Source organism: Gossypium hirsutum, chromosome A06, assembly GCF_007990345.1.
Source record: "Gossypium hirsutum isolate 1008001.06 chromosome A06, Gossypium_hirsutum_v2.1, whole genome shotgun sequence".
NCBI lineage: Eukaryota > Viridiplantae > Streptophyta > Magnoliopsida > Malvales > Malvaceae > Gossypium > Gossypium hirsutum.
Genome location: NC_053429.1, coordinates 40,133,460 through 40,205,548, shown reverse-complemented (window position 1 = coordinate 40,205,548; position 72,089 = coordinate 40,133,460). Strand labels below are relative to the sequence as shown.

General features: G+C 33.0%; 1 protein-coding gene and 3 long non-coding RNA genes across 7 annotated transcripts in view; 3 read left to right on the top strand and 1 right to left on the bottom strand.

Moving 5' to 3' along the window:
* The window catches only part of LOC107961682 (uncharacterized), a 1,750-nt gene extending 620 nt beyond the window's left edge, over positions 1 to 1,130 (top strand). Inside the window, exons 1-2 of the long non-coding RNA XR_001701359.2 lie at positions 1 to 104; positions 503 to 1,130. The exon at positions 1 to 104 is cut by the window's left edge and continues 620 nt beyond it. This is a non-coding gene — a long non-coding RNA (uncharacterized lncRNA). The remainder of the gene's footprint in view (positions 105 to 502) is intronic.
* A 626-nt stretch (positions 1,131 to 1,756) lies between these two features.
* On the bottom strand, positions 1,757 to 4,937 carry LOC107961681 (uncharacterized). 3 transcript variants are annotated; one of them, XR_001701358.2, is made up of 4 exons: positions 4,553 to 4,918; positions 4,347 to 4,470; positions 3,738 to 3,907; positions 1,757 to 2,064 (listed from the first exon to the last, which is right to left on the bottom strand). It is a non-coding gene; the product is annotated as an uncharacterized lncRNA (long non-coding RNA). The 3 variants fall into 3 exon arrangements; XR_001701357.2 differs by lacking the exon at positions 3,738 to 3,907 and having other exon boundaries at positions 4,553 to 4,937; XR_005928699.1 differs by having other exon boundaries at positions 3,738 to 4,470; positions 4,553 to 4,929.
* Positions 4,938 to 6,706: 1,769 nt separating this feature from the next.
* LOC121230653 (uncharacterized) lies at positions 6,707 to 7,976 on the top strand. Its single transcript, XR_005928700.1, has 2 exons — positions 6,707 to 7,558; positions 7,721 to 7,976. It is a non-coding gene; the product is annotated as an uncharacterized lncRNA (long non-coding RNA).
* A 19,840-nt stretch (positions 7,977 to 27,816) lies between these two features.
* Positions 27,817 to 36,089, top strand: LOC107961680 (uncharacterized). 2 transcript variants are annotated; one of them, XM_016897758.2, is made up of 15 exons: positions 27,817 to 27,929; positions 28,066 to 28,205; positions 29,845 to 30,048; positions 30,145 to 30,326; positions 31,036 to 31,162; positions 31,243 to 31,437; positions 31,832 to 31,870; positions 32,012 to 33,061; positions 33,198 to 33,305; positions 34,081 to 34,154; positions 34,356 to 34,407; positions 34,516 to 34,602; positions 34,680 to 34,723; positions 34,990 to 35,061; positions 35,141 to 36,089. In XM_016897758.2, the coding sequence occupies exons 2-15, from the start codon at positions 28,104 to 28,106 to the stop codon at positions 35,706 to 35,708; spliced, it is 2,904 nt and encodes a 967-aa protein (XP_016753247.2). In that variant the 5' UTR covers positions 27,817 to 27,929; positions 28,066 to 28,103; the 3' UTR covers positions 35,709 to 36,089. The 2 variants fall into 2 exon arrangements, with proteins under 2 accessions (XP_016753247.2, XP_040971688.1); XM_041115754.1 differs by having other exon boundaries at positions 27,817 to 28,205.
* The last annotated feature ends 36,000 nt before the right edge of the window (positions 36,090 to 72,089 follow it).

The window sequence follows — 72,089 nt, the reverse complement described above, 5'->3', positions numbered from 1 at the left end:
CCTTCTCCAACCAAATCTCGAAAACTTATTTCTTTCCCAAATATGATGGCTTGAAGACACGCCTTTGCTTCTGTAGTGGTCGGATCCCATATTATTCCTAACGGGTAAGTACATGTTCTCATTACAAGACCTTCATAATTTCTTATAATGATTCCCGTTGTTGCTGTCATGTCTTATTGTGAAAATGATGCGTCAAAATTGGCTTTAACTGGTTCTGCTTTGGGAGGTCTCCAGAAATCCTCTCTTAGTTTAATTCTAGCTTCTGTTAAGGAGTTAACTTGTTCTAATTCTCGTAAATAAGCTCTAATAAAACCCACAACCTCTTGTACTCTTCTCTTTTTTCCTTCGTGGTAAAGTCTATTTCTGTTATACCAGACTGCCAAATAGAAATTGCCCTGGTTGCACATACTTTAATGTTGTTTATGTAAAAGAAAGAGGTTGACCATTTTTTCCATGTGTGATTTGTGTTTATGTGCTAAACGTCCAACCCAACTTCCTGCAGGACCTGTTTTGTGAATTCGTAATCTCGAAAAAGGTGTTCCACAGTTTCTTCTCCAACAGAGCAGATTGGACATGCAACACCGTTCCTGAGTCTTTGAAGCTTGAGGCTACTGAACGTCGCAAGAAAATTGTTAGAAACTCTCCACATATGTATTTTTATTTTATTGGGGATCAGGAGATTCCAAAGCTTTGTAAAATAATCTTTTTTGTTGATTTGGTCTATAACATAATCCTGTAGTTGTAGGGTATTAGTCATTAGCCATTTAAAGCCACTCTAAACTGTGTACTCGCTTGATTTGTCCCTTCACCATATTATAACATCCGGTTGAGTCCTGCTCACCAATGGAGTAGACAGGACTGCCTTGGCTTGATCCCTTTCTAGTAAGTTCTAGATTACCTCGTAGTTTCATAAAAATGAGTCTTTGTTAATTAGATCTGCTACTTTTGAATGGTTGATATTTATGTCTTGATTCTTTACTCTTCCATCAGTAGGGGTAGGTAGCCAAGAATCATTTTAGGGGCACGTTTGGTTGAGAGGAATAGAATAGAGCTGTAATGTAATAGAGTTGTAATGGAATAGAGCTCTAATAGAATAGATCTGTAATGAATAATTCAGTTGTTTGGTTGAATGGAATGGAATAGAGTTGTAATAGTATTCTTGTGTTTGGTTGAATGGAATAGATGTTGTAATAGCATGAGGAAAAAGACTTAAATGACTAAAATACCCTTAGTAGAATTTTTTTAGATAAATGATTATTATTTTTAAATTTTAATAAAATTATTATTAAATATAATTTAATAAAAATAAAAATAAATAATAAATAATTTAATCATATTTTAACATAAGTATTATTAAATACAATTTAATAAAATAATATATAATTTAATAACATTCTTAATATTATTATTAAATTATGAATTAATAAAATTATAATATATAATATTATAAAAATAATATATAACTACTTTATTATTTTTAAACACATATTTAATGTGCTAAATGTTCCATTATCCATTTATTTTTTCCTTGCACTCTTTTTTTTCCTTTACTAAATTTCTTTTATCTTTTATATAATAAAAATCAAGTTTATATAATCTTCAATTGAGTTGGAAGATTCGTCTACAACCATGGCTGAATCAACATATTATCATCTTTATAAACATATCATTTATATTTTTATATAGTTAAATTAAAACACTTGTTTCTTATCAAACAACTGTAAGGAAAGTCACTCCAAGCTAAGGTGCTATACTGTAAACAAGCATCAAAAGAGCACATAAAATATATATTTCAAAGTTTCATCTCAAATTGGATTATCCTCCACATTCATGCAACCAAACATTGCAAATGACACACATATCTACATACAATTTACATTCTGATCAACTACATGTTGGAAGAATACTCAATAGCAGTACTTTTTCGAGTAATCTTTCAAACCACGGCCTTTCCATGCCTCACGGTATACAGTCCCAATGATGTCTCTGAACTCCTGTTTGTCCTTGAGAGCCCAGTTAATCTTGTTATTATCGATGCCAAGATCAATCATAATGTGCTTGTTTCTGAAAAAAAGTTCACTTTACATTAAATCAGCTTAATAGCATCACATTCAAACTGTTTTATTAGCCCTATCCGACAGCTTAATTAACACCAATTTACATCCCCTTTAACAACGAATTTAACCTTTTCGATCAGCAACAAAAACCAATATTTAACAACTATTGTTTTTCTTTTATTTCATACATGCAGCAGACCAATTGCTCTACATATTACAACACATTCAAATAAGAATTTATATGCTAGAATAATGAGCTTTCAAGCTGTAGTTTCCAGCAGTCATTTAAGCATTTAATTGTCAAATTTTCACTTCACTACTAACAACCGAACTTAGTAAGAATAACATAATATTTTAGCTACTAAACTCGATTTATAAACCCCTACAACCATAGCTTACCTGCATGCAAACTTCAGAATTTAAACATGAGAATTTGCAAAGTTTCCTTTGAAAAACTCACTCACAAGCACATTCAATTTGTCCTATTTTGGACAGCACAAGACAGCAACATGCAGGGCATTTGTATCCCGCAAGAACACACTCAATAGTATTAAAATTTATTAGTTCATCACAGCAACAATCCATGATTTTTAATCCAGCAATACTTAATTATTTGATCCCAAAACTGAATAGCATAATGCAACAAATGGGACTGTATTTACAGCCCTCAATCAACATGAAAATAGATCCATTAATTTGTTCAAATTTTGGACAGCAAAATAAGGGCACAAAATTGGATAGCAGTAATTTTTACACTATTTCCGAGCAACATTTAAACTTACAATAAACGAATCTAGCTAATGCCAGATAGTAAGTAGCCTTGAAAATTTAAAGAACATTTTCAGCCATTAAATCAAAACCGAAACATCAATTCTAATTTAATATATATATTAAGCATGAAAATAACAAAACGAGTTTAAAGAAAACTCACCATTAGCAACACTCAATTTGTACTTCTAAAATAACAAGTCATTCGGCAAATAAAACGCAGTTTACTCATTAACGACACATCATCAATATCAATCCCAGAGTTATACATTTTAACCACGGCACCAAAGCACTATAAATCACAGCTATAACCCCTCCTAATTTTTCATTTGAAGATACCACAATTTCATTATTAAGACCGTTTAAGTTACGACAATTAATCCACTTTAGATAATGGTTTAAGACAACATAAATACTTACAGCATAAATGCTTACATTTTAATCAAGATCAAGCAGTAGGAAATCTTAATTATAACTATGACGTCTTCTAATTTCAGCTTAGGACATTAATATTTAATCAATTCCAGCAGCAGGTTACCTTAATTTCATTACAAAAAGTCATATTCTGACAGCATGCATGGAGTTTGCATTCCTCGACAATTCACTCAACAACTAACAATCATCAAGACTTTTCCTTCAATTTTCATCACACATACCAGCATTAGAGTACAATAAATCATTCAAGAAATAACTTAAACTCACACCATAACCAACAACAATCATTTTTTTTATTTACAACCATTTCTTCAAATTTCCAACATGATTTATTTGCTCCTAACCAAAAATCAACAGCAACTAATTGACAGTTTAATAATAAAATTCAGACAACTTAATTGAAGTTACCAACTAGTTTAATTCGACTTGACAATTAACTAAATGAGTAAGTGTGTGTAAATTTCAAGGAATACTTACCGAATTCTTCCTTACAAGCACAAAATTTCTCCTTGCCTTTACCACTTTAACCATCTCCTACCTCTCTAACTTCTTAATATGAAGAAACAACTATTTAATATGCCAAATCCATGGCCTCTCCCTCCATGCTAAAAGATAATGAGCAACCCTTTTTGAACCCCCTGTGATGCCTATGATTCCTCAACAACAATGCCATGATCAAATTACATAAACCAAAATATCAGACTTTTTAGGGAAAAATAGATAAATACTATGATCTAAGCACAAAGATGAAAGGATCATCTTCCAAAAGAAAAAAAATTAGGTCATGCCATTAAGTAGAATTTGTGAGATCTCGCTTTAATTCCTAAAAGGCGCTTTCAATCTAAGTGCAAACCGTAACAAATTAAACCCAATAAACCTAATTGAAAATTTTTGCGAAATCAAAATTTCTCCCAAAAGAGGAAAAATTCTTCCACGGGAATTCAGAATCAAAACTGAAATTCGAAAGATCAAAAGGTATTTCTCTAAATCCAATGAAAAAGAACAATCAAAAATCAACATTGAGAAACCAGAAAGAAAATAGAGGAAGAAAAGTAATGGGAAATTGGAACGATTAAAAAGAGGTACCCTTGGACATTCTTGAGGGTTTGATTAAACCTGGAATCAAGGCTTTATTTGTGACGCTAATCTTCTTCACCATGGCTGCTGCTGCTGGTTTTTCAAACCCCTCTTCTTGCTCACTCCAAACGTTCTATACAGGTATATTGGGAGAATGGTGAGGGTAAATAGAAAGTAAGAAGAAAAAGTTTAAATAAAACAGAGAAATTTCATACCGCACGATAGATTTGTTGAAAAACTCTCAGATAGAAGTAGGGAATTTGAAGAGATGTGAGATGGGTGGAAAAGGAAAGAAAAATAATTTTTTGTATTACTGGAAGCGTTGAATAGCCATTCATTAGTGATGACGTTGAATTGCTATTCAGTGATTTTGAGGAATAAGGCTGTAATAGCTATTCCATTGAATAGGCTTTACAGCCAACCAAACCCATGAATAAGATCATTGTGTTGAATAAGGGAGGAATGGCTAAGCCATTCATGTGAACCAAACAAGGCCTAGATGTTTGTTGATTCGTCGTTCCCTATCCTCCAGCATGTTCCTTCTTCTAATAAGCTTCGTGCGTTCCAAATGCTGCGCTAAGTAAAAGAGGGGTAATTAATCTTGCATTTAAAAACTTATCACGCAGATAATATTTCAACTTCATAACACGCGTAAACAAACAAGCAAGTTGGGTGATTAGTCTCCATCACTGTTTAGCCAATAAGGTTATATTAAACATTGCTAAATCCCTAAACCGCATACCTCCAAATGCTTTTGGACTACACATCGTGAACCAATTACACCACGCCACCAAAATTTACTCATCAGATTTTCTAATTCTTTGCAAAACAATACTGGTAATTTAAAACATTGCATGGAGTATATCGGAAGTGCTTATAAAATTGATTTAATAAAAACTTCTTTACCACCAAAGGACAAATTACGGATACTCCAATTATTCGATTTGTGAATAACTCTTTCTTTTAGTTCTAGAAATGCACCCTTCTTTCTCCTCCCTGCCATTGTTGGTAAACCCATATATTTTTCTGGACTATTTAAAATTTGGACCCCAAAACTATTTGCTCTTTAAGGTTGTATTGTACATTTTTACTGAAGTAAATCAATGATTTCTCGAAGTTCACCAGTTGTCCAGAAATACTTTCGTATTCATTAACTACTGATTTCATTGAAGTTGCGCCTTTCATTATTGCTTTCCGAAATAATATGTTGTCATCAGTAAAGAAAATATGAGTGATAGCTAGCTCACCTCTGCCCACTCTAGCCCCTTCATTTTCCCTTCCCTTTTAGCCTTATTTACTAGCTTAGAGAAGCCTTCTGCACATATGATAAATAAGTATGGGCTCAGTTGGTTTCCTTGTCTTATTCCTCTTGTCAGCTTGAATTCTGTCCCTTGAATCCCATTAAGTACAACCGAGCATGACACTGTCCTTCTTCACCTTATTATAGGATCTATCCAACTGTAGTAAAAACCTAATATTTTCATCATATTTTCAAGATAATTCCACTTCACTCTGTCATAAGCTTTGCTCATGTCCTATTTTAAGGCAAAAGATCTTTTACCTCCTTTCTTCTTCTTCTTTTTTTGAAGGAATGTAAAAGTCCATAAGCAATCAGAATGTTATTAGTTATTTGTCTTCCTAGGACAAATGCACATTGCATTTCTTCGATACGTAAGTGTAGCACCCTTCGAAATCTATTGACCACCACTTTTGAGATCAATTTGTAGATGACATTACAAAGACTTATGGGTCTAAACTGTCCCAAATTCGTAGGGGCTTGTACATTAGGGATAAGGACAATATTGGTTTTGTTAATTTCCTCAAAATTCTTCTCATTATTCAGTACTTGGAGGCAATAATTAACAACGTCATTTCCTATAATATGCTAGAATTTTTGGTAGAAGAACATTGGGTATCCATCTTTTCCGGATACTTTGAGAAGTGTCATACTTTTTAATGCTTCCACTACCTCTTCTTCTTTAAATTCTTTAATGAGTTCCTCATTTAAAGATTTTGTAATGCACGGTTGGATTTTACTTTTAAGCCTTTCACCACTTTGTAACGGTTTGGAAAAGAATAGATTTTGAAATAAATTAGTTGCAAGTTCAATAATGGCGTTGTCACCTTCCACCTATCCACCCCTTCTATCCTCCAGAATCTTTATTGTATTTCTCCTTTTACGCTGGGTTGCAAAATTATGGAAGAAAGTAGTGTTTCGATCCCCTATTCGTAACCAATTAGCTCTTGCTCGTTGTTCCCAAAATAATTCTTCCTTGTTGACTTCCATATTTAGTGCTAGTTTAACTTCTGTTAATTCAACCAAGATGTCTCCATCTATATCTTCTTGATTTAAATTGTTAAGTCGCGATTTTAATTCATCTCTAGTCTTCCATATGGATCTGCTATTAGATTTATCCCAAGATTTCAATTTCAATTTCAGATCTTCTAATTTCTCTGGCAGATCCTTTTCTCCTAAATCTCACCATTGACTGATTAACTCTTCGAAATCGTTTTCTAGTATCCAGTTAGCATTGAATCGCAATGGGCTTTTACTATTCGCAAATATTCCCCTTCCATGTGTCATTATATTAAGAATTATAGGACAATGATCGGAAATACTATGACACTTATGTTGAACTGAGAAATTCGGAAACCTTTCCCACCATAATGGATTTGCCACTCCTCTATCAATTCTCTCACGAATCTTATTTTTTGGAAGTCTACCTTATTTCCACGTAAACCATTGACCTAAAAAGACTAAACCATTGTTAGAAACTCTCCACAGATGTATTTTATTTTACGGAAGGGAGATTCCAAAGCTTTGTAAAATAATCATTTTTGTTGATTTGGTCTATAAAATAATCTATAAGTTGATGTTTAGCATCCCATATATAATTTTTAATCTCTGATCTGTCCAAACATTACACCTGCAACTTAGAGATAACCGTCGTTGAATCGGCCTAAAAAATAACTCTACGAAACCCCATTTTTTGGGCAAACCGAATGGCCATAACCGTGGCCAATGCCTCCGTCGCTTCAGCTGATAATATGTTCCTCTTCCAATCGCATGTCGCTCCTATGAGTAGCCTATCAACATCCCTAATTACTATTCCTACACTTGCTGCCTGCAGGTCACGATAAAAGCCTCCATCAAAATTAGTTTTAACCCACTGTGCCTCTAGAGGTTGCTATCAAATGGTATGCTTATGCGAAACCCTTGAGTAAGTAATCTGTAGCAATTCTAATTCTTTAACATAGCCCAATACAAAAGTACACAAATCCTTGACAGTTTGTATTTCTCTTTCATGCATCAACTTATTTCTTGACATCCATAGTGCTTAGATGGTGACTATAATCAAGGTCTGCTTTTGATCATTTGTAAGGTACAAGCAACTAAGCCAGTGACCAAATGGTTCCCCATTTGAGCTCAGATCCCACCTAACTCTCAGCTGTTCCCAAACAAGTGCAGCATAAGGACAGTCACGACAAACATGCAAATTGGTCTCTGCCTCCAGACCACACCTAGCAAGCAGCATCTACCACAAGCCTTATATGTTGTAGATTAGATCTAGTGTACACATAATTATGTATTAATCACCATGATGTAATATTTATTTTCTCTAGTACTTTTATTTGCTACATTTGTTTGTATAACTGTCGTCTTTTGGGTTCAATCTCGCTGTACAAATCACGAGCAGTACCAATGAATATCCTCAACAATAATTGGTATCCATTGCGTACTGTGTATTCCTTGCCAAAAGGATACTCAAAATTCTCCTAGTTTCATGTTCAACAAAGGTACGGTTAACAAATTCTCTTTCCAAATACCATATCGTTCATCAATTAGATTAGCAACATTAACAACGCCATTCACTCTAGAAGACTAAACAATATATGGTTGATCTCCAAATAACCATGATACATCCCATACTAATATCGATTTGCCATCACCAACGTGCCAGCGACAACCCTTCAACAAAAGCCCTTTTACTGCCCAAATGTTTCTCCATTTATCTGAAGGTTGACCTCTTAACTCTAAACTCAAAAAATCACTTCATGCATAGTATTTAATTTTAAAACATGTGCCACTAAAGAAGTAGGATTGCATACCAACCTCCAACCCTGTTTTTTTAGAAAAACAACATTAAATTTAGTTAGTTGCCTAAATACCAAACTCCACCCTTCTTTAGGTTTTTCCAGAAAAACAACATTAAATTTAGTTAGTTGCCTAAATACCAAACTCCACCCTTCTTTAGGTTGCACAATTTCTCCCAAGAACACCAGTATATTCCTCTATTTGATTGGGATTTTTTCCACCAATAACGGCTAAACACGGCCTTAATTTCCTCACAAAAAGTCTTTGGCAACAAAAAATAATACATGACGTAATTCGGGATTGCTTGTAAAATGGATTTAATAAAAATTACCTTGCCTCCTTGTGATGATCAGCGATTGCACTATCTATTTATCTTGCCATGAATGTAGTCTAAAATAGCATGAAAAATAAGTTTCTTATTATGACCAATCACCATTAGGGGCCCCAAATACTTTTCTGGGTCCATTGAGCTTCTCACCCCTAATACCCCTTCAATTAGTTGTTGAGCCTCAGTACTAACGTTGGAACTAAAGTAGACTAGGGATTTATCAAAATTTATAAGTTGCCCGGAACAGTCCTCGTATTCTTTAGTAAATTCTTAACATTTGTCACCCCCACCACTGTTGTCTCTCCAAAAATTAAACTATCATTGGCAAAAAATAGATGCGACGCCATCGGTCCTAATTGACTCGTCTTTGCATCTTTTACAAGCCCATCCTATGATGTTAATCACAATAAGATAGACAACCCCTCAGTATAAAAGAGAAATAAGAAAGGGCTTAGTGGATCACCCTGACATAACCCCCGAGAAGGAAAAATAAGTCATCTTAATCTTTCATCTAACACAACAGAATAGTTGACAGGCTTAATACATCTCATGATCAACTTGACCTAACCTTCCCCAAAATCAAACTGCAACATAACATCTTCAATTAAATGTCATTCCACTATGTCATATGTTTTGCTCATATTAAGTTTGAGCGGAAAGGACCTACCCCTATCCCCTACATTATTCTTAAATGAGTGTAACAATTCAAAAGCTATAATGACATTATCAATTATTAACCTTCTTGGTACAAAACGCGCTTTGCGCTTCGTCAATACAATGTGGCATTATCATTTGCATTCTATGCACAATAGCCTTAGTAACGATTTTAAGCTATACATTACATAGACTTATTGTCCTAAAATGTGTTACATTAATAAGATTATATAGCTTCAGAATAAGAACTATATTGGTGTGATTAATATCTGACAAAGATTCATCATTATTCAAAATATCCATACAGTACTTATTAACGTCTTTACCTATAATGTGCCAAAACTGTTGATAAAACAAATGTGGCATTCCATCGTCCCTCGGTGCTTTTATAGGATGCGTACTCTTAACTGTCACCTTAATCTATTCCTCTGTAAACCTCGAATTTAAATAGTCATTCATGCCATTAGTAACATAAATCAGAATTCTCGAAAAAAGACTACAATTATCACTTTTACCCTTGAAGTAAACAAATCTGTAAAATATTGGCACACAATTGGTCAATCTCATTAATCCCAACTTGCTCCTGTCCATCCCCATCCTCCAAACAACTAATATTCCTACTCTTTTTACGTTGAGTAGCCATTTAACAGAAAAAACCAGTGTTTTGATCCTAGTTTTGCAGTCAGTTAGCTCATGCTTGTTGTTCCCAATACCTCTCCCCTTTGTCAATATCCAAGTTTAATTACAACTTCATAATAATTAACTCCTCCAGTGTCTCATCATTTGAGGGTGTGTTATTTAAAACCTCTAGTCGAAGTTTTAGCCATTCTGTATTCATATGCGAAAACTTTCGAATCTCCCTAACCCATTACACTAAACCCCTCCCTACTGATCGAAGCCTGTCAGAAACCGAACTTTCCACATTGACCCAAAGTCGACAAACCTCATCTTCATACAACTCTTTAAGGATCCAAGCTACTTCAAACTTAAAATTATGATACCTATGTTCTTACCTTCTTATCCAACCACAAGTACTAAGTAAAAGAGGAAAATGATCAGATACCGAATGACCGAATGCTTAGCTATAATTTGGTAATAAGTCCTTCCATCCCGAAGTTGACACCCCTCTATCCAACATTTCCTAAATATTGTTATGAGTCAATCTCCCATGTTCTCATGTAAACTATTGACTCTCATGACCCACATCCTTCAAATCACAATCATCAAGAGTAAACAGAAAAGGTTCCATAGACCGTTCACCCCTCAACCTTCCCTTTTCTCTTTATGGGAATACATAATCTCATTTAAATCTCCCAAAACCAACCACAGTTCATCACTTTCGACTGAGAGATCTGTTAATAAATCCCATGAGTAATACATTAGATTTTTCATCGGATGCCCATAAAAACCAGTAAATCGGTACCTAATATCTTCCATATCTTCCTCTACATTCACATCAAAATGATTCATCGAGAAGCTTCTTAAAACCACTTTAAGCCCTTGTTTCTAACCTAAAGATAATCTCCCTTTGTACCATAACTGCTTATATTAATTCCTTCCAATATACCCCAACTCCTTCTAACTTTCTCCATTTTCGAACTATGTAGCTTAGTTTCCATAAAAAAATCCACATTGGGATTAGTCTCCCTCAACACATGCCAAAAATGACGCCTTACCAGGGGTTCCACATTCCCTAAATATTCCAGCATAAGATTTTCATTTCATCTGGTTGCCATGCCATGCAAAGCCAGCCGATATCTCAAAATCATGAACATAACTATGCTCATAAATAGTTTTCCCCAAATCTATTTCACCAAAAACTAAAGAAAATAGAGAACTGTGAGAACATTTCTTCTTTTCCCCAATCTCCATAGGGCAATCCTCCTTTATTAGGTCCCTATTTGAATCAATATTCTCTGATCCCCTAATATCATAGTCTAGTTTCCCCCCCATATTCAGCCCAAGATTGGCCTCCGCTTAATGCAGAAAATCTGCATTTCGAAACAAACCCTGTATGTTCGCAGGTTCCCATTTTTTCCCTTTACCCAACGACTTCCTTAACTTACTAAATTGTGGTCCCTCTCCCTTCTCCCGTAACTAAGAGCTTGTCGCCACTATTGCTCTTTTGGGTATCGCTTTAATAGAGAGATCCCACTCAAACTCCAATTATTTTTTCATAAACAATCCTAGATAGGCAAAATCTCTCAGAATGTCCCAATTGACCACAAAGAAAGCAAAACACTGATAGCTTTTCATATTAGAAGCGCGCATAAATGTAACCTTTGTTGCCCAGAATAAGTTTCTTCTTCCTCTTCAACAGATTCCTCACATCAATTCATACTCAAATTCGCATGTAACCATTGTATTCTTTATTTAACAACTTCACATTGTATTCTAAAAATTACCCCAAAAAATCCCCAAACTGCCTAGCTATCTTGCCCCCCAAAATCCCCAAACTGCCTAGCCATCGTTTCTAACATTAATCCCATTGAAAGGTCATGAACTTAGACCTAAAAATCTGACCAAAACAACGACACAACCATGGGATCTTGCCCTTCCCTTAATCGGTGAAAAAGCAACAAAAGGTTGTTAAACGTCCAATGGCTCCCTTCCAAAAACCTGTTAAGATCAATCTCATAATAAAACTAAAAAAGAAATCATTTTTCTTCTAGATTTGTAACCGTAACACCCTTGTGTGAATGCCATAGATTGGCTAATATGGTGCGCATAGCCTGAAATTGTACAACACTAGTAGTCAAGAAACTGCCCAAAACACTCAGATCTACCACATTCTCCCTCGAAACCTCCTCCAAATCTACTTGTCATGCCACCTCTTCCCTACTGGTAAGCGATTGCACCACCAACCCTTTTCCATCACTCAAACGCCGCCATCAATGTCATCCTCTCTTCCTACCCACTGTGATAACCGCCACCAAGAGACCTATTTGAATTTGAAAACGTGCTATTAGGGCCAGTTCTTCGTTGCTTTTGAAAAGTGCTTTTGAGAATTACTTTTGAGAAGTGCTTTAGAAAAATTTAAGTGTTTGATATTGCTGTCAAAAAGTGCTTTTGAAAAGTAAAATGTCCATTTTAGACATGATATTATAAAGTAACAAATATGTATTTAAATAATGTTCAAATTAGTTAATATTATGATATTTCAGTAAAAATATAAAAAAATAATTTATTATAACTTATTGTTAATATTTTAATATATAATATTAATTTTAAATATTTTTAAGTAATTAATATTAATTATTTATTAAATTTAATTAGAATATATAAATTATATTTAAATATAATAATTAAATATTTGTAATTAGATATTGACATAATTGTATTATTTTAAAAATATTTTTTATTTTTAATTAATGCTTTTAACACATTTGTAAAACTCATATTAAATAACCAAGAAAGAGAACACAAAATAATAGCATCAAACACATTTTAAGTCAAAAATTAAGGTTAAAAAGGTAAAATAACAGCCAAAAGTGCTTTTTGGCTGAAAAAGCTAAAATTTACTGCTTTTTCATCTCTAAAAAAGCTCATCCCAAAAGTTAAAAAAGTTGTCCCAATGATATGTGTTCTTCATTACTTTTAAGAGAAAAGCACTTTTTTTTAGAAAAAGTTCATCTCAAAAGCAATAGAGAACACACCCTTAAAAGCAAACTCAAAATGTGCTATTAGAAACAGACTCAACAAATTAGTTATAAAAATCAATGCTTTTAATAATTAATTTGATCCATAGTTGTTGATAAAACTTTAAGTGTAACTTCATATAAAAAAAAGTAGCGAATGGTTAATTTTAATTCATGGTAATATTTGTTGTAACAAAGAACTATTGCGCATGATATGTTGATTTTGAAAAAGGCTATCCTAGGTAAAATTTTAAATTGAGTAAATTTTATATCCTCTAAGTCGTTTTATGTTAATGACTAATATTTTTTTGTTAATTTGGTTACCGTTGTTAATTAAATTAATCAAATTAATTACTCCACTATTAAATCTATTTATATTTCATTTCTTAATTATTTTTATATTTTTCTTTTCTTATTTTTTTTATTCTTTTTTCTTATCTTCTTCCTTAAACTCATCTCTTCCTACATCTAAAACACAAAGGCAATAGTAGTCATCTTAAATAAAAATCCAAAATATTAAGCAGTACGAGCAACTGTTGACATTGAAAGTCGTGAAATAATAGATTTAATGGTGGGGTAATCAATTAGATTAATTTAATTAACAAAAAAAACAAAAAAATTCGAATGATCAAAATATAAACATTTTACAGAATAATTTACCCTAAACATTAAAACATTTTAGTTGAATCATGCATCTAAAATATGTTTAGAGTCAAACGTTTTTATTAATTTAGTCGTTAAGTTTTTTTTTAATATTTATTAATTCGTATATATTAAAAAAAACACATTAACAATTAATGCCAAAGTTAATAATTAGATTAATGTGGAAATTTTATTGAAAGGATGTTGGAATATTTTGAGGGTGAGAGACAAAAGAAACAGGAGAGATGTTGAAATATATTGATAAGCAAGAAGCGAGTGATTTTCCAATTATATCCCTCAATTATTAATGGAGAAGAGAGGTGCACATGTTGTTCAACCTCCAACATGGGCTGTTTTGTTTTGAGTCCAAAATATATATTAATTAAGTTTTTAATTGGAGCACATGCTTTCCTCTTTCACATTATGAAATGCCCAATGCAACTTTTCCTATAGGAATGGACCACACACATCTTACAAACCTATCTTTTATTGATAGTACCATTTTCCAAAAAACACATGTTACATTTCTCCACTAATTTCATTATAAATTTTGTCGTTCATTCTATTTGTAATACAAGGGTTGCAAGTAACTAAACAAAATTAATACCATATACTTTTTAGATATAAAGCATAGATTTAAAATTAAAATGTATGTTTAAAAATAATTATAATTAATAATCAAACTTATGGCTTGAAATTAATTCATTATGATAATACATGGAATACGTATGATATTAGATTAATTGTGAGTAAAATGAAATTTAAACACATAAATAAATAAGATTAACAATACTAAATGTACTATAATTGTTTATCACGGTGTTGTCATAATTGTGAGTTAGTGTCGAGTTAACTTATAACACCAACTCAATTAACAATAGTAATAAAGTGTTCATAATTAACTTAAAATTTTTAAGTAAATTAAAATAAAATTTTGGTTGAATAGTAAATTTAAAGCTTTTTCATTGTTATAATTGACATGGGTTCAAATCTCACTATATGTATATTTTTATTGTTTTTTAATTAAAAAGATTAAAGTACCCTCGAATAATATAATTTATTTTAAATATGAAAATTCATTTTTATATTTTTGTAATTGAATTTATTCCCAATTGATTTGTGACATCAACTTAACTAGAAATTTTATTAACATTATAGATACTTGCTTGAAAAGGATGTTACACCCCCTAAGTTCATGAGTTTTCAACAAGAATGGTGCTAGTTAAGTTATAATATAGTCAAGAGCTATAGGCGTTTTTTAAAAATTAATTTTTAAACTTTAAAACATTTCGGTTGAATCATCAAATTTAAAATAAAATTATTATATGGTATACAATTAGTGAAGCTATGCATCCCAGTTATTTATTATTTATTTATTTATTTTAATATTAGATAAAAACAAATTATATTTTCTTAACTTTATTTGTGAAATTAAAAAATTTAATATTAATATATCAAATAACTATGATTTAAAATATTATATTAATAAAGTTTTGTTATTAAGTCACAACTTGAATGCTTTTTTAATGATGTAGGATTAATAAATATTTTTAAATATATCAAATCCAAATTAGAATTTTGGTTAAATTTATGAAACCTCATAATTAAAACTCAATTCAAACATTTTTTTTTTCATTTTACAGATAAATTTAGCATTTAGCCCACATTTTGAACTCAAAAAAGAGAGTTATAATCAGGCCTAGTGGGTTAGTCTTACTTAAATTTCTTCTCTAGCGGATTAATTTTATTATGTTTTATACGTTATATTTTATTTATGTTTTCTAATTCTAGTTCATCATATTATTTGTATTTTGTATTGTATTTATATTTGTATATGTACTTGAAAAGGTCAAATTTTTCTAGTAGTCCCTCTAGCAAGCGAAAGTTATGTATTTAGTCCTTGTAACTTAATTTGATCAATTTCAATCTAGACTTTTCAAAATTTAAAATTTCAATCTTTACCAAATTTGGTACGACAAACATATTATCTCATGTCTAATATCATATCGACTTATTATTTTCATGTATTACTAAAAAAAATCAATTAATGGATTTACCTATTGTTGTTTGTATCAAGACAAAAATTTTAAAATTCAAAAAATATAGCAACTAAAAATGATCCAATTGAAAAACATGAACTAAATTTATAACTTTACGCATAATACATGATTAATAATAAAATTTAATCAAATAGATTTAATTGCTATCGTTTGGTTGAAACTAACATTTTAAATTTTGAAAAATACAAGCATTAAAATTAACCAATTTTAAAAAAGAACACAAAAAACTAAAATTAATAAAATTAAATTACTACTATAATAGAATTTACTCTACTTATAACTTACTTGAAAAAAAGGGGTGATATGTTTTTTTGTTTTGTTTTTTTATTATTATCAAAATAGAACAATATTATAAAAATCAAAATAAGGTTGAATACATGATGAATCCGTAGGCATCAAATTTCAACAAAATCCAAATACAAGCTGAAGGTTCCGTACAAAAACACAAAAGATCTCTATTACAAAAAAGTGTCATGATCATCCTGTTGAAAGCAGCTAAGCGGTCCGCACACTCGTTCCCCTCCCTAGTCGAGTTATGTTCCTCGTTAGATGTTAATGTTAACTTTTAGCCACCAGCCTCGTCGGCATAAAGCCCAGCTTGGTATCACCTTACCAATCCACAAAGCCCAAAAAGCTTAAAAGTTACCAACTTATACACTAATTATAATCCACTATTAATTTCCATGTTTTAATTTGATTTTTCAATTTTAAAATACATACACGAGGGTATTTTATACTTTATGACTCTTGCTATTATAGATGAAAAGCTGCAATGGAGGGTAAAAATAAAACACAAAAAATTACTCCTACAATAAACTTGACTATTATAATGAAATGTTGTTATAGATAATTGTATCAACTATGTCATTTTGTCAACTTATTAGTTTGATCACTAAATATTAGGCTTTAGTTCGTTCTTATACTGAAATTTAAAATTTTAAAAAAGTATAAGGAATAAAAATGACCAAAGTAAAGTACAAAGATTAAATCTATAACTTTCATAAAGTACAAAGACTAACATCATAATTTAACCTTAAATATTAGGGTTCATTTGTTTACATGTAAAATGTTTTACAGAAAATCTTTTTTGCATTTTTCTGTGTTTGTTTCACAGAAAACAACTTGGTCAACAGAAAATTACTTACAGGTTAACGTAAAATAAGCCCTTTTTCCAGTAAAATGACTTACCCTTTTGAAAAGCGTAAGTCATTTTTCGGAAAATGGCTCTTCTATAGATAATTTTATTTTTATATAAAAATTAAATTAAGACAAGCTTAATATTATTATATTGATAATAATTTTTATTTTTATTTTTAAAATATTTAAAATTATTTAAAATATTATATTTTTCAATATTATTAAACATACATATTTAAATATTTATATTTAGTCATATAATAATTTATTAATATAATAAGTATAATTTATTATTTTAATATATTATTTAATATTTCAATTTTATTTTAATAATAAAATTTAAAAATAATAATTTTTAATAATATTATTCACATATTATTAAAAATATTCAACATTAATATTTTAATAATAAATATTTATTACAATTATAAATATATTAATATAAATGTTTTGTAGTATAAAAGTTAAAATATGTCATAAGTCTATGTACACTTCACAGATTTGCAATTTAGTCTTTATACTTTTATTTTCAAAAATTAGTCCCTTTAATTTTCAAATTTAAATCAAGTCCAATTGTTAACATCATTAAATTTTTTTGTCAATTTTGTTGATGTCACATTTTTAAATAAAAAATACTCACTCGATAGTCATATAATTAAAAAATAACGTTGTAATGATCCTAAATCTAACATAATATTTTTAATATATGGAAAAGCAATGTAAAATATAAAATTATAGATAAAAATAAATTCAATTAAACAATGAAAAAAAAAATCTCAAATGTATGGTTGTTTCATTGAAAACAACTTTTATGAAATATTTTTGAGAAATCTACCAAACAATAAAAAATATTTTACACAGATTAATCTAAACACTAAAAATTATTAATTTTTCCAGAAATTATTTTCTAGAAGTCATTTTTAGTGAAACAAATGGAGCCTTTACTTAAATCTAACATGGAGCATTTAAAAAAATGCATCAAATTTTAATTGGATGTGTATAATTTCATGTGCAACATAAATATAAGATGTTAAAGATTATGGCACACACTATGATATGGATGAAAACTTTATTACCAAATTTATAAAAAAAATTGATATAAAAATAAAATATAATTTTAGTTGAAATGGTGAAGTTGAAAATTGAAATGTTTTGGTTTCAAATCTTATTATGTAATTTTCAAAATATTTATAAAAATATAAAAGAAACACAGAAGTATTCTTAAAATATATTTTGATAACTTCAATTTTGAATTATAATATTATTGATAAGTTACACTAATCTTGCCAAACCCTTACATCATATTTGGTTGAATGGAATAGGTATTACATTCTGCCACAATGTAATACAAGAATTTGATTCACCGAGTTAAGGATTTTGTAGAATAATAACTTCAAGTTCCAAGTCCCATAATAGAGATTAGGAGGGTGAGAATCTGAATGTCTATTCAGATCATCACCAAATAGAAAGAAAGAAAATTAATCTAAAATATCCTTTAAAAATTTTCAACTATTCTTTCCACATATCATAATTGAAGTTAAAATTTTAGATTTTTTTTTTCTAAGAGATAGAAGAGAGATAAACTTTCTCTTTGAGTTTTGCATTAGAGAGAGTATTTAAAGTGTTGGGCTAGAAATTTAAAGATGTAATATAAAATTATAGCTTTTAAGTTAAAGTAGATGAGAGAGAAACGAAAGTTATAGCTTTTAAGTTTTATTACTAACTAATAAATAATTATATGAAATTTTATTTATAATGTAATATAAAATTTATTTTATAATAAATAAATAAATTTATAATTTAATGTATTCAATATAATTAAAAGTTTGTCGTATGGCACGTTTCTTTGTTTCTATGTTTTTCTATAAGTGTAATAGCCCGTATAAAAAATTCGTGAAGAAATTTTACCGATTACATATTTAATTTGATAAATGACCAAATTGCACAAAGTGAAAAAGTTGAATTCTAATAGCTAAAAGGATTAAATAGCTATGGAATTCAAAATTTGAGGTCCTTATATGAAAATATACCATTAAAAATGCTTAGTGATTAAGGATGATGATTCATCCATGGAAAATAAAATCAAGAAAAGGATGGAATTGGAAAGTGAAATAATAAAAGATCATAAATGATAAAAAAATAAAAATATCATCATTTATATCACCTTTCCCAAATTAAAAGCATGGAAACTCTAGCCATGGAAACATAAGCTCAAGCCAATTTATTTTGCTTGATTAGGTAAGTATTCTTGCCCGTTTTTAATGATTTTTATATTTCCGAGATCGTAATAGCTTAATCTAGCTATCTCAGGGATTAATTTGCAAACTTATCAAGGTACTCGGGTTTTTCCATGGATAAAAAAAGATAAATTATGAAGTTTTATGGTAGAAAATGAAAGGTTGTTGATAGATAAACAACTTTTGTTAAGTGGATTTTAATGAAATTGTGATTTAGGTACTAAATTGAAAAGATGTAAAATTCATGGAAAAATTCTGAATTTTATGAAATACATGGGCTGTAAATTTTACATGTAAAAATCGGGTAGGCTTGGAATAATGATTAAATTGCATGAATTTCATTTTTTGAGCTTAAGGACAAAATTGTCATTAACTTAAAAGTTTAGGGTTAAAATGGTATTTTTTCCTAATATGTGATTTGAATTGAAATGAATATGAATTAATTTTAAATTCATTCATATAGTTTCGGATAGACCAAATTCAAAGTTAGAACAAGGAAAAGAGAAAATGTTGGATTAGTACATTTTACGTACACAAACATTTGTCGAGGTAAGTTCATGTAACTAAATTGTATATATTTATATGCTTGAATTGAATGTTGTGTATGTAAATTGTATAAATGTCATATACATGAAATTGATTACATATCTGACAAAGCCCGATAAATATTAAATTTCGTTTGAATATTGAAATTCGATGAATATAGGATTTTCTGAATTGGTTGTAGTCCTGCATGTGTTGCGGACACACCACAGCTCCTACGAGCATCCCGTTATAAGCCCTTTCAAGCTTTCCGTTATATGGTTCCTGTGAGCATCATTATCGGTAGTGATCTTGCATGTGTTGCGGACTACCACAGCTCTTTATGAGCGTCCTGTTATATGATCGGTTGTGATCCTGCATATATTGCAGACACAAACGCAGCTCTTTGTGAGCGTCCTGATATGGCTCGCTTGAACTTCCCGATATATGACTATCTGAAGCTCTTGATTAATGGCTCTTCATGAGCTTCCTGATTAAAAGTTCTATGTGAACTTCCTGATTATGGCTCTGTGTGAGCTTCCCGTTATATAGCCCGGATAAACTTCTCGATAGGATCTTTGTGAGCTCCCTGATTAATGGCTCTTTGTGAGTTTCCTGTTATATGGCTCGAGAGAGGATTTCTCGATTATGTGCTTTAATGAGCACTCCTGAATATGAATTGACGGATTGCTAATTTGTACACTTCGAGTGTACTACCTAGGTATCTATTGATATTTCAAATAAAATTCAACGGGTAAAATTTTGACATGGGAATATATGAACACGAAATGAATTATTACACGTATCTGCCTGAAATACATGAAAATGATAATACATGATATATGGAAACATGAGATAATGCTATATGAACATGGAATTTGTTTAATGAATATGTTCATCTATGATTATATATTTGTACACCTCGATCTTACTACTCGTCTAACCATCAACATTTCGATTGATTTAACGGGCAAAGTTTTGACATGAAATAGTCTGAACTCGAGATGAGTTATTATGAAAATGTACTTGAAATACATGGATATGATTTGTCTATGTTATATGAATACATGATGTGAAAAACATATTTATATGGAAATCTGATTACTGTTGAGCTTATTCATATTTCTTGATATTTGAATGAAATATATGACTAACAAAGATGATGAAGATATGTGCTAGGGCTTGTGATCAAATTGGTTGAATGTGTCTTGCATGTTTATCTTGAACATGAATGAATGGTATGTTAATTACCATGTTATACGAACTTACTAAGCATTTCATGCTTACTCTGTTTTATTTTCCCCTATTCTATAGTAATTCGGAGGCTCGTTGGAGTGGAAGCTTGGCGGAGATCACTCACACTATCCATCAACCCATTTCGATATATATATGGTAAATCAATTATCGTTATAATGGCATGTGTAGGTTAATTGGCCAATATCTGCATATAAATGCTTTAATTGTAACTTGACATTGGAATGACTTGTGATGGATATATTTGGTATGTGTTTGAAATGGTTGATTGATAGAAATTATATTGACATATTGATGATTGAATTAAGTTAGCATATTTGATAAGATATGCATATATGTGAACTTGGTAATTTATGTAACTGTGTATACTTGATTATATGAGGTATTATATCATGTATAAGACTTGATTTTGAGTTGGGTTAAATGACCTATAATAGGTTGTGAATGTGTTAAAATGTTGGTGTAAAAACATGACAAAATGGGGTGAGAAATATGGCTTGGAAAATAGCCTATTTTCGTCCACACGGACAGAGACACAAGCGTATGTCTCAGCCATGTGTGACACACGACCTAGCACATAGGCGTGTGACCTGGCCGTGTGTACCCTGCATCTTTAAAATGTCAAAATAGAAGGCTCAGGTATTTTACATACGGCCTAGCACACGGGTGTGTGGCTTGGCCATGTGACCCAAGTCAGAGAGTTACACAGCCTGAGACACATGCGTGTCCCTTAGTCGTGTGAACCACATGGCCTGACCACACGGACGTGTGACCCCTATACCTAGGAAAAAATTTGAGATTTTGTGAAAAATTCTCTGAGTACCTAGTTTAGTCCCGGCTCGTTTCTAATGCATGTTTTGGACCTCGAGGGTTCATACAAGAGACTTTATATTTGATTTCTGACATGAATACTGTATAAAATGAAATATCTATTTACTTGATCTGTATATTTCGTTAATGCTTTATAACCCTATTTCGGTGATGGATTGGGTTAGGAGTGTTACAATAAGTGATAAGTTTCTTTGCTCATTAGGTTTTTAGGGTTTTCATTAGATTTTTTTTACGATTTTGCGTGGTTTGTGATCGATTATAGCCAGATATGGAAGATGATTTAGCAAGATTGAGGATCAGGGATAAGGAAGAGGAGGCTTGGGAATTAAATGGGTAAGAGGGTTCAAAGTAATCTTTGTATGAATATTGTCTAGTGGGTTATTTTCTCATAGCAAGTGTGGTTCATTTTCATAACCCAATTGAACTCACAATGATAGATCATTATATCTCACATAGATATACACACACACACACATATATATATACAACATTTTCAAATTATCATGGTGAATACCTTTATCATCATACAGATACACAGTTCTTTTCAATAACTTATTCAATTATTTCACAGATCTTACTCAACCTTTAACCCTGAGTATAACAATACATTATCTTAGCCATACTTATTACAGAACCGATAGACTTATTCATATATTACCATAAATACAAACATTCAAATCTTATCAAACATTCTTGACAGATCACGCCATACAGGCCAAACAGAACACACCATACAAGCATAATAAAGAATTTCGTGTTTATTGTCCTGGCAGACTTTATAGATACTGTCATGGGTTTCTTCCTCATAGACTTATTCGGAGTGTCATGAATCGTGATCTGCCAATTTGACTTTCTCATTATAAAAGGCTATACCATGAACATTTATGCAGTCATATCATACCATGCCATGTGGTCTTACACACATTATTGTATAGTATTCTACCATTCCAGTTTCATCTTACTGAAGGCTATACCATGAATGGTTCCAATTAATACCAAGCTGCTATGGGCCTGTGCCTTATGGTCTTACACGCGTTTCTAACCTGTAATAAGTCAGTTTGGTTAGCAATATAATTGCCTTACTAGAGGCTTTACTATGGAATATTTCTCATTTCTTACTTCCCCGGATGTGATCGTATTTTGGACTGACATTCTTTTTGTATCATAATTGTACCTGCATTCTTACCAATAAGTATTTTTCTCAACAAAACCTTACACATATCACCTTAACGCTACTTCACCTTTACTATAATCATACATTTATTGATTAATATAGATATCATCATGCTTTATATATAAATATTTCTACTTGAAAAGTTTACACAAAAGAGTCAGGGTACAGACTCACCTGATTTTCACCTATTACAGTTCTAAGCTGCAAACTCAGTCATCCCTCTCGAACTAGCAGCAACCACTACTTAGAAACAAAATTTCACTGTTACAACTCTTATACATACAATTTACTCATCATATTAATTGCCAACAACCTTATGCAAAACCTTGCACTTACAACTTACTGTTCAAATACCATATACAAACGTACTTATTCAAAACTTAGCATGTAGAGTTGAATTACTTACCTTGAGATGGACTCATCATTAAAGAACCATAGCTTCCAGATTATCGAGGAAGAGATACATTCAAACTTAAGGAAAGAATCAAAGAGCACTACTTAAGGAGAAAGAAGAAGAAGAAGAAGAAGAAGAAGAATCTCTTTCAGAACCCATCACACACACACACACACACACACACACACACACACACATGATTACACCTACTTAATGGATCTTAACAAGTGTTATATGTTTCAAAAATTGCCTTCTTAATGGCATATAGTTTCCAAGAGAAATATAAATAAGTACCTTACATTCACAATTATCAAGATAGGCTATCTAGTTGGTTTCTAACCATGTTACTTAAAATCTAACTAGCACAATATTCCATACAAACCAGACATATTAGACCTTTGGCGGTAACTCAATCCATTCTTAATCTATATCATATAACACAAACATCTCATTAACATAGCAAAATATCTTGGTATAAAATCTTTACTTATTGATGTAGTAGTTACAATACGCCCACAAATATATGCCATAATAAGTCATTGGGCAGATTACACTTTGCCAAACAGACTATTCTACTATTATACGCCAAAACCTTAGACCCACTAGACCTAGGGTGTTACATCATGTGCCAGGTGGAATGAGGGTGTTAGTTTGAGAAAATGAGTTGGTCAGGTTGGTTGGGCTGATTAGGTCGATTGGGGCATTACTCTGGGATTGTGAAGTCATGTTGTCCATGTTTACTACATCAATAGTTGATACAATAGTACAAAGAAGAGGGCTAGAATATGATATGATAGTTGTCACGACGATTGGTTTACCTACTATGGGCGAAGAGTTAGAGGCTATAAGGAGTAGAGAAAAGAAGAGTGTGGAGGTTAAGTGATGAAGATAGGTTGGTAGAGTATAGGCTTGATATCTTTGGAGAGTCGATCCTTTCTTCGTCGTTCCTAAATGTATTTATATGCGGAGGTCCCTTGTAAGGTGATGTTAATGTGTTAAACTTGCTATCTACCAATCATTACGGAATGTATGGGGTAGATGTATTCGATGAGACGAGGATGTCTGTGATGGAACAAATCATGTTATTCATTCTGACTTAACGATATAAAGCAATTGTGTAACGACCCAAAATCCGTGGGCACCAGAAAAGTGTGTTATCGGGCCTCCGTCTTAGTGAAATAAGTTCGAAAATAATTATTAAAAATATTTATGAGCCTAGTAGTGTGTCTAATTAGGTTTTAATTAAGTAAATTTAGCTTAATTTAGAGTAATTAGCAAAAAGGATTAAATTGAATAAAGAGTGAAAGTCTAATTATAGATTAAAAGAAAGTAAAAAGGACTAAAATGGAAATTAAGCCATTTAGCATAAGTTGAGACGGCAAACATGTTAAAATCTAAGATATTTTTAGATTTTAATTATGTAAATATATATAATTTAATTATTAATTACTTTTTTATTTAAGTATATAGATATTTATTATTTATTATTATTCTATTAAATTATAATTTATATTATTAAATTATGATTATTATTATTAAAAATAAATTAAAATAAAGACAAATATATGGTGATTAAATTATACAAGTGTAATTCATATATTTATACATTTGTAATATATTTATTTAATTATTTTTTATTTAAGTAAAAAGATTTTTATCATATTAAAATATTAAATTATATAAACTAAATAAGATAAGGACAATTGGATGGTGATGATAATAGGCAAGTGTAAAATATATGTGTGTCCAATTGTAATATATATATTTGTTATTAAATAAGATATTTATTATTATTATTATTATTATTATTATTATAAAGTTAATAAAATAAAAGAATAAAAGAAATGAAATAAAATAAAGTAAAGAAGAAACAGAGAACATTTCGAAACAGAACAGGAAAGAAAAAAGAAAGAAAGAAGAAAGGGAAAATTAAGGTTTTAAAGCTTGAAGTTTAATTGGTAAGTTTAATCAAGTCATTTTCTTATAAATTTGATGTTTTTGGAATTTTAGAGTGAAATACTCTTGAATTTAAGTTGAAAATTTGAAAGTTAATAGATTTTTGAGTAGGGTTTATGTTGAACAAATGATGGAATTGGGGGATTATTTGATAGAAAATTTGATTAGAATTGAATAAAGGATTGAATTGTAAACTAAGCTATAAGTTTTGAGTTTTAGGGATTAAATTGAAATAAATTCGAAATTATGAAAATATGATAAAAATTAAGTAGCTAGATGTGAGTTTGGTAAGAAATTGAGTAGTAAAAAGGTATGAATTGAGAAAGAAAAATATATAGGTTTAGTTGGGATTAAAGTGGAATTAAAGTAAAAGTTAGATAAAAATTTCAGCATTTAAATTGTGTTATGCTAATAATTGTGAAATTATTTTAATTGTTCGTAGCTAATATCGAGCCTGAAGCATCGGCCCAAAAAGGAAAAGGAAAGATCGTTGAGGATTAAATCTGAAGAGAATTCTAGTTTGTATCACTATAACTCAAGCTTTATAATTAATATATGTTTAATTTAATATGAATATGTGGTAAGTATTTTAAGGTAAGTATTTAATGAAATAATAAAATTTGTGATTGGGTATTAAAATTGAGATTGATACTGAACTGAATTATTGGATTCTGAATATTGTTTTGAATACCGAATTGAACTGTGAAATTACTGAATAATGTTACGTATATTGCATTGAACTGTAAAATTTCTAATGAAGTGAATTACTGTATTACTGTGAAAATTGATAAAAATAATAAATTATAATTAATATTGAATCGAAATGGAAATTATACTGAAAAATGATTTAAATACCCTATTAACTAGTCGGGCTAGTCGGATATAGTTGGCATGCCATAGGATATGGAAGAGTACGGGTTTTTGCCGGCTTACTGATCAGGCACTTATGTGCCGACTATTGTTACTGTTACTGTTACCGATTCGACACTTTGTGTGTCGAATACTGTTACCGTTACTGTTACAGATTCAGCACTTTGTGTGTTGAATACTGTTATTGTTACTGTTACTGCTGCTGCTACCGTTACTGATTACTTATTAGATATTGTGTACCGTTAAGGCACATTGTGCCGTATTGGTGTGTTGGTTGGAATCCGTGTATCCGCCGAGTTCGAGTCAAGTTAATAGGGATAAATGAAATAAATCTACTGATAAAACTAAATTTGAATGATATGTCCCATGTGAAAGTGGAGAATTGAAATAAAGAAATAAGAATGGTATATATATATAATTGAATGATAATATGAAAGATTGAATTGTTCATTAAGTGATGATAATTGTAATGTAAAAGTATGTGTGTGATTTAATGTATTTAATTATAAACTGAATTATAGTGATACCACTGAGTATATGCATACTTAGCGTACGGTTGTTTCTGTGCGCAGGTTGTAGAAATCAAGTACTGAACCAGCATCCAAAGCCAGACCCGACTTCAGCAAACTTTTGGTGATGTATATTTTCTTTTGGTAATGTGACATGTACTTAGGATGTGTATAAAGGTTATTATGTTTTGAATATAAATGGTTTAAAATATTAGTATTGCAAGTTTAAGAATTATAATGAAAAAGTTTATTCATTTCAAAAAAATAAAAATAAAAAAAATAAAAAAGTAAAAATAAAAATAAAAATTTGGAATATTTAAACGAATGCCGTTTCACTTAAATGTATGTTTTAGACTTTGAGAGTTCGATATAGGGATTTAGTAATTAAATTATGCTATGAATGTTATTTTATTTGTAAATTATTTATAAGTTGTCTAATACGTCTGGTAATACTTCGTAACTCTGTCCCGGCGACGGTTTGAGATTAGGAGGTGTTATAAATTGAACCCACGTAATATTTGATGACCAACAACATCATGTTCCTAATGAAAGTTCGATGGCCTGAACATCAGACGATTCATACTTGTCAGAATGGTTGCAATAGGTGAAACATATGAATGTCCTTCCGATTGGTTGTTAATGGGTTTACTCCTCAAGCAGCCTTCTAACTTACCATACATCCTTATTCGGATGGGTTCTAACACACTTCATCATCTTTATAATATTAAAATTAGATTAAGAACCGTTATTAATTACAATAATTTTTTTATATTTTTAATTTAGTTTAATTTTGGAATGAATTTTATTTAATTTTGGAATTAATTCTATTAGGTATATATATTTTTACATGAATGTTTATTTTATTTTTTATCTGCTATTTAATATTTTGAAGTTTAATAATGAGTTTTATTTGTAAAAACTAATTATCTTTGTCTTTCGAAAATTACAATTTTTTGTTTACAAAAACGTAATTTCAAATTCAGTATAATAAATGGAAAGCTAATAAGGTAACAACAAAATCGAGCCGTCAAATAAACACAAATAGGTCCACATCCTAAGAATCCAACGGTGGACTTAAAGCCCGTAATTTAACTCCATTTCATAACCACGGCGTAATCCGAGCAAAGCTTTGCTGTATTTTCCTTTTAAAGCCCACACACACCTACAGAAAAAAAGTAAAACATATTTTTAATATAATTTTTAAAACAGTATTTCAAAAAAAAAAAAAAAAAAACTCACTCATCACTTTCTCTATTTTTCGCACGAAAAAACCCTAACTTTCGCTCGAGTGTATGCACTTTTTCTCTCTTTAATCTTTATAGTTTGGTGTTATTTCGCGTGAGTTTCTTTTAGGTTTCCAGAATGGTGTGAAATCGAGGCCTTAGGTTTTAGATTTTTTTTAAAGGATCTGTTTCTGTATATTTAGGTACATAATTATTTTTGTTCTTAAAAAAAAAAAAGGCTATGGCGGCATCAGATAAAGAGCTGGAGTTACAATTAATGGAGGCTGGGAACATGCTCGTTGAACCACCTTCATCAGTTGATGAGCTCATTCCTCTCCTCGACGTATGCCCTAATTACTGTTTTTCTTCAGGCTTTAATTACGTTTTATACTTCGCTCGTTTTTTTAATTATTAGACTTTGATTTATGTGATTTCATTATGCATGCGGTTTGAATTTTATCTTCGGTGTGATATCTTTTAAATATCTGCTATTAAAGTTAGTTCTTTTTCTCCATTGTGATCTGCTTTTACCTCTTGTTCTAAAGTTTTCTTCTTTTGCATGTTTTCACTTATTTAATTTTGCTTCTGGCATTACCGTTTTGAACTTGGGAAACTGTTTTTGATTTCTCTGTTCTTTTTTTTTTGGTGTAGATATATTGATGTGTATGTTTGCAAATTTGCTAAATGACTGATATCATTAACGGGTTTGCTGTGCTAGATTTTGAATACTAGCATGTTAAATTTATTTGAATGCAAATTCTATACAGTAGTAAATGATGAAAATCCTTTGAACTTTTGTGTTTCTTTCAAATTCAAAAATAAGTGCTCGCGCGCGCTTTTCTTGTCTATATGTGGCATAAAGGGAATCCCATACCTGCCTTAAATTTTGTGAAATCCGAGAAACCATTACAATAAATTTTATCCTCGATTTCTTAGTTAATTAAGCACTAGCTATGTTTGGTTACTATAATTTTACAACCAAGGTTAAATTTTTTTTACCCACTTGAGATGGCATTGAAAGCGATGAAAGCTAATATGGAAAGCACACGTAGGTATTGTGCGAAAACCTTCCTATTAAGGAAAGAGTTTGCTGGGCTTGCTAGATTATGTTTTCATTGTATAAAACATGGATATTAATCAGAACATTCTTTGTTGCAAATATATTGTCTGTCCGCCCTCCCCTCCCCATCACACATGCAGCCCCTTAAAAGAATTGCAAATGATAACATCATTAAAGCAGACTTTGGGATTCTGATAATCAGAAAAAACTTTGGTGCCATACATTGTTTAGACAAGGTCACATGCATTCATGATTCCAAGGAAGAAAAACTTTGAAGAGGACCTGCAAAAAAAGAGGCAAATTATCCTTAGGTAGATTGTTTGTTTAGGATCTATGCCTCTTTTGATCTATCTCATTAGGTATAGTGTTTGTTAGGGTTTTACAATTGTTCTTGAGTAAGTTTCTGCAAGACCATGTATCAATTTCTGTATATGATGATTCTTTAGTGATATGAGGTTATGTCTTAGCAGAACTACAAACTAGTTATGGAGGTGCAGACATGTAAATATGTCTTTGGTTTATTTTCAAATCTTCTGTTTTTGTCTCCCTATTTGATTAGGTGATACTTCTTTAGTGTAGTTATATTCATCACGAAGTGTAATATTGCAGCTATATTTTGTTTAAAGTCTGTTTCTTTTCATTGAGCCTTATTGATGTATGGATGTTTTGTGACTAGTGAATCATGCTACAACTGACTGATTGTCTTAATATTTTTGGTGCTCTAATAGTTTAATATCCTTTGTGCTCTACCTTACACTAGTGCATGTTAGTGAATCATGCTACAACTGACTGATTGTCTTAATATTTTAGGTACTCTAATAGTTTAATATCCTTTGTGTTCTACCTTACGCTAGTGCATGTTAGTGGATGCTTTTTATGTCAATGATGAATGTTTACACTTCTCTGTCCTCTGCAATTCTAGCAAGTTGAAAGTTGTCTTTCAAGGGTGGAACAATCACCAAGCCAAGCAATGCAAAATGCGCTCTCTCCATCACTCAGAGCCTTGGTGGCCGAGCAACTTTTGAGACACCCTGACAATGATGTCAAAGTTGCAGTTGCGGCTTGTGTGAGCGAGATAACAAGGATAACTGCACCAGAGGCTCCTTATGATGATGACCAAATGAGGGTATTTGAAGTCATTGTTTCTGAATGCTTTTGCAAATGATCATTTTAAAATCTTTTTCTGCATTCAAAGTGTTGATTCCTATTAATATGTATGCAGGAGATCTTTCAACTAATTGTATCATCATTTGAACATTTGTCTGACAAGTCCAGCCGCTCATTCATTAAGAGGATCTCAATCCTTGAAACTGTTGCCAAAGTCAGGTCATGTGTGGTGATGTTGGATCTTGAATGCGATGCATTAATCATTGAGATGTTCCAGCATTTCCTCAAGGAAATAAGGTAAAAACTAACTGCTTGATTGGAGAGTTCATTCTCTTGTTACCATTTGTTCATCAACGTAAATCTTCAGCTCTTGTCTCCTATCTTCTGTCTAATTTGTAAGTTTTCAAATTTTTATGAGATTATTGCTGTTGAAATCTTCTTTTAGTTCTTTGCCTTGGGCTTCCATGGCTTGAATCTATGTTATTGCTGAAACTGGTTCTTATATTAAGTTGATGAGCAATGGTGCTTTTAATTATGGGTTTGATAGACTGCTATATTGGTGTTTGAAAATAGAGATTATGATCCTTGCGTTTCTGGCACTTGAAGGTTTTATGAAATAGGTGCTTATGCTAGATTTGGTAGAAAGTGGGAAGGCAGTAATTTACAGATCGATTCATTATTAACAAAGTCAGAGTGCTATTTTTAGAATATCTGTCTCCCTTCCCTTATGAGAGCTTTTCGGATTATTTACTTTTTCATAAAAGGCTTTGTCTGGTTGCTTTTCTGTTTACTGGAGGCTTGTTTCTCAATCCAAAACTGGTTGCTTTTCTGTTTACTGGAGGCTTGTTTCTCAATCCAAAAATTTGCCATCTTCCTCTAATATTCATCATGATGTTAGCTATTTTACTAGAGTGGATTATGATTACAAGAACATAGAAGTGGCATAGTCGGATACGTAGGGCCTGCATTCTATACCATTATTTTCTTTGTTCTTTTGTTTTTCAAGGGATCATCATTCAGAGATTGTCTTTACATCAATGGCGACTATTATGACCCTTGTATTGGAAGAAAGTGAGGACATCCCTGTGGAGTTGCTCTCTCCAATTTTAGTTAGTGTAAAGAGGGATAATGAGGTATGTTGTTACATGAGTCGCTACTTTTTACTTTTCTTATGCTATCTTGTTTTACTCCTAGGTCTTCTATTTCCTCTCAGGAAGTTCTTCCTGTTGCTCGGAGGTTGGCGGAGAGAGTGCTTGAGAACTGTGCATCAAAGCTGAAACCTTACCTAACGCAGGCTGTAGAGAACTTTGGCATTTCTTTTGATGATTATAGTAGTGTAGTTGCTTCTATATGTCAAGTGTCACCTGGTGCTGTGGATCAAAGTGATACTGTTGCTGAAAAACATGTGGTAAGCAACTTGTTTAATTCTTGATATAATTCCGTAAAGCCCTTTTAGTTCTGAGGGCAATTATTGAGTTACTTTGTGCTGTGGTTCTGTACATATTTCTACTCTGCATCATTTGTAGATAGATTATGTGCAACATGATTACATAAGGTTTAAAGCTTTTTATTTAATTTGTTTTAAGCTTTGCTATTGCTCTTTGCATGTGTGTTTTCAGTTCTTTTGTTCAAAACATGCTTCAAACCAAGAAAAGTATTTGCCTTGTGTCGTTGGCTTATAAAATCTGTTATGCCTTCTTCATTGAAGTTACAACTGATTTATGCTTAATAAAATCTGTTATGTCTTGATTGAAGTTATAACTGATTTATTCTCCTTAATTTTTTGGGTGAATCTTCTGTAGGATGATGAGAGCAAACCAGCAGAGTCACCTTTGGACAAGGTAGCCCAGACACATTCTGTTTCCTATTTTTGTTGGTAATTGTCAATGTTTTATGCGTTTCTCTGTGTGTGTGGATTCTAGCACTTTTTTGTTAGAATTTACTGCTTCAAAGTAGTCATAAATCCTCAAATTCTCTTCCAGGAGGATAAAGAAATTCCTGAAGAAGCAGTTTCTACCGGACAAGGTCTTGCAAATGAAAAATCTCCCAAGTCAGTTGTTAGCAATGGCAGGGTGCAAACTGCTGAAGACAACTTATTGGCTGATGCAAGCACCGTAAAGAAGCAAGAGGATGACCATCTTTGTGATAAGTCCAAGAATGATGATACATCAACTGTTGCTGAACCTGATAGATTGGAAGCTGAGAAAATAGTCAATTCAGATTCTAGGTCAGAGGAAAGTACCCTGGAAACGGGGAAGAAATCTGATTCAAAATCAACAAAACCTTCTGACAACTTTCATGTTGATGAGAAGGAAACTGAGACATCACTGGACCTTAAAAATGACAGCAAAGATGATGCTGGTTCATTGCGTGACAATATGTCTGTTGATGGGGCTGTATCCTCTGAAAATAAACGAGAGACAGATGCTCAATCTTCCGCACCAAAACCAACTGAGGATGACTCTGCTGTTGTTGCTTCCCCAACACCAAGTGGGTCTATACCTGATGAGAGTCATTCTGAAAAGGCTGCTCAGCCAAAGAGTATACCTGATGGGAGTCGATCTGAAAAGGCTGCACAGCCAAAAAGTATACCTGATGAGAGTCAATCCAAAAAGGCTGCACAGTCAAAGACTATTCCTGATGAGGGTCATTCCAAAAAGGCTGCACAGCCAGAAAGGAAAGAGAGCTTGAGTGAAGAGACCACACCTTCTGTTGATGACGTCCCTAAGAAGGGATCTGAAGGGATGAGTGATTCAGAAGTAAAAGCAAGTAAACAATCAGGGAAAAAGGTTGCTACTGTGATTTCCAGCAAGGTTAATGCTGCTGTTGATGTAGACGAATCTAAGAAAGAAAGTGGCAGTGCAAGTGGTTTAGAGGCAAAATCAAGGACACAATCCTCAAAGAAGGTAAGTTCTAGCAATAATAATTTAGATGAACCCTCGTCAAGGCAGCTGGAGGATAAGAAAAAGCGAGCTCGGGGGAAAGTTCCTGAGAAAGATGGAACAAAAACCTCAACCATGAATGACAATGAGGTGCTTAGTTTTTGGCTTTTAAGTTCTAGTTTAACTATTCTATCAAGATTGTTTATTTGAAGCTTCACTTTTTATATATTTAGATATTATAGTTCCTTCAATTTAGGGTATCATTATTGTCTTGTTATTTGTTTAGGAAGTGGTTGCTTCTCCGAAGTCTGTGAAACCAAACAAACATGATTCTCACATGGAGGAGAATTCTAAGACAAGTACTAAGAGAAAGTATACCGCAAACAAAGAAAAAGTAAGTGTTTCTAGGTGAAAGAGTGTTGAGGTAGCATTTAATTTTTACTTGTACTTGTCTTTGTGCATCTTTCAAGATGAGGTTTTGTGGTGGTATATCATAGTTTTGGTTGGTTGGATTTTAAATAAAGTTGGTATTATAGGCAGTCTTTGTGATGATCCTTATGGGTTTCAACTCTCAAAGAGATTCTCCAGTGTCCATTCTAAGCATTTATTTTTAGCTAACCTTTCTAGTGTTTTCTTTTTCCTTTTGATCTACTTTCTATCTTTTGTGTTACTAGCCTCCCTTACTTTTAAGGACCTCTTCCTTTATTTGTTTCTAAAGTGTTTCCCCCTTTCAAAATAATGCCTATGTAGCAACAACGCAGCTTATATATTTTCTTTGAGGTCATTTATCTTTTAAGAGGCTTTTGATATTTCCACAAGTTTCAAGTTTGTTGTGGGTTTCTTGGAGCAGTCATCCTGCAATGCTGTTTTTATTCCTCCCTAGTAGCATGCACTGAATCAATGCTTCTGGTGCACTAGTATTGCATATGTGTGGATGCTGACTTTTCTATTTGCTTTTTTTTTTTTTGTTTCTTGCAACCATGGCTAATTATCTTGTCTTGCTCTATGGAAAAGTTTTGGAGGATATAAGCTCAATTAACTTTGCATGAAATATTGTAAACCTTTTATTTGACTGTCCATACAAGCTACAATCTGAACAAAGTTGAAGCTGTGATATTTCATATCTGTCTTCTGGAGACACTTGATTTTTTTTATTGATTCTTTGTTAGGCATCTGGTTCTACGGAATATGGTGAGAATTTGGTTGGTCTGAAGGTGAAGGTCTGGTGGCCCAAAGACCATGCGTGAGTATAATAGTTCTGTATATCCTTGTTTTATATTTTACAAGCTTTGTGGAAGTGATACTCTGAAATGGAAACCATGTAATTTTAGTTGTTTTCTCTTCTCCAATATGTTATGCATGTGCGGGCATTTGTATCCGTGCTCATTTCTAGTTTCTTGCTTATATATGTAGTTATCCCCTTATATATGCTATTCTTTTGCAGGTTCTATGAAGGTGTTATTCATTCGTATGATGCAGTTAAGAAGAAACACAAGGTGATGCATCAAATAGGATAGAAGTTACCTCTTTTGAGAGGTTTTGTCTTCTGTAACTATTCATTGCTAAAATGTGTTTCAGATTTGATCATTTTCATTTGTCTATAGGTGAATTATGATGATGGTGATCAAGAAATTTTAAATCTTAAGAGAGAAAAGTGGGAGGTGATTGAAGACGAGTCTGGAAAAGATGAGGTGGGTAGTGCTCTAATTTATAGATAATTTAGCTTTTATTTGATTCATATTCTAGGTTGCTAATACTTACGGAACAGGAAGAAGCAGCTGACCATCCAAGCCGTGCTGGTTCATCTGAAATGTAAGTGATTCCTTTGGTGATTATTTATTTTGGCCTTGCATGATGAAACTTGGTTATTTTGTGCAATTTAAGTTAATGCGTCCTCCATTCTTTAGCAATGCTAATTTTATGCTAGTTTTGGATTTTACTTTAGGTTTAGGGATTATTATATTTGGTATAGCTTTGCATTTTCTTTTTGGATTGTTTTGGGTTCTCTGGTCTCCTTATGTATTCGTATTATTGTCTAGGCTGACCTTTTTCTCCCTTGTTTTGATTTCCATTGACAGGCCTCAAAAAAAGAAAGCAAAAACAGCTGAACCGCCTAGCAAGAAAACTAAGATGGATGCTTCGCCAAAAAGGTTACTTAATTCTTTCAAACGGAATTTTTTATATGATTCTTTCTCTGATTTTTGAAAATCTTAATATTTGGATGGCCAGGGGTGAAGGAACTTCAAGTGGAAAATCCAAGGGTGTTGCAGCAAAGTCTTTTCGCAAGACAAAGGAAGATGGTAAAGTGGATAGCAAATCCAAAGATGCCCCCAAGAGTGTTAGTAAATCAGACAGTGACAATGTTACCAAATCCAAAGACCATATTACCAAAAGTGGCAGTAAATCAGTTGACACTGCTTCAAAAGCAGGCAACAAAACCAAGAATGAGGATGGTGGTGACACGCCGAAGTCTACCAAGTCCAAGCATGATGGAAGTGTTACACCAAAAGTTTCCACAAAGTCAAAGCAAGACACTTCAAAGACGTCCAAGTCCAGGCAGGAAACCCCCAGGGTTTCCTCCAATTCTAAGGGTAAGCCTGTTAGAAGCGGTGCTAAATCTAATACTAATGGTACTGGTAAGTCAAAGTTGGGTTCATCCAAGGTTGAAGAAAGTGAAAGCATGAAAGAGACCTCCACTGACTCAGCAAAGCTTGTGGAAAGTACAAAGCGGAAATCACCAAGTTCGATCAAGGGACATGGAAGTGATTCGGTGTCTGGAAAAAAGCGGCGACGATGAGCTGAAAGTCACTTCAATTGCATTGTAATTGCCAAGGTTTGGTTCTTTTCCAATGTGGAATATATGGTTGAATGCTAGTATTTTATCACAGCCTTGTTAGATGTCCTGGTGCTGCATTCACAGCTAGCTAGCTGCTAGCCATACATTTGATAATTGACCTAGTTCGTGGCTAGCAAATACTCACAGTTAATGTAGTTTATAGTGTTTGTAGGGTTGAAGGATTTTTTTTTGGGTCTCTGTTTTATGGGTAGAAGGAATGAATTCCGGTTATTTAAGGTGCAGCATTAGGATAAGATTGGGTTAGTCTTTTTTTGCCAGAGTTGCTTCTATAGATAATGTAATAGTTCCAGAAACTTTGATAGAAGCTATCTTCTGTTTCAATAATGTGTCCTTTCTTTTCTACTCATTGCATGCATGTTTAAAATGCAAACATTTTGATTTTGAGGCATTAGTATTCCTATGAAAATGTATAGTATTAAAAAGTTACTCCTAATAAATAGCATCAAAGTTAGGGTATGAATGCACGAAGGAAAAAAAAGCTACATTTAGAGTGTTTGACTGAGTGGAAAAGTGGAAGTATAGGACGGAGTGGGAAAGCGGAAAAAAGAAAATTGAGTGTTTGGTAGGGAAGAAAAATGAGATAAAAGAAGATAGTAGTGAATGTATAAAAACTTATAAACTTTTTAATTCTTTTACCCTTTCTATTTTACAAAGCGAAGTTTTTTGGCCTATGACTTGATGACTTTTTTCTAATCCACGTTAGTTTATGAACTTGCAAATTTTTTTGTTTTGATCCATGACGTGATATATTGTATCATCTCACTGATATGATGCAATCTAGTGTATCACAAGGACCAAAAATTGGAAAAAAAATGTCATTGAAAGAAGTTTGTCATTTTCCCGTGTATGAATGTTACTACAACTAATTTCTAATCTTTATTGCTAATAGTATGGGGCAATTTGCTTCGTTTCTTTTAATCAATATGGGGCACATTGGCTTAGGCTTTGTTGTTTAAAGGTGAGACACAACCCTTCATAATTGCATCCAGCTGCCACTTGGATCATGAACATGGAAACGTATAGCAAATATCCAAATGTTGCATGTTGGGTGTCTTGTCTAAAACAAATACAACACTGCATATACTAAGATGAGTAAAATACTAGTATATCTATACTAGCTATAAAGATTAATTCTTCTAATTTAAGTATTACTTATAAGGGTTCCTTCTTTTTCTTTCCTTTTATTGATTAAAATTTGAAAAAAAAATTAACTTTATAAAACAAATTAATTTATAGAAAAATAAATTAATCCCTCCCCACCCATTAAAATCCAAAACCCCCTATTATTTTCTTTCAATATTTATTATCTCTCAAATTTCTCTATTTCTCTCTATTTCTAGAATTTCTACAAGATTAGTGATCAATCTTTCAATTCTTTCAAGTGGATTTTCCTAATTTGATAAAATTTCTTCTTTTTCTTTTAAGCTTTATTGATTAATCTCTAAAAAAAAAAACAAGATTGTGACTTTTTCTTGTGAAAACTAGGATTATTATGTAATATTTAATTTTTATTTATTGGATAATTTTTGGATATTAATTTTGTATGAAATTATTAACATCTTGATTAAATAATAACTTTTAGAGGTTGATTAATACAAATTCTTGAAAAATTAAGATTTTATTGTCTTTATAATCTTGAATTTCTTGAATATTGATTAGAAATTTAGAATTTTGTTTAGAAATTATTGTTGCTAGTGTGACTATCGTGAAACTTGTATTTGCGTTCATCTTGTGTTTGATTGTAACATTTTACACTTGATTCAGAAGATGATCAAGTATAGAACACCACATTCATTGCCGAAGCAATTCAAATGATTATTCATATAATCAAATTGTATGTGAAGTTAAGTTCTAAACATGATATACAATAATTTAAACAATTAAAAATAATCTAGGATAAAAACCGAGCCCAAATGGGTCTTAAAACATCGAATTAGAGCCCAAGATACAAAATTTAAGAGCTAGGTCTCTATATAGGGCTGAATGTTTTAAGAAATGGGGTCCATGTCTTGGGACTTGTAACCCCTGAAACCATATTTAACTATTAACTCCAATTGTCTCGAGATAATAACTCCATGCTTCAAGACTTAGCCAACTATGTCTTGAGACACATGCCCAAAAATGTATGTTCAAGTCAATTTTGCTCAACCTGTCTTGAATACAAAAGAAAAGAAAAGAAAAGAAAGATACTTAAAGTCATGTAATTATTCTCTGAGTGCCTTTAAACATGTTAGACATAACCCTAAAAGTATTCTAGCAAGAATAACCTATTGAATCATAACCAGAACATATAAATTCAAGTTTAAACACCCACCAACACAAAGTTTAACCATATAAATAAATGAACATAACTTTAGCAAGTATGCATCTCATCACAATACCAACATACTATCAAAGAATAATTGCCTCGAATGTTCCAAAATGTATCATCAACATAACCCAAAATATCAAATAGATAAAATATCACCATCTCCTAAATTTAAACATTCAAACATGCAAGTATAAAGCCTAAATACATGCTAAGATTAAAAATAGCATAAAGGCTTTACAAAAATAAAGAAAAACTACCGAGACCTCAAATCATTGATGTTACTCAACACACGATCACTCTTAGGTCTTCTATAACCTGTGCATGCAACGTAAATCCACACGTTGAGCTTTCCTTAAAGCTCAGTGGTGCTTTACTAGATTCTAATATTACCTTATACATACATTAAGTTAATAGCATACTAACAGGTAACATTATAAGCTGAAATTTACATCAAATAGGCATGTTAACAACAAAAATTTACGTGGTATCATATCATACATCCTCAATTGAGACCTCATTCTTACCATTTGCACATATCACAAATCATAACATTGTCTCTTGAATTCATTTCACTTACAAATGCAAAAAATTTCATGAACATTAACATACCTCAAATTATAGTAACAACAACATTTTAGATATGCCATTTAAAACTTACCTGATATGTGTATGGGGCCAAATTTTCTGCCCAAGCACATGTTGTGCTTAGCCTTCTACATCCCATTAGACAGTCCCAAAAGATCTTGTGACTAGGCTTAACTTCAGATGGGGTTCGGACATCCTTAGAGTTGAAAAAGATCAAGATTTTGAATCTTGATTTCTAGAAAATCAATAAAACAAATCTTGGTTTAAAATGGGAAAATTTGAAGATTTTAAGTTTTAAGAAAATCAAGATTCCAATTTTTGGAAATCTTGGTTCAAGAACGTATTTCTTGAAGTGGGACTTGCTCACATGATCATCTACAAGCTTAATGGAGATGAAGGCATGAAGAAACGAGCTCCAACAATCTATACCAATCTCTATTGCGGTTTGGCCCAATTTGAGTCCATTTAGATGTTATTATGCTTAGTGAAGATTTATTTTAGCCAAATGTGTGAAAGTGGCCTTTTTAAAGACTGTTTTAATTTTTAGCCCATTTTAAATTTAATAGATGGAGCATTTGTAAAAATTCGGCCCAAGTAGCCCATATACATGACTTGGCTAAATTTCACCTTAAATCAACAATTAGGAATATTTATTTCATCTTTTTATGACATATGATAAAGCTAGTTAATTAGTTATAAGTCTTAGTTGGCATATGAATAGTCAATGAGTTGGCACTTAGTTGTCAACTAGTTGGTATGCTAATTTTTACTCTAAAAACACTCACTTCATACTTATCATTTGGCAGCCTATATATAGCATGATCGACCACCTTTTTGTTCATTATGCTTTTTTGAATAAAACTACTCAAGTTTTTCTTTGCAAGAATTCTTTTTTTTGGATTTTAGAAATTTTTCATCACAATCTTTTAGATTGTTGGGGATTGCCTTCAATCTTCGACTTGTCAAGTTTCCATTCTTGGAGGGGAGATTAGAATCGTTTGAAGGGGGTTGTTGAATTTTTTTTATTCAAAGGCCTCTAAGGGTGTTATCCATCTATCTATCTTCAACATTCAGTCAAGCCCCATTCTTTTCCATCTTTTCTTTATTTTTACTTGTTTTGTTTTTTTTTGAAGAGAGCTGTAACAACCCAATTTTAAGTGGTGTCAAAAAATGCGATTTTGAAACCCCATTTTAGTAAACTGAGTCTAAAGGATTAAATATTAAGATTAATGAAGTTAGCATGAAAATATATTGAAGATTGGTTAAGTAATTTAACCAAGAAAATAGTTCATTATAGCTCAAAGACTAAATTGTAAAGTCTAATTACTATTGATTAATTTAGAAAAGACTTGAGGACCTAATTAACAATTATTCGAAAGACCAAAATGGTTATTTAACAATTGTTTAACATGAATTAGTGGATGATAATGGTTGTTTCCACTTAGTTTAATTAATTATTAAATTAGTATAATAATGCCTTAAAACTAATTAAACAAGATTAATTTAAGCCTAATCTAAGTATAAATACTAAAGTAAGTACGATGACAACATATCATCATCTTCTTCAAGTCTTTAACGTTCAAAATTGAGAAATAAAAGAAAAGAAAAACTTTGCACAACCCTTTGCATTTAGGCATAAAATTAAACAAGGTAACCAAGCTATTTTCTTGAATTTTTTTTATAGATTTATGATAATGGGAGCTTGTAAACTCGAAATTATATAAGGTTTTCTATACATTTTTGCCACCTTTTTACTTAATAAATATGTTTATCTTGAATAATTGTTATTAAAATAAGTGCATTTTACTTAATTAGTAATATCGGCCATGAATTTATAAAGTATGTAAAATTGTGCTTAATTACATGATTTTTGTATATATTTTATATTATTTCATGTTAATTTATTAATATGTGATTTTTCACTGTGTAGGAGGACCATTGAAGATGTGATTAATGAGAATGAAACATGGACAAGCACAAATCAATTCATGTGGACGGCAAGACCATGCCACTTAAATCATGAGGTTGATAATTTGATCCAGTAAAAGATGTGCTAAAAGATGAACATGTTTGTTAAATTATTGGACTGAGAAACCGTCCAACAAGGGGGAATTAAAAGCCCAGTTTTGACACAAGTAGATGGCTGCCCAAAAGCAAACATTGGGGTATTTAATTGAAGGTCCTTACATTAGGAAAATAATCAGAAATCAGCCCAACAGCTTTGCTATTGAAACCGTCCACCCTATTACTATTAATAGCTTTGGTTTGAATTCAAAATGAGGAGACTAAGTCATCCCCTTCTCCTGGAAATGTGGTCGGCCATGTGTGATAGAAAAGGAAGGAATTTGAAATCTATTTTTAGCAAACTCTACCCCTTACCTTCACCTATAAATACCATGCATCAATCCCTTAATCCCTTATCCCTCATCCCTCACAACTCATTTCTCTTCTCTCATTAGCATTTTCTCTACGTTCCATTTCCTTTTTCCTTCCCCTTGTATAGTCGCCCATTTTCGTTCCATCCTTTAGCCACAAAAGCTTTGTCAAGGCAATTCTTTGGCCAACCACCTTAGGAATTCTTTAGCAAAAAAAGCATTGAAGTAGAACAGAGGAGCACATAAGTTAGAATAGATTTTAAAAGCTGCTGAACTGAATCAGTTAGAATAGATCCAAAAGATTGCTGAACTGAATAGAGTTTACTCTTTTCTTTTGTTATTTATTTTAATTATGTTTTTTTGAGTTTATTGTTTTTGACATCAACAATGATATTTTAAATCCTATTTTCTAAGATGATTATGTTAATTCAATAAGATCTATTTTATTCATGTTTAACATGTTTAGTCCTCAGTTAATCATGTTTTCAATTAATGTCAAGATGCATTTCATTCTTACGTGATTGAGCGCACTCAGATTAGCTGAGCAATCCTAACCAGACGATGAATAGTAGACACACAATTGAAAAGTGCAATGCTCAATTTAGATCCTTAAACCCGACTAAGTTGAGGTTCATATCTTTAGCTAGCTTTATTACCTTGCATAGTTTTTAGGTTTATGTAATTAAACTGTTGCAAACGTAAATGTCCCTGTGACCTTACATAAATGCTAAGAAACCCTTAATTAATATGATCAGTAAAATGCATATTTAACTAAGTAAAAGACTCAAAAAGGATTTAATTTGGTTTCCAAACTCATGAAAGATCGAGTTGCCGTGGAAGTATTTCCAAACATTGTTAAGCATGATAAAGTAAATTGAATTGATTAATATAATTATCCTAGCCCATTTAATGTTGATTGTTTTTGTTTCTAAAGCCATTCATTCATTTAGGTAAATTGCATCTAGATTAAAATTGCATTAGGGATCATTCTTTGCATTTAGTTAATTGTACTTAGTCTAAACATAACTGTTTTTATACCAAATTGTGAATTTATAATTTTACAAATAATCGGTTAACATACACAGTCCCTGTGGAGGTGAGAACTCATTTTACTTATTACTTGAACGACTGTGTACACTTGCACAGACTATGTTAGAGTAGTGTATATGCCAAAAAGCATAGTCTATCATGAATTTGTGCAAGTTTGGTCTTCGCCAATGGGTGAACTATGTTTACCACTGAGGAGGAAGGGTCTATTTGTTTGGCTGACATATAGTTATCCTAGTATCTGCTTTGGAGCTCACTAAGTTTTATGAAGTTACTTCGTTTATTTGTGATTCTTAAGACACCCAAGAAGTAGGAAGACTTTAAGGACTCCACTAGAGAACATTATTTACTATGAGAATTTTGATGTTTGGTATTATCATGACATATATGAAGGGGGATGAGTTCATCGATTTATTGTTTTCAAAGAACTATTATTTTGTAACTAAACCCTTAAACTCACACAATCATAGAGTTCTTTAGTTTTTGATTTTGGAAAAACTTTTATGGTCCAAAATGCTTAGGCCTACTAAATGTGAGTGTTTAATATTATTACCTTACGCATATCTAGTTGAATAAATGGAACTTGAGTCTCCACCTAATGCATTTCCAAAAAGAAGAGATTTTATTTTGGTTATAACGCGCCAATCCTAAATCTTCACAAGGGTCGGGTTTGGGGCCTACACCCCCTTAGGAAATTTCATCCTTAAAATTCTTACATGAAAATAGATTAGGGTATTGTAATTTCCTTGATTCTTTCATTTTTCACGTAGCTTCCTCAACTCCATGCGATGCCACAATATTTTTACCTATGAGACACATTTATTTCACAATTCTTTCACTTGTTGATCCATTATTAAGGTTTGGAAGCTTTTAGCTTAAATTACAAGTAAGTTTATAGCCAATTTTCTTTATTTTTTATTATTATATATTTTTATCTTGAAATCTTGATGAAGCTAACCCAAGGATAAATTTTCTCAATTATTGAAGTTTTGATGAGGTGCTATTGTTGAGAATTGAATGTTTTAGGTGTTAAATTGGTAGAAATTAAGCTTAGTTTAAGAAAAGGACTAAATTGTAAAACTTAATTGATAGTTTTTATATTAGGGACCAAATTAAAAAAATGTAAAATTTTTACTAGGAATAAGAAATAGGAAGTCCCTAATGAGTAATTGTGAAATCAAATTTCAATCCGAAGCTTTAAATTGAAAGTTATGTTTGTTTCGAGTTTAGGGACTATATTGAATAAATTGTAAAATATGCTCGATTTTGTGATTGGTTCTGATTTGAATGGAATTTGATAATATTATATGTTTTATGATTTTATTTAGCTAAACTTGACATAGAACTATTGAGAGGGAAAATAAAATCGAAAGTGGAGGACAAATAGCTAGGAATTTTGGTTTGTATTTCTATGATTTGAGACCCATTTAATTATTGCATATTTATGTTATATTACATTTTATATTATCGAGGTGAATTGTTATTGGATAATTGAATTGAATTACTACAATTTAGTTTAATATTTAGATAGAGACTAAATTGAATAGAATAGAAAGTTGTATGATTTTATTGATATGTGATAATTGTTATGAAATTGAGTTGGTATATGTTATATATATGATGAATTGGTGAATTGATGGATTATTTGGACATGATTAAATATGATTTGAACAATATTTATAATGAATCGAGAATTTGGTTACCCTATTAGTTATTCGAATCGTGTTGGATATAGTTAGTATGCCATAGGGTCAGATTATTGATTGAAAATCATCGTTTCTAGGAAACCAGGATGGTAGATTGTAATCAGTAAGTCATCTTGGTCAGGTAGCCTAGGGTGACAGATTAATTAGATTGAGAAAGCCATCGTTGCCGGGCAATCTGAGGTGATATTATGTACATGTATAGCGTCATCGTTGCCACACAACCTAAGATGGTAGATTGTATTTAGTGTGTCATCTTTGTCTGGAAACCAAGGTGACAGATTAATAAAATTGAGAATGCCATCATTGCTAGGCAATCTGAGATGGTATTATGTACATGTATATTGTTATCGTTGCCGGGCAACCCAGGGTGATGGATCTGTGCATCTGTTACGAGTCCATGTTTGGTTAATAAGTTATAAACATAAGAATCGATAAATGATACGCAAATGAGTAAATGATATCGTAATGGATATGTGAAAATTTACGAAATGAAATAAAATAAGAATAATGAGCCAAAAGGCTTGAAAACAATTGAAAAGTAGTATTCATTGTGATATATTGTATATCTATATATATATGCTAAGAATGATATAATGAATAAACATGAATTGAAATAGAAATGGTAAGTGGAAAGGAACCCTATGGTATTTGAAAATGGTAGGTAATTGGTAAGTTTATGTATATATGCTTAAATGAATTGGTTATAAGTTTGGTTATATGTAAAATTGTGATTTGGAAATGGAAGTGTTATGGCATGAGATGTCATTTTAGGTTGAATTTTATATGAATGTATGCATATGTTTAAATTGTTTATATTATCTTGAATCATGGCAATATCACTAAGCGTATTTGCTCGGCGTATGGTTTGTTTTCTTTGTGTGTAGGTATAACAGATTCATGGTAGTATGAACAGTTGATCCAACATCTACAAATTGATCCTGACTTGGCAAAGTTTGTAAAATTTCCATTTTGTTCTAGGTTTGGCATGTACCAAGGTTGAGTCAAAATTTGGTACATAAATATGAATATATATGCATTTTTAGTTTAAAGGGTTAATTTAGGAACTTGGTTAATTTTATATAGATTGTAAAAGGATTTAAATTCTGCTTGAAATGGTGTGATTTTCTTAATGTTAATGATTTTATTATATTTGATTATTTAGACATCCACATCATTAGCCACTTCTTTCCAAAGCCTAGCCAACTCCATAACTCATTCTAGGGTACTATAGCTTTGGGCAATATAAACTTAATATCATAAAAATTAGTATCACCTTGGGTTAAACTTCCCGCATTAGAATAAAAAAGATCGTGAAGCCCTTTGGTTGTCTTCTCCACCACAATCGTCAGAAAGTGTTTCGGCTCCTTCACACCCTCACTTACCACCAGGTTTAACTCACCAATAATGTCTACCTCTACACCGACTCCTACGTCAATTGGAGTGGGGACACTTTCTTCAACACTCGTAAAATCAAGTTGGTTTCTTACTCCAAAATCTTTTTGAATATCTATGCTCAACCCCCATGTTCAAAATGGTAAAATGGATCTCCTCCTCGAGTTTAGGAACATCCTGCTCAACCTCTTCCATTGGAGTGTTCATTACGACTCAGCATCAAACAACATCCAATAACTACTCCACTGTATTGGACATTGATAACATGGTAGCTTGGAACGAAAACTTGTTGTCATCTGATACACCAACTCATGTAGCTAGGGTTGAGTCTTGGTGTAATAACCTATTTTTCAGTGGTGCTAGAAGCAATGGTTTCGGGGCCACAATTCCGACGAGTGAGTCCTTAAATATTAGTTATTAATATTTACGAGTTGAATTATAATGTTTATTAAATTTTGATTTTACAATTTTTGTTATTTGAATGAAAAGTTAAGTTCAAGTGGTTTGTCTCTAAAGTTAAGTGGTTTTAGAAAATGAGGTATTAGGACCTAATTTTCTTAAACCGAGCTTGCAAATATTTTATTAAATATTTATGGAACTATTATACAGGTGAATTGAATTTTGGTCCAAAAATTTTAGTAATTGGATGACTAATTGAGGTACAATGGCTAAATCATAAAACCTGCAAAAGTTAACTGCTATTAATTTTTATTAGCTGAATGAGTTGAATAGTGTTATTAAAGAGTTGTAAATAGCAATTATGCCATATTCCATTATACTGGATGGTGATAGCATGGTTTTAACTGAAAATAAGTTAATTATAATATTAAATTAAATTAGTAAGTGAAAATAAGTTAATTATAAATTGAAGGGATGTTCTTGATATTTAATGGAAGATTTGAAGCTTGGAAATGTTTTACTACTATTTTGTTAAGTGAATTTTTTTAGTTTTGCACTTAAGGACTAATATGTAAATATGTCAAACTTAGCATGAAAGTATTGAATTTTTAAGTAATTGAAGGCTGATTATGGATAGAATTAGAATTGGTTATGTGTAATGGGGTTTAAAAGTGAATTTTTTTATAGTTTCAGTTTTAAGGACTAAATTGAAAAAAATGTAAAAGTTCATGGAAAATTTATAAAATGGAAATTATAAGTCATATACATAAAAAATGAATATGAAAATGTATTTTAATTTAATAAATTGAATTTAATTATTATATAGATAAATGATTGAATCGTACGGAGGAAAAACCGGGGAAAAGGGAAAATTGTAGAATAGTCCTTACGAATAAATTTGCTTGCTGGCTGTATTAGGTAAGTTCATAGAATATATATATGTCTATATGTTAATGTTATATGCTGTTATGAATTAGTTAATTAATTTGTGGTTGAATTATTAATATTGAATTGAGGATATTAACTGTTTGTGGTTGAATGTAAGGTGAGTGAGATTTACTTGAAATATGAGGGATATATATAATTTATATGTTTTGGAAAGAAAATAATTGAATTACAGAATATGTATGGGAATATTTCTTGAAGTGCCACTGAGTTATAATGTTATGAAATCCGTTAAATGCATGTTTGAACGTAGTAAATGATTAGGATACGGTTGACATGCCAATAGGGTTAGAATGTACACTTGTATGGGATTGCACATATGTGCTTCTGTTTGCACTTTGGTACCTTTGTTTGTACTTTGGTGCCTCTGTTAGTATTTCGATGCTCTTTGGTATGTTATGGGTACCCGAATATCCAAATTTTGTTAGTATAGTTCATCGGGCGAACTATTAAAAAAAATATGGATCGACTTTATGAATTGCTTAGAAATGAATTGTTGATACAATTAATGAAATTTTAATTGATAAAATTCAATGAATGAAGTGTATGTGTTTAAAAGTTGTTTGAAATAATACCAATATGATGGTAAAGTTTATAGTTAAATGTATGAAACGCTTGCTTTGTAAATGTGGTATTGGTGATAGAGTGATATATTTAATAGAAATGGTATATGGATGTGAATATGAATTGACATGATCAATTGGTTAATATGATTTGTATGTTGGTTTTTTCCTATTGAATGGTAAGAAAATAAGTAGTATTGAATGATTGAGAGATTATATGATTGATAGGTGAAATGCTTACCTTGTGGTTGTTAATGTATTGACAAGATATCCTATTAAATTAATTTTTTATATTTACTTCATTGCAAACTAAGGTAAGAGTTTTGTCTAAATACCTATGAACTTAATATGCTTTATAAGCTTACTCTGTTTCTTTTCTCATTTTCTATAGTTGACGTTTTGTAGAACTAGGCAGTTGGATCAACTTCAAGGCTTACACTATCAAGCTTCAGTTTTAGTAGATTGTGACTCATTTATTCTGGTTTTGTGGCGTGTATATAGGTGATCCTTGGGTTGTTGGTTTGAAGTTATAAGTGGAAGTTGTATTGTGCTATAATGTTGCCTTGTAAAAGGTTGAATTTAAAGATTCTTATGGTATACTTATATAGTATGAGATGAATGCATGTGTGGTGGTAGTATGCTTGATCTTGGTTCATGGAATAGTTGGAAAGTGGAAAATCTTGAATGAAATGTACGGTATATGTGTTAGTTGATAGTTTTGGTATATGCATTTATTGGTTTAAGCTGTTTCATTGATATGGTAAGTGTTGAACATGTAAATAGGTTTTTGATATGTATATGTTAATGACTATTTTGGTAATGCTTTGTGCCTTTTGAAGTATAAAATGTGTATATAGATGTAAATCTCGAATGGTATTATGGTTGATTGTGGTGTGAAATAGAAATGGCATGTTTTGATATGAAATGCAATTTGAATGGTTTTTTTTTGGGTATAAATGTTTTTGGTAACTTGGTGGCTTTGGTCGATAACATGCTAGCAATGTGAATAATAGTGTAATGTGTTTGATTTAGTATTGCATTCATGTAATGGATGGTTTGAATTGAAAATGGTTAATGATTAAAATGGTTATTGTTTTCATGTTTGAATTGTTGTGCCAATGAGGCATATTGGTTAGACACTTAGGTTGAATGTTATTTGGTATATTTTGGCATGTTTTGATTTATTTTGAATAGGTTTAAGGAATGGTTATGGTATCATTTTGGACTTAAGGATTTTATAGGTGAAATGACTTCATTTTTGAGGCACTTTTAGGTGCACACAGTTTGGGACACGGTCAGTCACACAGCTGTGTGCCACACACAGTTGTATGATACAGCGACGTGGTTCCTTAAATTTTTGGTGAAGGTTTGTCCAGATTGGCACAAGTTTTTGCACGGCCGTGTGACCCCTGTTTTATTTTTTGGCCTATTTTCATATGGATTCGATTTAATCCTTAGTTGTTTCCAAATCATTTTTAATGCTTTTTAGGCACGAATTGTAACACCCTTAACCTGTATCTATCGCCGGATTAGGGTTATGAGGCATTACCGATCATATCATAGTTTATACAAATATGTATTACATTTTACAATTCAAAGTTTTAGTTACATCAATACTCGTAACTCAATCAAAAATCAAAACTTAAAATCATATCATTCATAACATAACATAAGTAAAACATAATCCAGCATATATCAAAACAAATTATACATCAAACAAAACAAATTACATTACTAAACTTTTCATTCATTTATGCGGCATTAATATATTAGTTAATATGAAATTTACATGTTTTGTACATTAATGCAAATTAAAATCAAGCATTCAATTATATATATAAATATATAAGTACTTTTAGCACATTTAACTAAAGCATTAAGGCTATATGATTTAGCGTACGACCAAACATAATAGAGAAGCTAACATATTTTACCAAGTTCAATCACATTTCACCATATTATCTTTAACCATTTTTGGACACAAATAGCAACTCATTACCAAATCATGCACAATTCATTATAGCCAACATATCATTATATACCTAATTTGCATATATAATAACAAGTCTAAACTTCATGTTTCAACCTATTAACTAATCCTTTAATTCAGTTATCAATTATAACCTTAATCGGTCACACCATTATCAAGTCACATGCTTATTAAATGAACCATAGACCAAGGCCGAATTGCTACCACAAATATATAATACATATAATAATCAATCATTTCACTAGCAACTTGACTTTTAAATACCAAACTACAAACAACATGTCATAAGCATATGTATATGTTTTACCCATCATTAGCCGATTATAAAGGCACATCTTTTGCTGTCTCCAAACCAATTCACAAGACAAATTACACATCCTAAATAAGTCAATATGATAACCCAGTTCACATATACTTCTATCCATGCATAAACTTAGCTGAACCAACCACATGTACATCCAAAATCATCAACCATTATCAAAGCATATAATACCTACCGCAATAACTATGCATTCATAGCATGTAACATTATAATCAAGATGAACATAAACTATAATCAACATAACCAAATTCAAACATAAAAGTTAAGCCATTTTCGCATGGCTTAGATTACACATAACCAAAATCCAACATTTCAAAACATAATCCAGCCTATACATGCCATAGATTTGAAAGTTCACTTATAAAGATACCGAAGACAGTCGATAGTGTGATAGAATTTACTGACGATCCTCGAGCTTGTAACTTGACTCCAAAATCTATAAACAGAGGCAAACATAAACACATACAGTAAGGTCATAAATTATAATATCATTATCACAATTAGTCTCAAACTTACAATTTCATAAATAATATATATACTTTTATGCATAAATGTTACCTTGGCCGAATGCTCATATAGTTATATTAACAAAATATCAATCAACTTTTAAAGCCGTAATATCATTGTATAACCAAGTATACATACACTCGTATACACAAGCTCATGAATCAAAATATAACATCATTTTCATACACTTATCATATGGCCGAATATACATAATCTTTTATACACATATTCAAGAATCATTTCAATAATATTCATATTATTTATTCTCAAGGCCGAATACACTTACCATATTCACATACGTTCTTCCTTTACTTCATACATGATTTACAACAAATATTAAGTAACTTACTTACCTTATTCTAAGTAGGTAGTAAACTAATTCATACCTGATCACTTTAGCTCATTTTGCACATTCGATCACAACTTATCATTTCGCGATGAACCATTTGGAATTGGGTAGGACACTCGGATAATCACATATATCGTACAATGCCAACATCCCAGACGTGGTCTTATATGTAATTACATATCAATGCCAACGTATAAAACGTGGTCTTACTCGCACACATATATCGATTCCATGGTCTTACTCGCACATCACGTATCGAAATCTTATGTCTTGACATATGTATCCTAGCTATTTCTAAGGTTCATACGGGGCTTTCGGACGTCGTAACTCAGTCGAAATGAATTCATAAACATAGCTGCCAAGCTTGTACACATTCGGCTAATACATGTATTTATTCACATATTCATTTCAGCGTCTATTTAAAAATACTCAATGTCTATTTGCTTATAAACTTACCTCGGACGATGAAAAACGGAACGGGACGACTAGTAAACAACTTTAGTTTTCCCCCGATCCAAATCCGATTTCTTTGGTTCTTAATCTAAAAATACTCAAATTAAACTCATTCAAGCATATTTTCATTCAATTTAGTCCAAAAACACATAAATGGGTAAATTACCATTTTACCCCTAACATTTTACACTTTTTACAATTTAGTCCCTATTACACAAAACCCAAAATATGCAAAATTTAATATACCCATGTTAGGTTGAATGTTCCTAGTGTTCATATAAGTCCATATATTTCATTTATTTCACATTTTTGTCCCACAATTTATTATTTTTGCAATTTAGTCCTAATTACTCAAAATCATCAAAAACTCCAATACAAAACATGTTAATCTATCACATATCTTTTATTTTCTACCATCAAACAACAAAAATCACAAGCTTTCAACAATGGCATAACTCAAAATATTCACCAAAATCAGAAATTCAAGCATGGGTCTTGTAGATAACTTAGCAACGATATCAAAAACATAAAAATTATAAAAAACTTAGCTAGAACTCACCTTGAATCAAGCTTGAGAATGGCCGAATACCTAAAGATTTTATTCTTTTATTTTCTTTTTATTATTCGGTCATGGAAATAAAATATAAACTTTGGCTTTTAATTTTAAGTTCTATTATAGCATATATTATTACACATTTTACCTTAATAACCTTTAAACATAGATGTATAACCATTATAAAATAAGGTCTTTACCTTCCGTAACATATAATTGTGGTTTACTTGCAACATAAAACTTCCATATTAAAAGAACAACAACTATTCGGCCCTTTTACAATTAACCACCAAATTTTCATTTTACGTGATTATGTCCTTTTATTTAATCGGGCACTCAAACGACAAAATTAAGTCACGAAAATTTTACTCACACAAATTCACACATAATAAACATAGAAAATAATTTCTAAATATTTTTTTGACTCGAATTTGTGGTCTCGAAACCACCGTTCTGAATAGGGTCTAAATCAGCCTGTTACATGAATTAAGTCTTGTTTGAGTTTGAATAACATGTTTATTGAATGAAATTATTTATGATTAATTTAAAAGTAAATTTTTGTATTGAAATAATCTATGTTTATTATGTTATTTATTATAACTTCCCGTAACCCTAATCTGGAGACGGAAAGATGTTAGGGGTGTTACACTTGGTATACTCGTCACTTTCCATATTACTTTCTAAATAGTAATATAAGGAATACAAATCATATGCCAGATAACTATTTGACCACCTTTGATTGTAGCTATCCATCTCATTTGCATATATAAGAACCGTGAGGATGCTCATGTGAATACCTTTTCCTTCATAATCTCCATAAGAAGTCCAACGACTCATTGAATATTCCTTCATATCCATATTGGTCTCTAGGCTGCCTATAACTATTATTATACATGATTAAGTAAGATTTTCTACAAGACAAATAAAAACAAGAACAAATGCAAAAAAAAAAAAGAGAATAACTTATACAACAAAATTAAAACACTATCATCTATTCTTTAATCAAAGTATAAATAACAAGATTAGTGGAGTGAAAGATGAAAACATATCATCTTATTCCTTTCAATCGTCCAAGCTAAAGGAGAAAACCTTGTTTCCATTTCAAGTTTCAATTCAAAATTAGCCAAGGTAAACAAGCAAATTCTTTGAAATTTTTACATATTATTGACCATGGGAGCTTGATTTTGCTAGCCCATATATCAATTTCTTCAATTGTTAAATGTTGAACAAGTATTTATTAGAGAGAAATTGATGAATTAGGCTTGAAATTGAAGAGATTATTAGACAATGAACTTTGATTATGTTAAGGACTAAGTTAAAAATTAAGTTAGCTTGTTAGATAACTTTATTGAATAAATTAAAAAATTTTCATGAAATCATGCTTTAGATACACAAACATAATTCTCGTTAGTCAATTTAAGAATATAATTTTTCCACAATTTTTTTATACAAATTTTGACAACAACTCCTCTATTTCCATGCAAACTCACCCGCATTAAACTTGACAAAATTTTCCAAACACAAGTAAAATTCCCAAATCAATTCCCAGCACTTCTTCAAGCATGTCATATTCCAATACCACCATGTTAATTATATAATTATATGAATACTATAATATAGAATATAATTCTATATAACATAATCAAAAGCCTAGGTACATGCCATTAGGACTTAAATCAAAAGAAATATCAACAACGTTGTTTGAGTTGAAGTTGAATCTTTGGATTTTGTTGTCCATGAAAGTACGCCCTAGATATCTAACTTTTTATGCATGAAAACAAACAAACCATACTATGAGCATTGTATGCCAAATGGTGCTAATAACTTTTAAAGTTAATACATAAAACATTATGTAATTACTATAATAATAAATAAAAGTAGTAATAATAATGATAATAATAATCATAATAATATTTAGCAGCATAAAATTTCAATAATTTATTTTCAACTATAAATATATATTTTCAATTATAAATATTTACTAACATAAAAGAACTACTATTTCCATATCATATCGAATCACTAAAAAAACAAATTCATAAATAACTTTGAAATATTTTTTCATATTTCATTCATTTTATATCCCCATTTTTCAAACTTAGACTTATAACGGGATACACGAATCCACCATCCCAGGTTGCTCGACAATAATGGATTTAATTATTTGTTACTCTGGGTTTCCTAGCAACGGTGACTATCTTAGTACTCGACCCTCTGGAAATTTGAGTATAGTTTCCCCCACAACCCTCTAGAAACTGGGGAGTATTAATCACTAAGATATAAATCTTGATCCTATAGCATGCCAACTACATTTGAACTAATCTTTTTCAATTAATGGGGAAAATTTCAAAATTAAATAATTAATTCTGAATTCACTATCCTTACATCAATAATTCATAATTTCAACCATATATCACATATTGTAATTAATCAACATATAATTTATAACTACTACTTCGACTATTTAATTCATCAAGTAATATCATATATTTTTAAATATGTATATATTATACCTTACTATTAACTAAACTAATATTGTAAAACTACTTAATGACATTATGTAATGAAATTAAGTATATTAGCACAAACCAAAGTATTCACTTTGTAACACCCCAAACCCGGCCTAGACATTATGGCCGAATATGCCGATGTTACATGGTAGTGTTTTTCGAAAATGTGAGTCAAAAACCTCTTTTCTATATAACCTCTTTAAAATATTTTATGTTAATTCTAGGACGTGTCATTCATTTTCAAAATGTTATTCATTATCACAAAGTTATACTCTTTCAAAACGTTATTAATTTTCAAAACGTCACTTATTACGGAAGCTTTTTAAAACAGTTGTCTATTTGAGTGAATTTTGTTAAAACGTTTGATTCTTTTCGAAAACATGATTATCCCTACTACTAGCAGTTGTAAATCAAGCAATAAAAATCCCAAATTAAAAATTTAAATCCAAAAGTGACCCTTATTACAGTAAAATACCCTAAGTAAAACTTTAAAGAAAAATCTAATTAAGTAGGAAATAGTAAAAAGGGTTGTGTGGCCACCGCTGAGTCCTCTGCCGCTACGATCCGCCTAAGTTTGGGGAATACTTGTGCAGATAAAACAAAAGGGTGAGTTTACGAAAACTCAGTGTGTAATCCCATATATACCAACAGACAGAAAACAATCACAATCTGGGCCTAAGCCATTTTTCAGTATCAAATCCAGTTTCAGTTAGGGCATTAGCCCATTTCAGTACAAGAGCAGTCATGCATTAGGGCCTTGGCCCATTACAAAATCAGTAATTAGTTCAGTAGATATGTAGTAGTAAAAATCCTACCCAACCAACCTCTACACTCCAACTCCGTCCAACCCTACACTCCATGCGGAGATATAATCAACCCACCCATCCCTACACTCCAAAAAGTACCGAATGCGGCACTATACAGTAATATGCAGCTATGCTGCCAGTAAGTTATGCTCGAAGCCTTTCAGTACACTTCCTCCGATCAATATAAACCCATCCCCATGCAATGCATCATGCAATCGTGTCATGTCAAATCATGGTATCGTACATGCATTCAGTACAGTTTTAACAACATGCTCAATATACAATCATAAATATATATATTGTACATGGATATAACGGTCATTTAGTCAATTAAAGGGCTAGGTAAGCTTATCGACCCTACAATAGGTCTACAATCGACTCGGTGACCCCTGTAACCTTAGCAATCAAATAATTAAAATGGGCCCACAAGCCCATGTTGTCAGCCCGTGTAGGCCCACACGTCCGTATGGCCCACATGGCCAAAAATGGCCTTGGTCGTGTGGATCATGTGGCCTGGCCCAAAATTCCTACACGCCCGTGTGGTTCACCCGTGTAGGCCCACACGTCTGTGTGGCCCACCCGACCCAATTTTTCCCAACCCATGCATCGCACACGGCCTGCCTCGTCAATCACACGACCGTGTTTGGTCACATGGCCTGTCACACGGGCAGCCACACGCCTGTGTGGTGTCGATAGCCTCACTTTTCAGATTTTTGTCGATTCCAGTTTTCAGTGTTGTGATTACACATCTGTATCAATTTTGACTCGTTCCGAACCTAAAGATTGATCAACACACACCCCATTAATCACCTTAATGGTTGAAATAAAACCAACCCGACAACTTAATTTATGAGCGATCGAAACTTACCCCTTATGCCTCAACTCGGTTTTCTCACGAAGTAACATGAATAAGATCTTGATCACACATGATTTGCTGCTGTCAACAAAACATAATCACTAACGGAAAGACAAGAAACAAAAAAGAAATGATTTTTCACCAAGTAACGACTACCCCAAATCATCATACTGACCCCTTCCTTACCAACATATGAATAGTGAAGAAGGAACATACTCCTCAAATTGAACGATCGAAAAGGATGCATAAAGATGAGAGAAATTCAAGGGATAAAATGACAGTACAAGGAAAAGGGAGAAAAACAGTAGGGATGAAGAGAAACGTCAGAAAGGAAGAGTAAAAAGAGGCAAAACTGGCAGAGAGAGCAAAGGAGGTGAGTGCGGTAGAAAAATTGAAAAAAAAAGAAGAACTATGCCAAAGGACCAAAATTGGGAGAGCTTGAGGTGAAAAGCGGCAGCAATAGGAGAGAAGGCAAAAATTTGGCAGAGAAAACCCAAAGGCAAAAGCTGTCAGAAAACTGAGAGAGAGTGAGGGAGAGAAGAACTTGGATGTTCTCAAACTCCTTACTCCTTAATTTTCTCACCAAATCCCTTAATCCACTCCCCAAAATCGTCCACCCTTCCCTCAACCACCTAATTCAAATTCCACTCAAACTCTTCAGTATTTCAGCTAAATTAGGACACCTAAACGGCACAGGTAGCAAAATAAAACACTCCATTGCACATACCAGGACTCGAACTCAAGACCACTAGCACTTTGCCACTCCCCTTAATCACCAGATCAGCAGGCCCATTCTGACATACTTTACCAATATTTATTTTTAAGCCTACTGGCTAGAGATAGGGGTTTATTCAATTAAAAATAAAATTTTTTTCCAAGCCAAGGCTTGAATCCAAGACTTCTCATACACTTTCCAAAACACTTAACCACTGAAGGAGATACGTATTTGTGTCACAAACATACGAAAATAATATATAAGGGATTTTTGGGGCGTTACAACTCTACCCCCTTAAAAGAAAATTTTGGCCTTGAAATTTTACCTGATCAAAACGGATGAGGATGTTGCTGATGCATCGCATCCTCAGGCTCCTACGTAGCCTCTTCAGAGCTATGATTACGCCAAAGAACTTTAACCAGTGGGATGATATTTCTTCTTAAAACCTTTACATCTCGGTTCAATATCTGGACTAGCTCCTCCTCAAAGGTCAGATCTAGCCTAACGTCGATCTCCTCAACTGAAACAATATGCGTGGGATCAGAGCGTTAGTGCCTCAACATAGAGTATGGAACACTTTGTGAATCTGATCTAACTCTAGATGTAACTCCAACTGGTAGGCAACCGGTCCCACATATTTTAGTATGCTGTAAGGCCCAATAAACCTAGGTTCAACTTGCCCTTACGCCCAAACCTCATTACCTTCTTCCATGGTGAGGCCTTGAGAAAAACGAAGTCTCCCACAGAATAATCAATCTCTCGATGCTTCAGATTCGCATAGGACTTCTGTTTGTCTAATGCCGCTTTCAGCCGGTCTCGAATGAATCTAACTTTTTCCTTAGTATCAGAAACTAGTTCAGGGCCCATAACACGTCGCTCGCTAGCCTCAGTCCAACATGAAGGTTCGCAACACCTACGACCATATAGTGCCTCATAAGGTGCTATCTGAATGCTAGACTGATAGCTGTTGTTATAAGCAAACTCTGCTAGCGGCAAGTAATACTCCCAACTGCCTCAGAAATCAATCACGTAACTCCTTAACATGTTTTCTAGTATCTAAATCGCCCTCTTTGACTGACCGTCCTTCTGAGGATGGAACGCAGTACTGAAGTCCAATCTTGTACCCAGAGCTTTATGTAACTTCTTTCAAAACTAAGACGTGAAGCGAGGATCCCTATCAGATATTATTGAAACCGGTACCCCATGCAGTCTCACTATCTCAAATACATACAGCTTAGCTAGTTTTTGCAGAGAGTAGTCAGTGCGAACATGTATGAAATGGGTGGAGTTGGTTAATCAATCTACGATGACCCAAACATAATCCTTCTTAGTGGGTGTGAGGGGTAACCCATTAATGAAGTCCACAGTCAGTCGCTCCCACTTCAAAACTGGAATCTTAACTGGCTGCAACAATCCCGAAGGTAATTGATGCTTAGCCTTAACCTGCTGGCATGTCAGACTCTTAGCCACAGATTCAGTAACCTCTCGTTTAAGGCATGGCCACCAGTATAACTCACAAAGGTCGTGGTACATCTTATTTTCGCCAGGTTTCATAGCATAGGGCTACTATGTGCCTCTCGCAGTATGGACTGCCTCAAATCAGTATCCTTTGGAACACAAATTCTCCCACGGAAACAGAGCACCCTTTTGCTATTCAGTCTAAAATCCACAGTATCACTACTCTCAACCTCTCAGAATCAAAGACTCAGTGACTCATCCTCCATCTGTTTACTCTTAATCTGCTCAATCCACATCAGTTTAACCTGAAGTTCAGCCAACAGACTACCATCATCATATAAACTAAGACGAGCAAACATCGCCCTCAGATTAGTCATAGCTCTACGGCTCAGTGCATTAGCCACCACATTGGCCTTACCAGGGTGGTATTCAATCGTACAGTCATAATCCTTAAGGAGCTCAATCCATCTACACTGCCTAAAATTCAGCTCTTTCTGAGTGAGGAAATACTTGAGGCTCTTGTGATCAGTGGAGATGATACACTTCTCACTGTACAAATAATGCCTACAAATTTTCAGTGCGAATACCACCCCGACCAACTCCAGGTCATGCGTCAGATAATTCACCTCATGAGTTTTAAGCTGACCTACTACCTTACCCTTTTGCATCAACACACATCCCAAACCAACATGTGATGCATCGCTGTAGATGATAAATCGTAATTTATACATATTTTTACCCCATGTTTAACACATTTTATGGATGATTTCCCATTAGAATTGGTGAATTCGATGCTCCTAATGCTTTAATTTGATGTTTTATACCTAGGAGAGCATAGGAAAGCGAAAGGAACGAGAAACGGGCCAAAAATGGAGAAAATGGGCCAAAGTACGAAATCAACACGTTCTGGACCTCCTCACATGGGCGAACCACACGGCCGTGTCAATTTGGCAGGCTCGAACACAGCCTGAAGTAATCGCACACGAGCGTGTCCCTGCCGAGCCCAAGTTGAGTCCAATTCAGAAAAGGCTAATTTTGAGGGCTCTTAGGCATTTCAAATCCTATAAATACACCCTAGAGAAGGAAGAAAGGGGACACACAGAATAGTGGGCAAGGAATTACCCCAAGAAAGTCGATTGATCCATCTCAGAGGCCGGATTCATCATCAAGACTGAAGATTTCTCCTCAATTTCCCTTCAAGAGTTTTGGGTTTTCTTTATGTTTTGCATTCTTTATTATTCTGAGATGTTTTCTTGTTTAGTTATGAACTAAAACCCCTAGGTACCTAAGGGGAATGAAACCTAAGACGAATATTGTTATTATTTTCTGAATTGTATGATAAATATTTAACTTATTCTTAATTATGTGTTTTTAATTCTTATTTTGATATCCTAGGATACTGATTCAAGATAAGCTCTTATTCAGAGGAGGAATAGACCTTGTTTAAGAGTACATTTGTCATAATTAAGCGGAGTTGATTGTGCGCTTAGAAATAGGGTGACAAGATTTTTTCGGATTAGGGTGAAACCTAATAAGGGGATCCATAGATTGAGTTAATGCAACCCTAGAGTGTTAATTAGAGAAAAATCTCGGTTATTCAATCTAGGGATTAGACATTATTAGTCTTGAATAGGGATAATAACATAACTTAGGGATCTCTACAGAACAAGTTAAATGCATAAATCGTCCGATTCGGAGCCAGAATAACAAGTACAGTCTAGGTGGATTTTTCCTTAGGTATTGCCTTCATTCAATCGATTTTCCCAAAAGCAATTTCCCAATTCTATTCTCTGTGAGTTCTTAGTTTAGATAATTAGTTAGTTAAAACAAAAACCTATTTATTCTTAGGGTAGATAATAAAAAGACAATCATTACTAGTACTTTTAGTTCCTTTGGGTTCGACAATCCGATCTTGCTAAAACTATACTACTGCCCGATAGGCACACTTGCCTACATCACGATAATAGTTAGTTCAAGAACGAGTAATTATAAATATTTAAAATCTATCACGAAATCACGAGATCAAGTTTTTGGCGCTGCTGCCGGGGAACTAAGATATTAGGAACACTCAATTTTTATTACTTTTGCCATTTATTTTTCTTGCAAATTAATTTTATTATTATTATTTATTAATTTACTTTTTCTTTTTATTAATTTACTTTTTCTTTCTCTTGGTAGGTTTTTATAGTTTATGACTAGAAGAAACCCGTCAGGACCACTATTTTTTGACGAAGAAATCGATCGCACAGTTCGTAGAAACCAAAGAGAAATAAGGCGAAGCTTAAGATACACAGAGAACGAGCAAGATGACGATACTCAACCCTCAACTGAAGAGATGGCTGAAAACCAAGGCAATCAGCTACCACCTGCAATTATGGTTAATCAAAATCCTGCTCCACGCACTATGTATGATAATGCTAAACCTTCTTTAACAGGAACTAAATCTAGCATAGTTAGACCTGCTGTAGCTGCAAATACTTTTGAACTGAAACCTAACACAATTCAAATGATACAACAGTTTGTTCAGTTTGACGGTTTGTAGGATGAAAATCCCAACGCTCACTTAGCAAACTTTTTGGAATTTTACAATACATTTAAAATCAATGGCATTTTTGATGATGCCATACGTCTTCGGTTGTTTCCCTTTTCATTAAGGAATAAAGCTAAACAGTGATTGAACTTGTTACCACGAGGGTCAATTACTACTTGGGAACAAATAACCAAAAAATTTTTACTCAAATACTTTCCGCCGGCTAAAACGGCTAAATTATGTAATGATATCTCTTCGTTTGTGCAGATGGACTTAGAAACACTTTACAATGCATGGGAGAGATACAAAGACTTGCTGAGAAGGTGCCCTTACCATGGGTTACCGCCTTGACTTCAGGTTCAAACATTCCATAATGGCCTGAATCCTTCGACTCGACAAATGGTTGACACAGCTGCTGGCGGAACCATCAACAATAAAACTCTTGAAGATGCCTATGAGTTTATAGAAGAGATTTCACTGAATAACTATCAGTGACAAGTCATGAGGACTAAGCCACCTAAAGCAACAGACGTTTATAACGTCGATTCGATTACTATGCTGTCAAACTAGGTAGAACTTCTAAATAAAAAGATTTATGGTTTTCTTAGTTCTTCACAGGTTTACCCAGTAATGCAGTGCGAAGCAAGTGGAGGTGGACCAAACCATTCGCAATAACAACCTTATGGCCACAACATGGACAACGAGCAATTAAATTACATGGGTAATAATCCTCGACCTCAAAACAATCCATATAGTAACACTTACAATGCAGGTTGGAGGAACCACCCCAATTTCTCGTGGGGCGGTCAAGGAAGTCAAAGACCACAACATCCTCCGGGTTTTCAACAACCACCCTACCAACAGGAAAAGAAGTCGAACCTTGAAAAGATGCTCTCAAAGTTTATATCGGTGTCAAAAACTTATTTTCAGAACACCGAGTCAGCACTTAAAAATCAACAAGTGTCGATCCAAGGGCTCGAAAATCAAATAGGCCAGCTTTCCAAGCTAATCTTCGAACGACCACAATGTAGCTTGCCAAGTAATACTGAACCCAACCCAAGGGAACAACTCAACGCAATTAATATTCAAGATGAAGAAGGATTTGTTGAGTCTGAGCCAGAACCGAGGCAAGAAACTGTGGTAAGTAAAGGCCAAGGTAAGGTAGATCACAATACAAACAAATCGGTGAACGTCGAATATAAACCTCATGTGCCATACCCCAACGCGACAAGGAAACACCGCTCAGGTGAACAATTTGGTAAATTCCTTAAACTCTAAAAAAAATTACACATTAACTTACCGTTTATTGAAGCCGTATCGCAGATGCCAAATGTAAATTCCCAAAATCGTTGTGACTACAATCAAGATTATTCCCTTCACTCTCTTTTTATCATTTAGAATCATGCTTGACATCCAGATTTATTTCCAATACTCAATCTCGCCAATCCAAGAATATCATCCATTCTTAATACAGGAAGTTTCACTTCTCTGTATATCTTATTTTTATACTCTAATATCTATCTTTGTACATTGAGGACAATGTACGTCTTAAGTGTGGGGGGATATTTATTTCATTATCAGAAAAATCCCTGAATGACTACCTTGTTCTCTTGAAAAACTCTCATATTATATTTAGGATAAATTTTGATTGATTTATGATTTTTGTTGATATATCTTGAATTAAAACATAGGCATTTATGCATTGATTGTTTAAACTTCAAGACATTAGAGAATCAAGCATGATAAGTTGATTTTTAAAAATTTAAAATCTTAGGTTGTTTCCCCAAAGTTTAGGTATTACTTTGAGTTGGAATTCACAAGTTTTAAACATCAAAAAGCCATAATTTTTGTGAGACTTTTGAGCCTTTTGAGCATCTATTGATTTTTTCATGCTCACTTTTATTATTGCTTGGAGTGTGTCAGTATTGAACTGTTATTCTAGAACTTGCTTGGTTATGCATGTCGAGACCACACCATTTGATTTGATATGTCAAAATGATTAAGGCACTTAGGATTAACCCACTCATGCCATGAAAAGCCTACCTCCACGATTAACCCCTAGTAAACCCCTTTGAACCTAACAAGCGATTTCTTGTATTACCCTTAATATTAACCCTTAACCCATTGTTGTTGAAATCCCCTAAATTAATCCCTATTTTTGTCGAGATTTGAGTTGAACAAATTGCTTAGCTATGTATTGTTCTTAATAGCTGGTCTATGTTATTTAACTTGTTCTTAAAACAAAAAAAATTATGTATACACATTAGTAATTCCATATTCTGAAAAGAAGCTCTGTTGTATGCAAGTGATGATTAACCCTTTTTCTAGTTAGGCAATTTTCCAATTCAACCGCGATTTTAACACTTTCTTTCCGCTTGTGACCACACCCCCTAACCAAGCCTCATTACAACTCTCTAAAGACCTTTTGATTGATGTATCATCTTAAATTATAGTGGTGGAGATTTGATTCTCATGCAAGCCTATGGTAATAACCTTTCATTATTGAATATTGAGTGCTTCATTTATTGTCATTAAACACCTTGAGTGATTTGAGTGATTATTTAGTGAGGATGTGAAACTCTGTAACGCCCCCATGCCCGAAACCGTCACTGGAGTCAAGCTTGAGGTGTTACTAAACTTATCTTACCTTTTAAATAACTCTAAACCACTTATTTCAATTTTCGAAATAAACTATTTTTCTACATCATGGTTGCTTAAAAATTCATTTCTCGAGTTTCAAAACTCGAAATTAAGATCCGTAAATTTTTTTTGAAACTAGACTCATATATATATCTACTAATTTTTTTCTAGAATTTTTGACTTATCCAATTAGTACAGTTTATTAGTTAAAGTTACCCCTATTTTAGAATTCGACTGCACTGACCTCTACTTAATACGAACCACTTTTCTCCATGTAAAAAATTCATATGACTATACCGTTTGTTTATATTAAAACTAGATTTAATAAGGATTCTAACCATATAAAGTAAATCACCTAATTATTTTTATAAAATTTATGGTGAATTTCCAAAGTTGGAACAGGAGATCCAGAAATCGCTCTGGCCCTATTTCACTAAAACTCAGATATCTTATAAAATACAAAACCTTTACCTGTTTTTCTTATTCTATATGAAAATAGACACAATGAACTTTAATTTCATATATTATTCACCATCAAACCATTTTTAAGTCACGTTATTTCTGATACTTGAATCCATTTTTAAGTTACTTTCACATTTTTCATAGTTTTCATGTGATAGTTACTACTTAATCATACATACTATTAAACATGTATATCATCAGCCATTCTATTAGCTAATCACTAGCAAGTATTTACACATCATTCAGTGATCATATCATATCAAAAGAAACCAAGTTCCTATACATGCCATACACAAAACGAAACGTCTAACTATACCAATGTGATTTCTTCGATAGTGTGATCGGGTCTCCGACGTTTCCTTCGATCCCCGAGTGGCTTGATAAAAACTATAAGAAAAAGAAAATAAAGAGAGTAAGCACTAGGCTTAGTAAGCTTACAAGAAAATAAATTACAACATTCAACATGATGAATAATTATACATAATGTCACCTAGCCTCATAAACTTTCTTTACTTCTCATTTTCTACCTTTTTCTTTACTCACTTACCTTCTTTCTTACCTGACCTTTCACTATTCATAAATATAATCTACCTTCCCTTTTGCTGATAATTCACTGTAATTTAACGTGTACAATGACCCGTTGAACACTCGGAATACTAAGGATACTAGGCTCGTTCCTGTCTATCAATATCCTGCCAATGCCATGTCTTTGACATGGACTTACATGAATTATTCCTGTCTCCAATGCCATATATATATCTAATATGGGCTTACATGGCTCATTCCTGTCTCCAAAGCCATATATCTGATATGGACTTACATGGCTCATTTCTGTCCTGTCCTGTTCTGTCAACCCCAATATCCTAACATTCCTAAGGTTCAAACGAGGCTTCCTAATGCTTTTTCTTTGTCACTTCGCCTTTAATTCGACTTTAAATATTCTCAAAAAATAAGTATATAAATGCTGAAAATTGACAATAATAATGTAAAATAAAAGAATATTGCATTTATTTACTGTAAACTTACCTCGATACAAAATGTGACTAAACTTTACAATTTAGTCCTTTACTTTTTCTTTTCCCCGATCTACTCCCGAATTTCGCTCTTCTTGATCTATAATAGCAAATTTAACTTATTTAATATCCACATTTATCAAAACAGTCCTTGACCCAAACTTTGGCAAAATTACATTTTTGCCCCTAAACTTTCGCATATTTGTACTTTTGCCCCAAGCCTCGTAATTTAAACTTCATCCTATTTTCTTATGTTTTATGACATGCTGATCATTTTTCCCTTCTATGACAACATCAAATTCACACTCTAACATGTACTTATGACTTTAGGTATTTTTACCGATTAAGCCCTTTTACTCGTTTTTACCTAAAACCGAGTAGCACAAGTTGTCTAACCTAATTTAAAACCTCATATTCTATCATAAAACATCAAAATAAACACTTTTCACCTATGGGTATTTTTCCAAATATGAACCCTAACTTAAATTATTGCTAGCATAAGCTTTATCGAGCTACCGGGACTCTGAAAATGTCAAGAACATTAAAAACGGGGCTTGGAATCACTTACTATGGAGCTTGAAAGCTTGAAAAAAACGCTAGCTATGGAGAACCCTTGAAATTTCGTGCTAATGAAGAAGATGATGAATTTTGTGTTATTTTTCCCTTTTTATTTCATTTAATATCCAAATGAACAAAATGCCCTTCCTTATTAAACTTTCAAAAATTCCATCCATGTCCTATTTTGTCCATGAACTTAGAAATTGGTCAAATTGTTATTTAAACCCTCCTAATTAATATTCCAAAGCAATTTCATACTAAAAACTTCTAGAATGCAAGTTTTACAAATTATTCGATTTAGTCCCTAATATCAACTTAAGCACTTTATGCATAGAATTTCATCACGAAATTTTCACACAATCATGCAATCATATCATGAACCTCAAAATAATAATAAAATAAATTTTTCTACCTCAGATTTGTGGTTTTGCAACCACTATTCCGTTTAGACCCTATTTCGGGATGTTACATTTCTCCCCCCTTTAGGGATTTTCGTCCCCGAAAATCTTACCTGTGAAGAGATTTGGGTACTGTTTTCGCATAGCCTCTTCGGGTTCCCATGTAGCCTCGTCTACCCTATAACACCCCGAACCCGAGACCGTCGCCGGAGTCGAACACGAGGTGTTAACAGACTTCAAACCACTTATTTGACATTTCCCAGACAAGCTACCAATCTGCGTACTAGTCGCTTTAAAAATCATATCTTGAGTTCTGAAACTCGAAATCCAGTTCCGTAAATTTTTCCTGGAACTACACTCATATACCTATATGGTAGAATTTTTGTAGAATTTTTGGTTGGGCCAATTAGTACAGTTTATTAGTCAAATTCTCCCATGTTACAGGGATTGACTACACTGACCTTTGTGCATTACGACTTGGATATCTCCCTGCACAGAGCTTCAATACCGATGGCGTTTGTTTCTATAGAAACTAGACTCAGAGAGGAATCTTTAAATATATGGCATGACTCCTAATTATCTCTGGTTAATTTATAATGATTTTCCAAATTCGGAACAGGGAATCCAGAAACCGTTCTGGCCCTGTCTCACGAAAACCTGAATATATCTTAACATACTGTCCAAATGATCATTTCGTTACTTCTATATGAAAATAGACTCATCAAGATTCGATTACATAATTTATTAATTAATTAATTCCACTCCTACTATTTTTAGTGATTTTTCAATCTCACGTCACTGCTGCTGCCAGCATCTGTTACGAAAGCAACTATGCCTATTTCGTGATTTCTCCTTGATCTAACTAGTAATCCATCATACATATCACCAATTATGATCATGACTAGCCATGCCAAAGGCTAATCATTGTCAAACATCTCCCTACTACACTATTGCCATATCATGAATTTTAACACCAAAAATAATCAACCATGACATATGGCATAAAAAAAAAGTCGAATTATCAAGACTTACGACCTAACGTTATAAAACCAAACCCAACCGAACATTTATGCCATTTTCGCATGGCTAAAAGTTTACATACCAAAGTTCAAACACAACATAATAGCCTATACATGCCGAAATGTTCTCCTAAGCCGACTAAGAAGAAAGTACCAAAACTTGCTAGCCGGTGTGATGACTCCAATGACGGCCCGATCACACAAAAAGAGACGAGTCCAAGAAACCTAAAATAGGTGACAAGGAAACACCGAGTGAGTATGTAACTCAGTAAGTCATAAGCAATGCACTACCATCCATTAATAACATTATCACAAGGGGAAGCAAAAATGGAACGAGGCTAGTTACTCCACCCATACCGAACCATACCATAGTTCCTCAAACCTATCGGTTCAATCTCATACCACGTCATGCATCCACATTCCATATACTAATCAATAGGATATTTGAGGCATTTTCATACATCATTTTGTTTTCGTTACAATCATACAACTAAACGACCTTTCACCTATTCCACAATAAATCTTATGTACGTGACCTCAATTATAATTGTCACATAGGTTCAACTTACCAAGCTCAACTTCAAATATAAACATAGCGCCTAGTAGTCACGAACTCAAGGTACTTACCCGATCCGCTGTCCGTGATCAACTCAATAATGTCGTACACTTAGTGCCCATATGATTCAAAAATATATATTAAGTCCGCACACTCAGTGCTATATAATCAACTCGCACACTTAGTGCTATATAATCAAACTCGCACACTTAGTGCTGAACAATTTAAACCCGCACACTTAGTGCCAATCTCATGATCATAAATGTTTATACCGCACACTTAGTGCCGAGATCAACAACTCAATACATCTCACCTCTTTCTTTTCATTCAACACTTTCATCACCACATGCATACATGTATATAAATTTATCATTCCATTCGGCATAATTACATAGACATTATGTCTATTTAGATCAATACAAAATAGATGCTTGATGACTTACTTTGTGTTGGGTAGGACGGTTCCAACTCGGCTACTCGATGATCTTTTCTTTGCCTTTGCTTGATTCTCCTCCTTTAACTCCTTGAGCTTAATCAATAAATCAACTAGTTTAACCATCTTGCTAAACATTCATAATTCAATTACACATGCATATGTATGTTTGTATATTCGGCAACCATCCTCACTAATTACCCATTTAGTCGATTATACACATAATTAAAGGTAACATCACGAATGGGCATACTTATGTATATATACATATATATGTATATATATATACTTCGGAATGGGCATCACAATTAGATTTAACACCACCTTCATACTCAATTAGATGGCCGAATGCATGTATATATGCACAATGTCAACTATAACATCATTTAAACACCTAATTTCATCTCATGAACACTCGACCCATTTTTACCCCATATGGCCGAATGTGTAAGATTACATTCAACACCGCCGATGTACTTAGTTAGGTGGCCAAATATACCAAGTTAGACTTGACATTATACGTCACAAGAACTCTAATTTAATTTGTCAATTGCTTGGCCAAGAACCCACAAGTGCCTTATCTACAACCTATTCGGCCTTACTACTTAAACTTAGCCTTTCATACACTTATCTCTATTGTTTTAGAAGGCCGAATCCTTATGTGTTCCAACATCTAGCTTACTCAATTCAACACATCAAAACGACATTTAGGCCGATTTTGCTAGCACACAAGCCTTTGACCGAATGTCCTTGACCTCTAGTCACCTAAATTTTTATTCTTTAAAACTCATCCAACTCATATTTTTCATTGACAACCTCCTTAACTTCAATTTATTCACATCTTTAATCATGCTACATTCGACCATTATTTAACAATAATTCATGTATCCTTTTTATTAAACACTCAAAATCAACCATCTTCATACCTCATCACCAAAGACATCAAAATACCAACCAAGAATGTAACATTCATGGCCGAATATCATCTCCATCAATTAACAAAATTTGAACCATGGCTAGGTAGATTTCAAACTTACAACTTAAAATATACATGAATCTCAAAGAATAATATCAAACATACCTCAATCTAGTTACATGCATGGCCAAACTTCTTAGAAACTTTTCCCCTAGGCACCGAATATTCAAGAGCTTCTCAATCAACTTGAAGATGACCAAATGCCTTAACTTCACTTTCTTCTTTTCCTTTCTTTAGGTACGGCAATTGTGATAAGGAAAAGGATGAACACTCCTTCTTCCTCCCTTATTTTATTCATCCTTTTTTCTTTTTAATTCCCTTCTTTTATTTATTCTAATTTACTTACCAATATTAAATAATAAACAACATAAACTTGGAGGAATGGAACCATGCTTGGCCGGCCACTTATCAAGAATTGGGCACTTTGACATGCAAACCCAAACTTTCCTATTTTACTACTATTTGGTCCTTACTTATTTACCTATCATAATTTTCTAAGTCTCTCAACTAGATCCTTTCAAGCAAAATTCACATTCCTAATACAAAATTAAAACATCAAATTTTTATACAAGTACTATCCAAATACTATTTGGGCAGTTTTGGGAATATCTGGATCTCGAATTCGCAACTGATAATAGCCCGATCTCAAATCTATTTTTGAGAACACTGAGGCTCCCTTCAGTTGGTCGAACAAATCATCGATGCACGGCAACGGATATTTGTTCTTTATCGTCACTTTATTCATCTGACGATAGTCAATGCACAACCTCATGGTTCCGTCCTTCTTTTTCACGAACAATACTGGTGCACCCCAAGGTGAGAAACTTGGTCGAGCGAAACCTCTATCCGTCAGTTCTTGCAACTGAGCTTTCAACTCCTTTAACTCAGTTGGTGCCATACGATACGGAGCTATCGAAATCGGCGTAGTCCCAGGTACAAGCTCAATACCAAACTCTACCTCCCGAACATGTGGTAAACCCGGTAATTCTTCCGGAAAAACATCCGGGTATTCACAAACCACCGGCACAGATTCGGGTTTCTTTTCTAATTCTTTGTCATCAAGCACATATGCAAGGTATGCTTCGCACCCTTTTCTTACATATTTCTGTGCCAACATTGCTGATATTACAGCTGGCATCCCCTCCAAGTCCGCAGACTCAATTCGGACTACTTCGTTATTTGCGCACCTCAAATCACTAGTCTTGCTCTTGCAATTCACAATCGCATCATGCGCGGTCAACCAATCCAACCCAAGGATAACATCAAATTCATCAAACGGCAAAAGCATCAAGTCCGCTGGAAAACAGGAACCTCGAATTTCCAGGGGACATTTCTTACACACTTTGTCGACAAGCACGTAACGACCCAAGGGATTTGACACCCGAATTACGAACTCAGTAGACTCAATAGGTAAAGTCTTACTGGATGCTAAGGTTTCACATATGTAAGAATGAGTAGAACCGGGGTCAATCAAAGCAATTACATTAGTATCAAAGAGGGTGAATGTACCGGTAATAACATCAGGCGAAGAAGCATCCTCGCGGGCACGTATAGCATAAGCTCTAGCAGGCGCACGGGCTTCGGATCTGGTTATATCATCTCTAGATCCTCTCTGACCACCACCAGCATTGCCCATATTTCCAGATGGTCTACCTCGAGCAGTGGTAGCACCCGGTCTCCCACTCTGATTTGCATTCTGTCCCGACAACCTCGGGCAATCTTTAATGAAGTGGTCCACTGATCCGCATTTGTAACAGGAGCGGTCAGGAAATCTACAACTCCCCGAATGCCATTTACCGCAATATCGGCATTTCGTCCTGTCTCGACGTTCATTCCCAACACTGGCGACCGAAGTGCCTCGTGTACCCACAGGGGGTCGATCACGATCTCGACCAAAAAGGCCCGAAGTGCCTCTAAACTAGCCCGCATCATCTCGAAATCTCTTCGATGTCTGTTGAAGAGACCTCCCCGAGGATGTTTTACGAAACTCTCCAGTTCCCTCATCAACTCTTTGCTTTTCTTTTCTAAGCTCTTCGGCTTTACAAGCTCGTTCAACAAGTACCACGAACTCTTGTATTTCAAGAACGCCAACGAACATTTTTATATCTTCATTCAGCCCATCCTCGAAGCGTTTACACATAACAGCTTCGGACGAAACACATTCCCGAGCGTATTTGCTAAGTCTAACAAAATTTTCGCTCGTAATCAGTAACCGACATGGAGCCTTGCTTAAGCTCAAGAAATTCCTTCCGTTTTTGATCAACAAATCTCTGACTGATATACTTTTTCTGAAACTCAGTTTGGAAAAACTCCCAAGTTACTTGCTCTCGGGGCACAATAGAAGTCAGAGTACTCCACCAATAGTTGGCAGAATCACGTAGCAAGGAGATAGCACACTTTAGGCATTCATCGGGTGTACAAGATAGCTCATCGAGTACCCGAATAGTGTTGTCCAGCCAAAATTCAGCTTGCTCGGCATCATCGCTATCCATAGCCTTAAATTCAGTAGCCCCATGTTTTCGGATTCTGTCAACTGGGGCTTATGTGACCTTATTTGGTCCGTTACCGGCGGTATTGTAGGTGCGGGGGTAGTATTTGTTCGGGAATGGAGGTTGTGGAACAGCCATATTAGTTCGAATGTATTGGTTAAACCAATCATTCATCACGCTATAGAATGCTTGTCTAGCTTCATCATTCTGATTACTAGCATTAGGTTGAGAGTTTGCCGGCACTGTCCCTTGTGCGGGAGCAGGCGCTACACTCTCAAGATCATCAGCTACCTCTCGGTCACGATCGGGATCCATTACTATAAATAAACACATTTACAATTGTCAGAAATCACCACACTATCAAGTAATCACATAAAATGGCATGTATAGCTAGACCCAAAACATTACGGTAGTCCTAGAATCGACTAAACCGTAGCTCTGATACCAATAAAATGTAACACCCCGAACCCGAGACCGACACCGGAGTCGGACACGAGATGTTAACAAACTTTGAAATTTTTTTTCCAGACACTGCCCAGTCTGAGTACTAGTCGCTTCAAAAATCATATCTTGAGTTTCACAACTCGAAAATCAGTTTTGTGATTTTTCCCTGAAACTAGACTCATGTCCCCACCTATGTATTTTTTCTAGAATTTTTGGTCAGGCCAATTAGTACAGTTTATTAGTCAAAGTCTCCCATGTTACAGGGGTCGACTACACTGACCTTTTCCCATTACGACTTGGATATCTCTCTGCACAGAGCTTCAATACTGATGCCGTTTGTTTCTATGGAAACTAGACTCAGAGAGGAATCCATACATATATGGTATGACCCCTAATTATCTCTGGTCAATTTATAGTGAATTTCCAAAGTCGGAACAGGGAATCCAGAAACTGTTCTGGCCCTGTTCCACAAGAACCCGAATATCTCTTACTGTACTGTTCCTATGATTGTTTCGTTACTTCCATATGAAAGTAGATTCATCAAGGTTCGATTACATAATTTATTCACTATTTAATTCCACTCCTACGAATTCTTGTGATTTTTCCAATCCACACCACTGCTGCTATCAGCTTCTGTTTTCAAAGTAAACCTTACCTAATTTGGGGTTTCATGGACCAACTAGGGCCTTGTCATACATAAGCCCACATATGATCATACTTAGCCATTCTAGTGGCTGGTCATTTGCTCAACACTTCCATTCCAACTATAGTTACATCATGAAACCATCTATACATTCATAAATACGCATGGTCTAATGCCATACTCCACTTCTACAAGCCATTTTCGCATGGCTGTACACTTATACATTTCATAAAGTACTCGAAAGACAACGATGGGTAGTCCTATACATGCCATATCAAAATTCAACCAAAATAGTACCCAAAAGAGCCTTTGATAGTG

Excerpts from the sequence above, each read along its gene's own strand:
- LOC107961680 (XM_016897758.2), top strand. The coding sequence starts at position 28,104 with ATGGCGGCATCAGATAAAGAGCTGGAGTTACAATTAATGGAGGCTGGG. Across the intron at positions 28,206-29,844 it reads AGCTCATTCCTCTCCTCGAC|CAAGTTGAAAGTTGTCTTTC; the intron begins GTATGCCCTAAT and ends CTGCAATTCTAG. Across the intron at positions 30,327-31,035 it reads CATTTCCTCAAGGAAATAAG|GGATCATCATTCAGAGATTG; the intron begins GTAAAAACTAAC and ends TTGTTTTTCAAG.